This window comes from Chenopodium album, chromosome 24 (assembly GCF_948465745.1).
Source record: "Chenopodium album chromosome 24, dcCheAlbu1.1, whole genome shotgun sequence".
Taxonomy (NCBI): Eukaryota; Viridiplantae; Streptophyta; class Magnoliopsida; order Caryophyllales; family Amaranthaceae; genus Chenopodium; species Chenopodium album.
In genome coordinates this window covers 2,158,357-2,211,665 of record NC_137857.1, presented here as the reverse complement: position 1 = coordinate 2,211,665, position 53,309 = coordinate 2,158,357, and the positions used below count along the sequence as shown (strand labels likewise).

The 53,309-nt window shown below is 36.6% G+C and overlaps 6 protein-coding genes across 7 annotated transcripts in view; 3 read left to right on the top strand and 3 right to left on the bottom strand.

Annotated features, from left to right (window-relative positions):
• The first annotated feature begins 6,944 nt into the window (after positions 1-6,944).
• On the top strand, positions 6,945-13,774 carry LOC145611916 (nuclear cap-binding protein subunit 1-like). The gene is made up of 2 exons (XM_081667297.1): positions 6,945-7,761; positions 11,607-13,774. The coding sequence occupies exons 1-2, from the start codon at positions 7,117-7,119 to the stop codon at positions 13,548-13,550; spliced, it is 2,589 nt and encodes an 862-aa protein (XP_081523423.1). The 5' UTR covers positions 6,945-7,116; the 3' UTR covers positions 13,551-13,774.
• A 2,006-nt stretch (positions 13,775-15,780) lies between these two features.
• On the top strand, positions 15,781-24,592 carry LOC145611799 (protein tesmin/TSO1-like CXC 5). Its single transcript, XM_081667165.1, has 8 exons — positions 15,781-16,439; positions 17,250-17,360; positions 20,395-20,572; positions 20,990-21,346; positions 21,544-21,644; positions 21,763-21,857; positions 22,953-23,363; positions 24,039-24,592. The coding sequence occupies exons 1-8, from the start codon at positions 16,180-16,182 to the stop codon at positions 24,299-24,301; spliced, it is 1,776 nt and encodes a 591-aa protein (XP_081523291.1). The 5' UTR covers positions 15,781-16,179; the 3' UTR covers positions 24,302-24,592.
• Positions 24,593-26,063: 1,471 nt separating this feature from the next.
• On the top strand, positions 26,064-28,064 carry LOC145612728 (uncharacterized). The gene has a single exon (XM_081668027.1). It carries the CDS (start codon positions 26,064-26,066, stop codon positions 27,924-27,926), a length of 1,863 nt encoding a protein of 620 aa, XP_081524153.1. The 3' UTR covers positions 27,927-28,064.
• Positions 28,065-28,326: 262 nt separating this feature from the next.
• Positions 28,327-34,900, bottom strand: LOC145612370 (peroxisomal fatty acid beta-oxidation multifunctional protein AIM1-like). Its single transcript, XM_081667745.1, has 18 exons — positions 34,686-34,900; positions 34,476-34,547; positions 34,222-34,284; positions 34,071-34,127; positions 33,875-33,942; positions 33,556-33,637; positions 33,413-33,468; positions 32,139-32,441; positions 31,977-32,063; positions 31,600-31,774; positions 31,216-31,337; positions 30,894-31,057; positions 29,948-30,202; positions 29,697-29,818; positions 29,471-29,592; positions 29,243-29,391; positions 28,984-29,122; positions 28,327-28,672 (listed from the first exon to the last, which is right to left on the bottom strand). The coding sequence occupies exons 1-18, from the start codon at positions 34,777-34,779 to the stop codon at positions 28,631-28,633; spliced, it is 2,172 nt and encodes a 723-aa protein (XP_081523871.1). The 5' UTR covers positions 34,780-34,900; the 3' UTR covers positions 28,327-28,630.
• Positions 34,901-43,654: 8,754 nt separating this feature from the next.
• On the bottom strand, positions 43,655-46,507 carry LOC145610305 (rac-like GTP-binding protein ARAC7). Its single transcript, XM_081665632.1, has 8 exons — positions 46,205-46,507; positions 45,770-45,857; positions 45,531-45,640; positions 44,973-45,036; positions 44,794-44,855; positions 44,622-44,687; positions 44,421-44,527; positions 43,655-43,822 (listed from the first exon to the last, which is right to left on the bottom strand). The coding sequence occupies exons 1-8, from the start codon at positions 46,301-46,303 to the stop codon at positions 43,792-43,794; spliced, it is 627 nt and encodes a 208-aa protein (XP_081521758.1). The 5' UTR covers positions 46,304-46,507; the 3' UTR covers positions 43,655-43,791.
• Positions 46,508-51,514: 5,007 nt separating this feature from the next.
• The window catches only part of LOC145611999 (uncharacterized), a 5,056-nt gene continuing 3,261 nt past the window's right edge, over positions 51,515-53,309 (bottom strand). The window contains exons 7-9 of one of the 2 annotated variants that reach the window (XM_081667382.1): positions 52,893-52,937; positions 52,462-52,506; positions 51,515-51,942 (exon numbers count right to left, since the gene is read on the bottom strand). In XM_081667382.1, coding sequence (XP_081523508.1) covers positions 51,811-51,942; positions 52,462-52,506; positions 52,893-52,937 — 222 coding nt within the window. In that variant the 3' untranslated portion in view covers positions 51,515-51,810. The remainder of the gene's footprint in view (positions 51,943-52,461; positions 52,507-52,892; positions 52,938-53,309) is intronic. The other variant, XM_081667383.1, reaches the window with a different exon arrangement.

The following is a 53,309-nucleotide window of genomic DNA, read 5'->3' as shown; positions in this document are numbered from 1 at the left end:
CCTTGTAATTAAAGCCGTACGGCCACAACAATGTACTTTTGACAAAAATTAATGAAGTCAGGCATTGTTGAGTTATTTGTTGTTTTTATGATTAATGGCCGAATGAAATGTTTCACTGAGTTGCTTCCAATATAGTAACGCGGTCTACCATTCTTTTTGAATGGCCGAGTTAATAAGGAAGCAAGGTTGCTTCCAATATAGTAACACGGCTTATCATTCTTTTTGAATGGCCGAGTTTAAAAGGAAGCAAGGTTGCTCCCAATATAGCAACTCGGCCACACAAAAAAAAAAAAAAAAAAAAAAAAAAAAAAAAAAAAAAACTGATTTAATTCAGAAGATCAATGCGTCCGCCCAATTCTAGGCGGACGATTGAGGCAAGGTATCCCGAACTTGTGCAGAGAACAAGTGTCCTTTACAAATAGGGCAAGGGCATACCTAGGCATTTAGCCCGGCCAATCAAGGAATCTCTGAGTTGAGATAATACTTAGGATTTCTAGGGTACGTCCGAGCGATAGATTCAACGGACTACTCGTACAATGATAGCCGAACGGCCAATTAAATTAATTCGGTGCTTCACCTAGCCCAAGGGCAATCATTACTATGATTTGATTAACCTGCTAGCCGTCATGCCCTTTTAAGGCATAAAAACTACCAAGTTAATCAAACCACTTAGAAAATGGACTAGGCGAACACCGAATAAAGGGGCATACCCCTAGGATCGTACGAAAAGGCATAATACTAAGACGTACGGAAAATGATCCTAAAAACAGAAAATTTGCAAAAAACTGCTAAGTGTGAATCAGAAGTAAGAGCCGCCAACAAGGCGGACAAAATTTTCACTAATAAGACCGCACAAAGGCGGCCGAAATGTTTACAAAACCGCTCGAACAGGCGGCCTCAAAAGAAGAACAAAAAAAAGAGAAGTACACAGTAAGCTGAAAAGAAAAGGAAAGCTGAGCAGACGGCTGCTGGAGGACCTGAGCTCTACTTAGCCGTGTTATCTGTGGCAGGCTCCTCCGCTATCTTGCCGTCCTTGGCCGGGGCAGCCTTTTTGTCCGCCTCCTCCTCCTCCTCATCCCCGTCCTCTCCGGACTCGGGGGAAGTAACTACTAGTTCTGGAGGAGGCATGCCGGCCTTCCTTGCTTCTTCTTTAAGGCAGACGTACTGAAGCCGCTTCTTGAAGCGTTCCTCGTAATAGGCGGCTTCACCTTCGTCCACCATCAAGTTGAAGGCATCAAAGAAGTATGCCTTAAGCCTGTCTTCAGCATTTTGCTCGATGCGGATGACTTCTTCAACGCTGATCGGCCGAGGAGTTTTAAGTTGCTCCTCATAGTCCGCAAGGGACTTCTTTAGGGTTTCCACCTCGGCCTTCAGCGCGTCCGCCTCATCTAGCGCAGACTTAAGGTTGGCTTGTGCCATCTTCAGTTCGCTCTTCAGGGCCTCGGACGCCTCGAAGCCCAACCGCCATTTTTCCTTTTCCAGGACGGCCTCGTCCCTTTCAACCCTCATGGCCTCCCTGGCCAAGGACTCCTGTTCGAGTGCCTGGCCCAGTTTGACCAGGTCCTCTGTTTGCCGCGCCGCTTTGTCAAACAGCGCGGTTAGTTGGGTCTCAAAGTGTACCCTTTGGACGGCGGCCGTCCCAGTTACAGCGTCCTCAGCTTTCCTGATTTCAATCCAAGCGTTCTTCAACCGTTCGTTCTCCTTGTCCTTCCAATCTAGGAAGGCGTTCAAACGGAGGAAGAGCTGCGGACAGAAGGAAGAAACTTAGTCAAAAATATAGAAAAGTTGGCTAAGTGTTGGAAAGCAAAAACATAAGGAGATAGAAGTATACCTCGGCGCTACAGTTTAGCATGGGGCCGAGGAAGCCTTCGTTGATCCCCCGCAGCTTATCACGCTGCGCTTGTGGGACCGCGCGAACCATGGCCTCGCGCATGGCCTTCCTGTCCGCGCCAGTCAGTGACTGGCCGGGTACCTTCAACTGCATCTCCTCTGATATATCTGCGGACGACCGTGTAAGAAAAGTTAGCTGAATTTTTCAACAGACTTATAAAAAGTGAGAAAAAGATGGCTAACCAGTGGAGAAGGTTGGAGGAGAAAGATTGGCGGGAGGAGGCGGTAAAGGAGCTTCCTCCTCCTCCGGACGGCTCCCTTCAGCGTCGCTGGACGGCGGGTTGACCAGCACCGTCCCGATCCAGCGACCGGTCATTTGTTCTGGGGTTAACCTATCCCCACCGTCCGAAGGGACGGACTCCTCACGGACCTGACCAGCACCAGGTTCCATGGGCTTGGAGGCCCCGCTTTGTGTCAGCCGGGGTTGTTCTCCTTTAAACTGCGTAGTAGCAGTCTGCGACTTTGCCATTGCCGCTGCTTGAGAAGACGTCTTGGAAGCAACCGTCTTTCTCCTCTTGGATGCGTTCGCATCAGGAGTGGACGTGGCCGGCTGCTTCCGCCTGGCCTTCGGGGTGGAAGAGGAGGTCTGCAAAAACACCAAGTTAGAAAAATTTGATGGCGTCCGTGCGATTTGGGAAAGGAGCTCCCTCCCCGCATGCGTGAACGGACATAAAGCGTCCGTGCGAACTCAGGAAGTAGGTTCCTTCCAATATAGCAGAACGGACGCATTAAGAAATGAGAAATTCAAAAAATAAGCTAAGTGTTTACCTCTTTGAGTTGCTCGTACATCTTGAAGCGAGCCTTGTATCTGGCCAAGTCCACCTCGGACATCTCAACCTCTGCTTTTTGGGCCGAGTCAAGCATAGCGTACGCCTCCGCTGCAAAAACAGAAAGCAAAAGTGTTAGAATATTTTTCTGAAGAATTCTATGTGCGTACAGAAAAGTTTATATATCTAGGTGTCCACCTTGGGGCATGTTCTGGTACAGGCCATACGCAGACATGAAGATAGGGTCCCTAAGCCAATTGGCAAGTGGAACCCAATGGCTAGGGACCCGTTCAGTTTTGTTGCCCCGCCTGACTCGATTAACTTTGAAGTACTCGAGCTGGTGTTCGTGGCTTGGGTGGATGGGCGGCTTGTCAGGCTTGAGGTCTCCGCGTCCGAGTTGAATAGGCTCTGGACGGCACCTGTTCATGCGGAGGTTGAACTCCGCGTCCTGAGTTTTGATACGGTAGAAGCGGTGCTTCCAGTCCCTCCACTTACTGACACGGTCGACCACGACCATGTAATCCCTGGTTGCACTCAAGATAAGCCAACCATCCACCTCCTTTTCCAGCCGAGTGAGTGAGTGCATCTCACAAAAGACCGCAAAGTCTGGTGTAAATTTCTTAGCGATGCACGTCACTAAGTACCCAAAGATGTTCAACCAACTGTTTGGCGTCAGTTGGAAGAGGCCGATGTCATACTCGTCCAGGACAGTCCGGACGAATGGGTGAAGAGGGAAGCGGAGCCCCACATCAAAGGCGGCCCTGTAAACGCAAAACGCTCGTTTGCGCGGCTTCTCCTCATCCCAGGTAGCCACAGCAATGGCCTTTCTGGGGACTTGAATTTCGAATCCCTCCCCCAAATGGAGGGACTCCTTATACTTCTCAAAATCCTTCTTTAAAAACTTTAGGGCTGTCTCCCCAACCGTACAGGCGTACGGGTCCCTAAAGTTATCAATGTTGGCGACGGTTTCTTCGGCCGCCTCCTCGCCCTCGGCCGTCTCACCCACGGCCTCTTTTTCAACTTCCTCCTCTTTCACTTGGTGAGAAGGGGCACTCCCAAACTCCGAAGACAGCACTCTGTCCAAATCTGCTGCCTCGGCCGAGCTTCGGCCCCTTGAGCTTGGAACGCCCATTGAAGAAGGAACGTCCTCCTCGACCATTGGACGCTTGCCTTTATCCTTGGCAGCGTCCGCCCCATTTCCCGAAGGAGGGGCGTTGCGAATAGGCAGGGCGGACGGTTCACGGATTGAGATTCCTGTTAAGGGTCTGTCCGCCCCACCCAGTTGAGGCCGAGGTTGAGAAGAAGAAGGGACGGACGAACCAGAAGCGTCCGCCCCAGGGTTGGAAGGGTTGTCCATACAGGCTACTAGTTCAGCCCCATCCATGACTGAATTGGTAAATTGAGGGAACCTAAGTTCCGGAGCGGGTGCGGACGAGGCGCCTTCAGCTCGCAGGCGTTCCTCGAAGGAAGAAGTGACCTCCACGGCCAAGTGATGAGAGCCAGTGGAGGCGGTCGTTGTTTGGGTGGTGGAGTCAGTCTCCACCATTGTACTTGGATTATTAGGGTCATAAGGGACCCTAGGATGAACCAGACTTCCGTCTGGGTTCCTGGACGCGTGAAGCTCACGCGTACGCATGGTTCTCGCCATTGCCTGTTGGGACAGAGAAGAATAAGTGGGGGTGAGTATGTACGCATCAGACATAGACTCACTCCAGGGAGGAGACAACTCTTCTCCGTCCACTCTAGATTCCTCAGTCCCAGGCGAACGGCCGGCCTCATGAGAAGAGTCGGACGAAGCCGAGTATGGATCCAGAATTGAAGTAAAGCAAAAAGAAAACGAGTAAAAGAGAAAATGTAGACGGCCTACCTCTGTACGTTCTGAAAGTTCTGAAGGTGGTGGTGAAGTTCTTGAAGATTGCCCGGAAAACTCAAAAATGCCCGGAAAACTCAAACTCACGGCGGCGCTCTTGAAGATTAAGGGAAAAATAACTTTCTCTCACTAGAACGCTCTGACTTCTCTCTAGAATTCACAATTGGGTAAAGTGTGAAAATGAGAATTCACCTCCCATATTTATAGAGTGAATTCATGAGGGCAAAATGGTAAAACCGTCTTTCCCGCCTAAACATTCAAACGGTAATTTCTTGAGAAATTACTCGAAGAAAGGGCCAGGACGACGTTAGGGTTCTGTTAACTTGTGAAAAAGACCAGACGAACAATTAACGGCACGTTAAAGTGAATCGAAATAAGTGGAAAATTCAAGAATTTTACACCTTCAGCACTTAGTCTCCAAATATTGAGAAAATCTAAGAGGAAAAGCGTCCGCCCAGTCCTCAGACGTACAAAGCATGATTAGAAAGCCAGGAAGTACGTCTGAAATCATGGAAGCCCAGATTACCCCAAAGAAGATATGTGGCCGTTCTGGTCAGTTAGGAGATCAACTCCTCCCAGAGTACCAGAACGTCCAGCCCCATTGATGTGGCCGTTCTGGTCAGTTAGGAGATCAACTCCTCCCAGAGTACCAGAACGTCCAGCCCCATTGATGTGGCCGTTCTGGTCAGTTAGGAGATAGGCCCCTCCCAGAGTACCAGAACGTCCAGCCCCATTGAAGTGGCCGTTCTGGGCAGTTAGGAGATAGGCTCCTCCCAGAGTACCAGAACGTCCAGCCCCATTGAAGTGGCCGTTCTGGTCAGTTAGGAGATCAACTCCTCCCAGAGTACCAGAACGTCCATTCCCACTAAAGTGGCCGTTCTGGTCAGTTAGGAGATCAACTCCTTCCAGAGTACGAGAGCGTCCAGTACAAATTTTGGACGTCCAGATAAGCAAAAAGCCAAGCTCATTCCAGGCTACGAGAACGTCCAGGGCAAAATATATGGACGTCCACGTAGCAAAAAGAGCCTTGAATCACAAGTATATGGACGTCTAGGGCAGATGGGAAGCGAACCCAACCCAGAGTACCAGGACGTCCAGAGTGCAAGATCAGAGGAGGCGGCCAGTAAGTGTACGAGCCACCCCCTCTGAGGGGTAAATGTTTAGGGTAAAAATACCCCAGGAGCGTGGCCCAATTTTATAGTGACACGTGGCCCAATAAACAGGCGACACGTGTCCCTATGAGATTAAGACACGTGTCCATTAGTCATGATGACACATGTCAGCCATCTCTAAATGCCCCAATGCTGAAATCAGAAAGAGAAAAGGGCCCCGATGACCTCAGGCCCAAATCCCGAGAAAACCTTGAAAGCCGTAAAACGGCGCCCCCTACGACACGTGGCGACTTCTGATTGCGCAGCCAATCATGTCACGAAATTCTAGGGCATAAACCCTAGAGGGGTACATGTTCTCACCCCTATAAATACCCCAATCATTTATGATGGGAGGGGATTTACGACATAACATAAATATAGAGCATTAAAGAGCTCTAACTTCTCTCTACTTTCTCTCTCTAGCCTTTTCCGTTTCCGTTCACTAACTTGAGCGTCGGAGGCGAATATTCCGTACACCGGAATATTCGTTATTTTGCAGGTGTCCGAGTCTCATTGCCAGCAGAGCGTGACCAGTATCCGAGGGAATCACAAAAAACCCCGAAACAATAACTCCTTCAACAACCCCCACCCCAATGCACCCACCTCCACCGGCGAACTAACCAATGCAAGGCCCCCACAAGTACAAGTATATATAGTTTCTTCTTCTTCTCCTTTTCACTCCATTGAAATGCACTTTGAGTTCTTCGTTGAAGCTACTACACGTACTACGCTATTCTCTCACTCCATTGAAAAGTTTCTGAGGTAGGTTGAATGCCGCAAGTGGTTAATTGTGACTGGTATTGCGAATTGTAGGACACACAAAAATCTAGGGTTTTAAGGAGAGAGAAAGGTGAAACATTAGGGACGAAATTGGACAGGGCTTAGTGGCCGGGCGAGCAGGTATGGGGCTTGGTGGGATTCACCGGAAGGGGTAGTGGTTGGAGGTGGTCTGACAGGTGGCTGCTATGGGTGGAGTGGTAGGAGAAGGGGGATCGGGTGGCTACCAGGGTTAGGTTTTTTTTTTTTTTTTTCTGTTTTTTTTTTTAAAAAAAAAATTGATTTTATTTTGTTAATTTAAGCTAATAGGGGATGACACGTGGATTCTTTAGTTGGAATATAAAAAGGATGGTGATCCCTAATGGTTTTGGGTTTTGCAGGTGTTTTTTTTTAAATTTCATAAAGATAGAGTGTTTTTTTTTTTTTTTTTTTAACCAAAAGTGGTGTATTAGTTTCTAACAAATACTATTCAAAAAAAAAAAAAAAAAGTTTCTAACAAATAAGTAAGGCTTTAAAAGCAAAACCCAAAGTCCCAAACCCTTTGGCTCTTCTTTCATCTGCTTTCTCTTCCAACCAAAACCGCCGCAGCAACCACCATCACTCTCTACTTCCCAACACCACCATCTTCTTCTTCCTCTCTCTACTTTCTCTCTCCTCAACAATGAGCAGCTGGAAAACCTTAATCCTTCGAATCGGCGAAAAATGCCCAGAATACGGCGGAACCCTAGATTTCAAAGAACACATCGATTCTTGTTACGGCATTCTCTGGCGTGAATTAGACCAACAAGAAGACCAACAAATTCTCTATTACCTTCTTCAATGCGCCGAAGAATTACCCCACAAATCCCCCTTTTACGCCACCTTAATCGGGTTGTTAAACCTTGAGAAGGAAGAACTCGGCAAATTGGTTGTTGATACTACACATTCCAACTTACAAGAAGCTATTCAATCTGAGAATTGTGATAGGATTCGTGTTTTGTTGCGATTTATTACTGTTTTGATGTGTAGTAAGGTTCTTCAGCCGGGTGCTTTGGTGGTTGTGTTTGAGACGCTGCTTTCGTCGGCCGCTACGATTGTTGATGAGGAGAAAGGAAACCCGGCTTGGCAAGCGCGTGCCGATTTCTATATTAGTTGTATATTGTCTTGTCTTCCGTGGGGAGGGGCGGAGTTGATGGAGCAAGTTCCGGAAGAGATTGATCGGGTTTTTGTTGGGATTCAAGCTTATTTGAGTATTAGGAGACATGTTATGGATGCCGGGTTTTCGATTTTCGTGGATAATAGCAAAGATCAGAGAGCAAATGATAAGGTATAATATAATTGTGTGTTGTTTTATTGGTTTAATTTGTCATGTTTTATTACATTCTTTCAATTTAATTGCACATTATTGTTATACTCTTTATTATGAAGAATTGTGGTGTTTTAGAGGATATGTTATTGATTAGCTTTAGGCCATTTCCATGATATATTTGTTGGGAAGGTATGGATGAAGGGTATTGCAGAAGGGGAGGGTAGGAAGTCAGGGAGAGCAATGGACGATGAAATTCGAGCATGTGGGAACTTATTATAAGCTGTGAGCTAACCTTTAGAGGCGATGTGAATTTCGAATCTTCGGAGTAAGCCTTAAAAAGTGCATAATCAGTTAATCACCATCACTTATGGTACTGTGGAATAGCATGAGTAGTTTGGGGGCAAAGTCCCTATGCCGGTCCTCTGACATGAGTTTAGGATGATTTGTTTCGGTAATTAAACATTCTGCTTTCAACATGTTTGGATGTATCTCCTGATGGATTTGGATGCCAATTATCATATACGAAGTACTTTGTTAATAGCTGACTTTGATTGCCATTGACCCCTTTTTACCCAAGTCTTTGCATTGAGAGGGCTTTATATGCCACATTGCCAGATTTGCTACTAATAACTATCTATTCGGTACAATAACCCTTATATTAATTTTACTGGAAATTAAGACCACAAGATGTGGATGATTCAATCATGTAAGTTACTCCAGCTGAGGAAACCTAATACCATTGCAGTTCTAACATAGAAGCCTCATGGGGCCTGTGTAGACCAGCCAGAGTTTAAATAATTACCATAACAGATGGTTTTATTTTTTGTTTTGTTCTTTTTAGTTGTAATTATGAACCTCTGAATCTCTGATCCAACTGCATATCACTTTTATACTGCTATCACTTCCCCTGCTATGCTCTCAAACCTGATTAGCCATGTATTTCCCGGAAGGTTTTCAACACTTAGATGACTATTGTATTTACTCTTTTATATCAGCCTTTTTATCTTTGGAGCCCTCAGTGTGTTTCAAATTCTTAATCGCTGTTCTTTGTCAGTGGTTCTGCCTCACTGCTTTTAATGAGTTTTAAATGATAAACCACAACTGTTATAAAAGTTCAGAATTTGGGATTTGGGAGTTGCTAGTACTAGATATTCACTGTCCAATATCAACCTCTCTATTTCTCATTTATTGCATTTGCCTCGAATGTCTGATAATATCAGTTCTAAGTCAGGCCCTAAGAGATCCATCCTTTCCCTACTCATCCTCCTCTACTTGAAAAACCTCCCCTAGACCCCACTCTGTTTCTTGCTTAAGTCTAAACATAGTTGCATGATTCCAAAAAAAGTCGATTGAAACGTGAATTTGTAAATTTTTCTGCCTAACTTAGCAATAAACTTCTGTTGATCATCTTTTAGAACAAGATAGTGTTAGCTTAAGCACCTTTAGCAAAAAATCAAGAAAATTCTTCTCTTCTCTCCAATGGAAGAATTGGATGTTGATATAGCTCTTTGTATCGTCTATACTAGGGTTGTGGTGCTACATACAATTAAGGACAAAGTTACTAATCTACCCCCTCTGTTTTTTTTTTAAGCGACACACTAGCTTTCGTGCGGAGTTTTAGGAGAAATGTATAGTGTGTATAGGTAGGGTGATTTGTTGAAGAATTAAATTTTAGGTTGTAAGATGAGAGAAATAATAAAGAAGGTAGAAATGAAGACCATGAGGAGAGAGAAATAATTTAAAATGTAGTAGTGGAAAGGAGAGAAATATTATTTTAAATGGCAGAATTTTTCCAAAAAGGGGAAGTATGCCAGAGGTTTAAGGGAAGTGTGTCACTTAAAATTTGTCTTCCAATTGTCTTCCATGAAGGCTAGCACAACCCTTCTCAAGGGAATTCAGGCTTGAATCTTTAAGATTATAATATCAATCTCTTGTTAGGGCACATCTAAATCTTTTTATAGGAATTGGAAAATGTAATTATGTTTGAAATAAAAAGGATTCCTTTGTTTAGTTAGTTATCATGGAAGAAAATGAAGGGAATTTAATGTTTTAAATTTCCATTCTATCCTAATTCCTCCTTCCACCAAATTTGGTGGGTAAAAAGTGAGGTTTTTATGTTGTCTTTTCTTTTTGTTTCTACAATTGTTGAAAACCAAACACTATAAAGCCTTTTTTTTTTTTTTTTTTTTTTTTTTTAATATCTTTTTTCCTTTTATTACTCTCTCTCTCTCTTTTTTTTTTTTTTTTTTTTTTTTTTTTTTTAAAATGCCAAATCAAATTTAAAGAATAAGTTGCTTGTCTGCCTATTACTGCTCTATTATAGAATATGAATATGACATGGACTTTGACTTGGCCACTGGGCATAATGAATGTGGTGTTGTACACAATCTTATTTATGAGGAATAAGAGATTGCAACGGACTAGCGTTGTGTTGATAAATAAAATGGACGGAAGGTTAATTTGGATAAATAAAGCTCGAAGCTTTCGTACAATCGTCAATGGCTTTAGGCCATCACTCTCCAAGACTCTCTAAACTTAATACTTTCTGCCTAACCTCCTCTAACTTAGGCTATTCTATTTATACTACTTGATTGCTACAAGCTTTGGTTTACTGCCTTGATTGTTAAGCATTTACTACTATTTGTCATCTAGCTAAATTACCACAGTGAAAGATAAAAGGTTGCCTGCAATTTCAGAACTGTTGCTGCTCATGGTAGTGGGTGTGTGTTGCCTTGTGTTGCTTGCTGTTTCTGTCTTCTTCTTCTGCTGTAGGTCAGAATGTGTGGAGGGGGTGGTTGGTGCATTGCAGAGATCATGTACTTTGTTCTAATCTCTTCTTATCTTTTATCCCCTAGAATCAGCTACGAGTGACAGTTGAACATGACAGTCCTTTTAAGTAAATTTTTGAGTCTATTATGCTGAAAAGTCATACCTAGGAAGTTTGAGAGGGAATTTAACGCAGTTAAAATTCATTCCCCTTTTGTATATCAGGATTTGCCCCTCTCTTTGAAATAAGTATATGAGGCAATAGAATTTTATGGTACGTTTCATAGACTATGTATATCTTTTTAGCTAATCTATCATTGTCAGGATGCTATTGAGATGAACTTGGCTTGGAGCCTTGGATTATGGCATTCCAAACTAGATCAACTGTTGTGAATGAATTTTGAGTTAAAGGGCTTAATTTCTGTAATTTTCTCTTTATGCTAGTTGCTCAATGCCTCTTTGAGGTGGAGTATTTTAATCTGTGTTCCCTCCTTGTGTAAAAGGCAAAGACTTTTTATGGCTTTTCTGGATATGTTTCCTTAGTAATTCAAAAGTAAGAATTATAAATAATAGTAGAATGTCTTGCTGGGCTTTCATCTTTCTTTGTCCCTCTTGTGTATATCCTTATCCTTGTCAATTTAATTTCCAATAAAATAATATCATGCTAGTTAGTTTCCTTTTGAATTGAGGGCATATCAGAAACAGGCTCTTTGCAGCTATTTACACTTGATATTGCCTTGGGATGGGAGCATGGGGCCTTATTAGAGCCTTAGTGGTATTGGGATGATTGGTAAAGTTTTGGTGGCCTAGACCACATATCGACTGACTGGGTAAAATGTAAAAGGGCCAGATTGCAAATAAATATTGAAAATTTTGCATAATATAGTGAACAAGCTATCCACTGACATAAACATATTTACTAATTCTAACAAATAGATGGCATGATGTTTCTCTTGATATATAAAAGACAGACTCGTCCAGCTTTATCATATACTTTGCTATTAAAATGAGAATTTTGTGAATCACACTTGCGGAAAACTTTAAAATGTTAATTTTGCTGTTCCTCAAATTTATGTGCTTGAATATTTTTTTCCCAGGATTTTTTGGAAGATTTATGGAGTCGAATCCAGGATGCATCCAACAATGGGTGGAAACTTGAAAGTATTCCACGGCCCTACCTCTCATTCGAAGCTCAGCTTGTAGCTGGAAAGTCTCATGATTTTGGTCCCATTAATTGCCCCGAGCAGCCAAGATTGCCGGCTACTGCTTCCAGTGTCAGCTATGGTAGACAGAAGCATGATGCCGATCTAAAATACCCGCAAAGAATTCGCAAACTGAATATATTCCCTCAAAATAAACTGGAGGATTTGGCACCTATAGATCAGTTTATTATGGAAGAGTATCTTTTAGATATTTTGCTGTTCCTGAATGGTTGTCGGAAGGAATGTGCTGCTTACATGGCTGGCCTTCCTGTACCCTTTCGTTACGAGTACCTCATGGCAGAGACAGTCTTCTCACAGCTCCTTTTACTTCCTCAACCACGATTTAAACCAATATATTATGCTCTGGTTATCATGGATCTTTGTAAGGCTCTGCCTGGAGCATTCCCTGCAGTTGTAGCTGGTGCAGTACGTGCTCTTTTTGACAAGATTGCTGAACTGGATATGGAATGCCGAACACGACTCATTCTTTGGTTTTCACATCATCTATCTAACTTTCAATTCATTTGGCCCTGGGAGGAATGGGCCTATGTCTTGGACCTTCCAAAGTGGGCTCCCCAACGTGTATTTGTTCAGGAGGTTCTGGAAAGAGAAGTTCGATTGTCTTACTTGGAGAAAATAAAGCAAAGTATTGAAAATGCCCCAGGCCTAGAAGAGTTGCTTCCTCCAAAGGGTGGTCCAAACTTCAGATACAATGCAGAAAATGGCAGAAACAAACCTGAGTGGCTTGCATTGTCTGAAGACCTCAATGGCATGGTTAGAGGTAGGCAAACTGCAAGGGAGATCATATCATGGATAGATGAAAATGTGGTTCCTGTGCATGGATTGGAAGTCTCTCTTCAAGTAGTAATACAAACTTTATTAAATATTGGATCAAAGAGTTTTACTCACTTAATGACTGTCTTGGAGCGATATGGCCAAGTCATTGCTAAGGTATGCCCAGATGAGGACAGGCAAGTAATGCTAATTAGTGAAGTGAGTACTTTCTGGAAGAATAGCACTCAAATGAATGCCATAGCCATTGATCGTATGATGGGTTATCGCCTGATTTCCAATTTGGCTATTGTGAGATGGGTCTTCTCTCCTGAGAATGTGGATCAGTTCCATACATCAGATCGGCATTGGGAGATTCTCAGAAATGCTGTAAGTAAAACTTACAATCGTATTTGTGACCTAAGAAAAGAGATCTTCTCACTGAAGAAGCGTCTTCAATCAGCAGAAGAAGCTACTGCAAATGCTAAAGCAGAAGTAGAGGCAGCTGAGTTAAAACTCACACTTATGAATGGGGAACCTGTTATTGGTGACAATCCTATCAAGTTGAAACGCCTAATATCTTCTTCTGAGAAGGCAAAAGAAGAAGAAGTGTCTCTACGTGAATCCTTGGAAGCAAAAGAAGCTCTGCTCTTTCGTGCCCTTGGTGAAAATGAGGCCTTGTTCCTCTCCTTGTATAAGAACTTCTCTGTCGTCTTGCTTGATCGCCTTCCTGAGGACTCTCCAATCGGAACATCACGCCTGCTCTCTAGTCAGACTGACTTGATGACTCTGGATTCTGATGAGCCAGCAGGAATGGATGTAGACCAAGAGAAAGGATTAAACAGTGTGTCTAACGGGGATAAAGGAAGTGCTGCTTACAATTTAAGTGAAACAGACCAATGGGGTTTATCGACACTGGGATATGTCAAAGCAATCACCAGACAATATGCTTCTGAGATCTGGCCACACGTGGAGAAGATAGACGAAGAGATTCTGAGAGGAAATGTGCACCCTCTTTTCAGGAAAGCAGTTTATTGTGCTCTAGGCCGAATAACTGATGAACAATGATTGCGGTATTCATGTATCAGGAAAACTGCTTATTAGGTCTAGCTAGGTTAACTGATGAGCGTTGTTCACAATCCGCAAGTTATGTATGGAAAGCATTTTAGTTGTATATTAGGAAATTTTAAAGTTTTTACCTCATAATTGTTGTCTTGATTTTGTTCCAGAATTATGTGATTGTATCTTGTTTGATCTTACTGTAGTTTTTAAATTTATTCTTGCTTTTGTTACATGAATCTTACATGCTTTTTCTTTTTTCTTTTTAAATTTTAGTAAATTAATTTAGGTCATAACCTTATTGTGGGGCACAAAAAGACAACAAAGTGAATTTTCTGCTTTAGTGAATTTCAAACGTGAAATTCACCGAAGTTTTAGCATCAATCTAAATCTGTCATATCACCGGGACAAATGTTATTGCTCGATATAAAGAACAAACTACTAGTACCACGTATGTCACTATGTGGTTGTTGCTTCTTAGTATTTAGTTGACCCAAATAATGATGCTAAGATGATTTGATTTCTTTTGCTAAAGATTCTTCTAAGGCTATATATATTGTATACAAGTCAATTATGCTTGGTAAGAAAATACTACTCCGTACCATTCTTAATTGGTAGCATAAAAAATTAATCCAAAAAATTTCCATATTTTATACATGCATTTAGATGTATCTAAACGTATAACTAGATGCACCACAATGGTCTTTTTACATTTTTTGGGCATTACTTAAAAAAAATATCCCTATGTGTAGCTACAACAATTTTAACAACAATTGTACTTTTTTTTTTTTTTTTTTTTAAACCTATAGCTTGTATAGTGTACAACATTTTGTTTGGAACGATGTAGCAAAAGCATTAGACGTTTTTGAATCATGGGAATCATTTGGATCCATTAGATTTTACACATGTGTTAGTGATCAGAAAACGTGAATTATAGCCTTCGGTTTTGGAGATAGTTCAACCTTTTGGATTCAAAAAGGAAAGAAGACGAGATGCACAAAACACGGTCAAAGGGAGGTGTGTGAATAGTGTTAAAATCAAAACTTGTCAACTAAATAAAAACGGAGGTAGTATTAAACTAACTAGTATTTAAACTAACTAGTATAGTGATTGTATATGGTTCAAAATAACATAATATGACCTAATAAAAAAGAAAAATGACATTAGGAGCATCTCCCACTATCACTTGAGTTTTTGACTGGTCTGGTTTCGTGTATTATAACTCTCAACTAGTCTTTGGAGAAAATTTTCATGCTCAACAACGTTTGGCATTCTAGTGTTCTAGGGAGGCCTATTTGGTGCTTGAAACCATCTATTTCATGTCTTAGCTCACCCCTTGTAATCTTGTCTTAAGATGCCTTGGCCATGTCATGCCTAGCTTTGGCTTCTTGCTCATTATTTTCTTTATCAACAATGTCACTAAGGCTAGCCAAGACGTTACCCTCTATAGTATTTTTTTTTTTTTTTTTTTTTTTTATATATATATAGATGAAGTGTAATAATGGATAATATTGTACAAGACATAGGTAATCCTTTGAAGAATATATACTTTAGACTCTTGTATTTTAAATCCTATAATATTCACAATTAAAAGACTAAATATCCTCACACAAATGGAAACCCTTATTGTAACTTTACCCATGAACTCTATTACGTGGCGCTCAAGTTATCACGAGATTAGATTGTCGAATGTTTCTCCATACCATATCTAAAAGACTAAAACATCAATTATTTCCCGTTATAAACCCAATTAAGCTACACTTACTACATTGACTAATTCCACTAAATAGTACTCCGTATTGCATTGTTAAAAAACCTTCAAAATTTGTTTACAAACAACTTAAGACGAGAAACTATATTCAGACCACAAATTGTAGGTCTTGTAGAGAGAGTAGATAGCATTTTAATAAGAAAAACATGTTTTCCTAATTAAGATGATGATTAAATCTTAACAAACAAATTTGAATATTTTATGACCTAATAATAAGTAATGAGATAGAATACTAGAATAGCATATGAGTTCTTACCTTACATACCAATAATATTTCCCTTTAAAATTAAAAAAAAAAAAAAAAAAAAAAAAAAAAAAAATAAGAGAGTATCTAATTCTACAAGCCGCAGGATGAATCAAACAAAATCCAACCATCTGATTAAGTTGGAAAGTTAAATCTGAACCGTCCAAAAATTACAAAAAATTCAATTTCAAAACCTCTGAAACTGAGAGGGAGAAAGCAAGCCCCTCTCTCATTCTCCTCCTCCTTCTTCAAATCCCCTTTTCTTCTCACTTCTTTCACTTTCTCTCTCCTCAAATTCCCTCCTTTTTTCTTCTCTCTTCAGCTTAAAGATCGCACCTTTATTCAATTTCATCACTCGAACATTCTTGGGTAAATTTTCGATTTTTGTCCAGTTTTGAAAGGATTGTAAATTTGTGTGATTTTGTTCGGGTTTGTTTGGTGATTTTCTGGGGTTTTTCTCAGAATTTCGATCAAAAAGATTCTGAATTTGGTGTTTTTTCAAGGGTTGGTTACTGAAATCAAGCTCGGATTTTGATTTCGTTGTGTAATTTTAAGGTTTAGTGTTTTTTGAAATTTTTTTGTTTTCCCTAAAATTGGAGAACAAAATTGATTGATTGGGGTCAATGGAGGAGAAGGATAAAGGCGGGAATTCGCCTCCGAAATCGAGTATGGCGACTGATATACCGGCGAAGAAGCTCGCTAGGCAGCTTGATTTCACCTCCATTAGTGGCGCGTCTCAGCCACCTACCACCTCAGTAGTTCAGCCTCCTTCTACGCCATCAGCGCAGCCTCCATTGCCTCAGCCGCCTTCGCAGCAGCCGATGATTGCGCCTTCGCAGCAGCCTCCTGCTCAAACGCCACCTCTTCCTTCAATGCGAGTGGTGTAAGAGTTCCAAATTTCCAAATTTTTTCCCTCCTTTTTTAAAGTTTTAATTCAAGTGTTTTTTTTTGGGATTTATTTGTCTTTCAGCTTTGAATTAGGGATCACAATCTTTCATATTTTGGTATTTAATCATATTATCTTGTGTGTTTTGCAATTGCATTGTTTGATTAGGCTTTGGTTGTTGATGTTTTGAATTTGATCATATGAGTTTTGAAATTGGGAACTTTTATCAGTCTATATTACTTCTGAATGCCACATTGCAATATATGTAGAGGGTTAATTGAAGGAGAAATATTATAAAGTCATGGTTTATTGTTTATTCGTCTAATCAATGGACTCTATAGATGCTTTAGTAGTATATTAAATACAAGATTGCTCATTTATATAGAATCAATTCAATTCCTTCTTTTTTTTTTTTTTTTAATCCTTGTTGAAATTTAAATTTTTTTCATTTCCGGCTTGTTTTTGGACTCATTTATTACTAGGTTTTCCTTTTCATGATCGCGGTGTTACCTAATATCATCACTGGGATTGGATACCTAAAACTGATCTGTAGTCGTGTGATTTCAGAAATGGACATTGTTTTGTTCTGTATATTGGGTCATTGCTTTGCATAGACATGGCCTACCCTACCTGTTGTCACTAATTTACTATAACATGATTTTGAGTAAAGTGTTAATTTGAAATGAATTTATGTTTGCGTATATATATTGCATGCATTTTTTAAATGCTTGTGTTTTTAATAGTTAATGACACACCACTTAAATAATTGTTTCATATTGCTGATTGATGTAATTTTTTTCTCTCCAGAAAGCCAGAATCCCCTAAGGCACGATCACGGCCTACTACTGTTGAAACCAAAGATGGTACTCCAAAGAGGCAGAAGCAGTGTAACTGTAAACATTCACGATGCTTAAAGTTGTAAGTTCATCATTTCCTGTTTTGGACATTTCAATGTGTGCACTTGCCCAATTACTAAGGTGTCTTGTACCCGATAAACATCGTCTAGGTGAAAATGTGAATTTAAATCATATCTTTAATTTCAGTGTAGCTTAAGAATCACTTATCTAAGATTGATTCATACTTTATGAACCTTTGTGGTTTACATAATATTAATTGAAATTTGGGGAATTGTGTTATTTTGAATATTAGACAAGTCTTTTATATATACAACATTTCTCTGTGAAATCTGTAAGTCTTTCATATGATCATCTATTCCTTGCACATTGCATGTGCTGTCTTGTATAACAGTGAAGAAGATAGTATCCTTTGCAACTTCCCTTTTTATTTTTTTTTACTTTTATTCTAAAATACATTATATAACTTTTTGCTCACTTACTGTTTTTTGCTTGATCATATTTGTCTTAGTTTTTTTGTAGAAAATAAAAAAATCAAGGTCATTTCTTATTCATAGCAAACCCTACTTTATGTTTTAAGCATAAGCTTTGCACGTGTTTAACTTCATTGTGGTAGTAATCTTATCTTTCGAAAAGGCTTTTAGGTTAAGCAAGGTAAGGGAGGTTTATCACTTACTACCATCCACGTTTCCGATTGGTCTTTACCTCAATATGTCATTGCCAACTACTTCATTGCATAAGAGCTTTATATTCTCTACAGCCTGAACCTAGAAATGGAAAGTGAAAATAATCTTATTTGTGATAGAATTTGGGTGCATGCACAAACATTTCATAAATTTCATCATAAATTGTTCAAATGTTTGTGAGAGCTCATGTCTTTCACTCTCTTGATAGATCCCTTAGTTTCTATCAACCATTGGTGGAGCTCTTTTGATTAGCTCACCTCTTAAGCCTTGCACATACAACATATTTATAGTGGTTGTTCCCTGCTCTCTAGATTTTTATACACATGTCTAATATTACATGCATCTAGATCTTTCTACATCAAATTTCTTTGATATTTTTACAAGATATATCTGGATGCACAACTCTCTTAATTTTCCTACTTTATTCTTGAAATTTCTAAACTACATACTAGATTTTTCATTGCACATCTAGATTTTTCTAGATTATCTTCTAACAATTTGCAAATAGTGGTAAATACCCCTCCGTCCCTATTTATATGCCTCATTTTCCTTGTTGGAATGTTCTTTAATGTATGTCCACTCCATTTATTGTGTCATACGGTCCCAACACCTCACTCTCTGATTGACTGAATATGATTCTACCACCCCAATGGGCATACAGTTCGCATTTACCAAACTATTCCAATTTTTTAATCTTTTGAAAGATTTGATAGTTGTTTTCAGTTTAGATTTTGAGCCCGTTCTTGTTAAACTTCAGAGACAATTGATGTATATGTATATTGGATCAAAAGATGACTGAGAATAACCTATTTGATGATTTGATCCCTAAAGTTACATTACACCTCCACTTGCTCCGTGACTCCACTAAATCTTATATTCCCTAGTGTAAATCGTGCGAGCTTCTTGTAAAGGCATTAGGGTAACACTATAATTCTTATAACTCATGTCAAAAAAATGACTTAAGACTTTTAACCACTCCATCTAGAATTACTTGTCACACTGTCCCGACTCCTTTAAGGATAAGACACAATTTTGTAAAAAAAAGACAAAAATCCTTTTACGTGTTAATGGTATATCTGTCCATCTCACAGTTTTACTTCAGTGTTGGGATATTGAAGAATTCAACTATTAAAACCATTAAATATGAAAGGTGATTCTTTTTTCTCTAAAGAACTCCAATACTATGTGTGACTATCAATTCCAGATGGAAGGAGTATTTAATTAGATACGTGGACTGCTTATATTCAGGGAGGATTTTAAATTTTTAATCAAGTCTTTGACAGTTTACTTAACACAAGTTATACTCCACTCTTTTCTTTTCATTTCCCCTTTTTTTGGGATGAGAGAGGATGGAAAGGTTACAAGGATGATTTGGGTGATATAAATGATGGAATATCTATGGAGGTTCTATGTTGTCCCTTTCATTGGTTACAGAAGTGTTATCACCTGTCTTAGCTGCATCATCAATGTTTAGTATCTGTTAGTAGAATGTGTGAGCAGCTGAATGGGCATGAATGCTTGTGCTAGATTGTGATCTGCACTGAAGACGTTATTTATTTATTATACTCTAATCTTTATCATTATATGCGTCAATCTTCGGGAAAGATAAAAATAAGAAAAGATACCATTTATTGGTTTAATCTTTTGCTAATTTCCTAACATAAGTGTTTCCTTTTATCATAATAAAGAAACTTTAACACTTTTCATCTCTTAAAAGGTTAGGCAACTTTACGCCGTGGAGAAAGTAGATCTAGAATAATAAATAAGCGACCAATTATTGTTTTAATCTTTCGCTAATTTCCTAACATAAAATTTTCCTTTATCCTTCGATACTTGAAAACATCGATAAAAAGAAGTTGGGCAGCTTTACGCTGCGGAGGAAGTAAATCTAGAGCAATAAATGAGTGCATTTCTACACACGAGTAGTTGCTACATACTCCCTCCCATTTTTGTTTTTCTATTTTTTAAATTTATCCACTTTTAGACCATGGGTCCACCACTTTTTATCTCACATTAGTTACATATACACTTGAAATTTTCAAATATAACCATTTCTATGCAAACCTTAATTTTGGTGAAAATGCTAACGGGTAATTAGAAGAAGAAAAATAGAGGGAGGGAGTATATATTAGCCTGTTAGGTTGTGTATAAACAGAATATACTGCTCCTCCATTTGTACTGCACAAACCGTTTTCTGTATAAGCATATCTTGAGTTTTCCCTTTATATTACCAATGTTCATTATTACTACAGTGCAAAAGTTAGGTTTAAGTATTCTGTCAATATTTTACTGAATATAAAACTTATAGTCAAGTTTTTGTAAGCCATCTATTGTGACATTATTGTGCTAGATTTGTTGCTTTATTGCTCGTGTCTGAAAATTTCAATTCTGGGACTTACATGTGTTGTGCAGGTATTGTGAGTGCTTTGCTTCTGGAGTTTACTGTGATGGGTGTAACTGTAACAATTGCTGTAACAATGTTGAGAATGAGGCTGCTCGAAGAGATGCTGTTGAAGCTACTTTAGAACGTAACCCAAATGCATTTCGACCAAAAATTGCAAGCAGTCCACATGGTATTAGAGACCGCAGGGTATGTTTCTTTTTTGTATTGATATTCTCTCCTAGATAATTAGATATTGGAAGTAATGGAATCTTTCCGTCATTCCATCTCAGTATCAGTGTATACTTTGTCTGAAGATCTGAATCCTAAGAAATAAGAATACTGATGTCTTTACAGGATTTATAAAAATTTCAGCTATATGCCTTGGTATTGGTAAATGATTCTATGATGCATATTAAGAAGACTTTAACTCTTGTGGCATCCATAAAATCTTGATGGTTTCAATTCATTTTCTGCAAAGCTAATTACTTTATATACTATGGAAGTTTGAAATTGCAGCTATTGTAAGTGATTATTCATAGAAAAAAACTTTATACTGTCATTGCTTTCGGTACTAGGTTGTTTTAGTAAGCATATGCTTACTTCATATGGCTGTCTTTCATACAGGAAGATGCTGGAGATGTTGTGGTGGCAAAGCACAACAAGGGATGCCATTGCAAAAAGTCAGGGTGTTTGAAGAAATACTGTGAATGCTTTCAAGCTAACATTCTATGCTCTGAAAACTGCAAATGTATCGATTGCAAAAATTTTGAAGGCAGTGAAGAGCGGCAGGCTCTTTTCCATGGAGAACATGCAAATAACTTAACTTACATGCAGCAGGCAGCCAATGCTGCTATTACCGGAGCTATTGGATCATCTGGTTTCACTTCTACGCCCAATTCCAGGAAACGAAAGGGCCAGGAGCTCTTATATGGGTCAGCATCTAAGGATCCGTCTCTTTCAAGAGCTGGACAATTTCAGCAGGTAATTCAGTCATCAGTCACAATGTCCTAATCCAAAAATTTCAAATTGCTAATTCATATAATTGCATCAGTCACTTGCATAATTGCGTGATCTTCTAATTATGGATATTTTCGTTCAACATGATCTGAACTTTTTAGTGCAGTTCCCAAGGTTATATATATACATATATTCACAATTGATCATGACTTCTTAATCAGGCAAACCATGTCAAAACATCAGGACCGTCTGCAATATCTTTAAGCCCTGCTTCTCGAGCTGCTAATTCTGTTTCACTAGGTACTTCAAAGTTTACATACAGGTAACTCCTTATTACTGTTGAAACTCAGAAATAATGTATCAAGAATATCTTCTTTGAGGCATGAGTGTATATATTTACTGAAATAGGTTTCAAACTAATTTTTGAATCTCGGTAATAGGTCTCTCTTAGCTGACATCATCCAACCACATGATGTTAAGGAGCTTTGCTCAGTTTTGGTAGTTATATCTGATGCGACTGCCAAGACAATTGCAGGTAAATATTTGATTCACTTACAAGGAACTTTTATCTAGAATGTACTTATTACTTGGCATCTGTGGCTGGATAGATGGTTCAACATCTATGGGGACCTTTCAAGAAAATTCTCTATGACCACCCTTCGGTATTGAAAGACTTTAATTTTGAAAATTCTTAATCACCTTATGGTGTCAGAAGTTATGGGCAGTGTGTCAACTCATCTTGTTGGGGGGTTTTCTCCATAAATTTTGATATGCTTGATTGTTTAGCTGTTCGTTTGCTCATTTATGTGTTGTATCATCAACCTTGGTATGCATTTGCAATTTTCAGTGGCATGTCTCTTGAATTAGAGGTAGCTAGTTCACACATGCCACATCTTCCAGTAGTTGCCACCAATGTAGAAATGATAAGTTGCTGGTGGTTAAAACTTGGATAAGTCCTCAACCCTTTTAATAATTGGTCATAGCCCTTCAGCGTTTAATGACTACTAATGTCTGATGGTATTAAATTGTGCTTAGATTTTATTTCTTAATTCCAACAACAATTCTATTTTTTTGTACCATGGGCCATGGTAATACCATCTAAGCACAATTTAATACCAACGAACGTTATTAGTGTGATTGATAGAGAAATTCTCGGTGACTGAGGCGATAGAGCTAGAACATCTCGCTAAAGGAGGTGTGCTTCTTGCTAGCTGTCATGTTGTCTTCCCGCCATTAGCTTTTATAGAGGAGTTAGTCTTACTTATGCTGGAAACCTGGACATGCGCTTTTTAATTTATTTTACTTAAATTACTAAAATATTTCTAGTTATGTTGTGTAAAGAAGTTATATTTAAGCAAAATTGATGTTGGTTTTCTTACAACTATTGCTGCCACTGTGACTTACTCATTAGTCATTACCACCTTAATTTGCCTTTATAATGATTTTTTTTTTTTTCTTTTGTGGCTGTAAGTATAAATAAATTGTTTTAATGATTTTGGTGCAAAAATACTTTTGAACATCATTCTGAAAGCTTAGATTACAGCAGTTAAAATTTGAATTTTTGCTCTGTTGAGATATAATGTCTTTGTGCCTTCAATCTGAGATATGCATATATGATTCTCTCTTACAGAATCTAATAATGCTAACGAAAAGCGGGCAGATGATGGAGGAGAAAATCAACAGGCATCAACTCAGGACAGATTTCAGAGTCAAGATGAATCAGATGTGAAAACCGTACTTGATGGTTCGGTCAGTGTTAATCAAACTGATCGAATAGTCCCTGATGATTCAAATTTAGATGGGAATGATCAACCGAAATCCAGGCCAATGTCTCCTTTGACACTAGCTTTGAGGTGTGATGAGCAAGATACAATGTTCATGGCTGCAGGTTCTCCGAGTAGGTTAGGCAACCATGTCCATGCATCTTCTTCACAATGTCCAGAGCAGAGCACTTCAGAGGTGTATGCCGAGCAAGAGAGAATCGTCATGACAAAGTTTAGAGATTGCCTCAACAGGATTATTACATACGGAGAACTAAGAGGTGAGTGTGTCATTTCTGTCAAAATTAGCAGTTTAGAATCTTGTGATAGCAGTATCATTATTTATTTAAGGGTTTCATAAAATCGATCTCAGCGTTCAATATCCAATTGAATTTGATAAATTTAAACCTATGAATATTGCTTTTAAACAATTTTGCATGAAGATTCATATCATTTCAATCAGGTTTAGTGGTCTAAAATTTGTAGTAACCCTGTGGTAAAATCATTATACCTTTAAGCATTTTTTGTGTATTGAGCAAATTTGAGTTTAGAGTTCATTTTTAAAATTAACCTTGCTATCTTTGTGTTCACTACTCAATTTCATTTTCTGTAGACCTTAAATCCTAAGCTTTGTAAACAATGCTAGTATTCCGATTTGCATGTGATATATGACTATATGTGTATGAGACTGGTTTTATTAGTGAAGTGATCATCTTATTGGGTCAGAATTTTATGAGAGAAACGGGGAGGGGGTAGGGGTGTTATTGGAGGTGATGGTAGACAAAACTAAAAGGAAAGAGTAGCTATTCGTAGTAAATAACGCACACTTAAATTCATAGAGTAGGCTCCTTTCCTTCTCACACGACGGTCTTTATGAAAATTGCTAGTTTAAGAAGGTATCTTTTAGTACAATTATCATTTATTTGCTTTTGACAATTTTGTGTTTCTCTTTTCAGAGACAAAACTTTCTTCCTTAGCTAGATCGAATTATACAAGCTTTCAAGAACCCGGTAATGGCACTGCCAAATTTAGAACTGATAGTCAGAATCAGCAAGAGCATAACAACAATGGTACAGCTAAACCTGTCATTACAGCACCAACCAAGACTCCCGCAATGATTGCAGCTACCATTACTGCTGTTCCGCCCAACAATCATACCACCCAAAATCCTCCTCCGACTGAAAATGGTGATGTAAAGCCAAGCATCGAAAAGGACTAGAATTATATACATAAACGATTCGGAGATTGCACTGACTAGCCCAAGCTGCTGTGCTGATACAAGATGGTGATGATGCTGGTAGTCATTTCACTGTCAGAATCTCCCTAATTTAAACAACTGACAAATGTCATTGTAGTTCAAGATTAATATGTCCAAAGGATGTAAAATTGATAATTTGTATACATGCACTAGTATCTTGTATTGCTAGATGCTAGTGCTTTTTTCAGTCATTTAGTTTAGCCTAAGATGGAGCAGTTTTTTTTTTTTTTTTTTTTTACACTTTGTGCTCTTTATAAGAATTTGCTGTTATTCATAGCAAACAGCCAATCAATATACAATAGCATTGTACATGGGATATCTGCTTACCTTCCTTTCACTATAGAGGTGAAATAGTAGTTGATTTTTCCATTACAGTTTCAATAAGCTTATGCAGCGAAAGTTTTATCATGAGTGCGGTCTTTATCCACTATGTACGTAGCATTACTCGTTTTTAACTCCCCCCCCCCCCCCTTCCGATAGGTTGAGAAAACACACATCGGAGGAGCAAAGAAACCCAAGACCGAAGGCAAGCTTTCAAGCTTTATTGTACCACTCATGATTGCCTTAGTTACAAAAGTGTGCAGTCAGTTTTGAGTTATAACTGCGCTGTTTGGTAATGTTGTCAACATTAACTGTTGTTGATACTCAATATTGAGAAACTGAACATGAAGGAAAATGCTGATAAAGGGATGATCATCTAAGGCATAACAGGACTTGTTGAGTGCTACAGTAGTATTTTGCATTAATGAACTTAAAATATGAGGTTGGGTTAAGAATCATGAAGCTAAAATGGTCAACTCATAAGTAAAGTCTTTTTGTGGAGACTCTGGGATCACCCAAAGCACCCTCGAATTGGCTTAATTCAAAAAAAATATTGTTGTAATTGTGTCCCTTTCTTTATTGTTTCATAGAGCAAAATTCACTTTATTTAGAAGTGAGGTAAATTATGCACATGAAACTGCAATTGAGGTTGCTGAAGAGAAAGAGGGAGATGTCAAGTAGGGTTGCTACTTGCAAGTGGGAGATTTGCTAAAAAAAATGGCAATGATCAATTACTAAGGGATATCTTAAAAAGGAATATGAGACAAATAAAAAGGGATGAAGAGAGTAGTAGTAACTTAATCAGAATTTCATATCTAAGGACAAAATTGTCAACTCATACTTTATTATAAAGTGGGGTAAAAAAAACTCAAAGTTCCTAATCATGAATGTTGTAATCAACAAAATCTAAAGTTTTGAACAAATCAAAGAATTCTCTCAAATCGTTCCCTAATTTCTCAAATATACTTGCCTTAGGCTACCAAAAACACTTTGCCAATAAAAGAAAAAATGAAGATCAAGCTTAGCAGTTAGCAATACCTATTCTGAGTGGGTGTTGTTTAAAAAAATGGGAAAAAAAAAGAGTTAACTTTATGAGAGAGAACACATAATCAGGTCATGTAGGGTGATGATATTTTTCGATTATGTCCACTAGAAGGTTTTTTTTTTACATTTTTTTACGAACACTTAAAGTTCAGAATACGCTTCATTTTAAAAAAAAAGTTTTGATCCGCAAATGCAAGTGGTAAGGAAAAGTAAAATTAAGAAAAACACTTGGATCAATTTTGTAATCAACTTTTAAATATTGTATTACAAGTATCAGTTATCTGTTTATCCTCTGTTTCTGCTCTTCATTACATTCTATCTCCTCTTTCCCCACTTTCTTCTTCACAATCAATTCCAGATGTTAACACAAGATCTCACCTTCTCCAAATCCTTAAACCCATTTTCTCTCTCCTCCCAAAAATGGAAACACCCTCATTTCACAAAACCCTTTTACCCAATTTCCATCCCCAAATCCCCTGTTTCTTGTTTCCTTAAACCCCACCAAAACCCTAAATCAACCCCTTCAATTACCCACCAAAATCCCGCCACCAATCGCCGCCTTCTTCCGCACCCACCTTCCGCCGGTCGCAGCAAGAAATCCCCCAAAACCGGCCGCATTGAAGGCAGCGCCGAGCTTCGCCGCGAGGCGAAGCGCAATGCGCGGCGAAAGTCCCGAAAATTGGCTGAAAGCCTGTTTTATCGGCTGAAAAACCCACATAAAAGTTACCCAGATAATTTCTCTGAAGATGAATTACAGATGATTGGTTTAGGGTATGATAGAATGGTTAGGTTTATGAGTAAAGATGATTCAAGACTTAAGCACCCTTATGATTGGTATAAGTATGGTGAATTTGGACCTTATTCTTGGCGTGGGATTGTTGTTGGTGACCCAATTCGAGGAAGAATGTCTGATGAATGTGCCACAATCATTGGTGAGGTTAGAGACCAGGAAGAGTGGGAGAAGATTGAGCAGCATGAGATGGCTGAGAGTTTTGGAAATCGATTGCGATCATTCGATATGACTATGGGTTTACAGAACTATTGGGTGTTTGTTAGGCACCCGAGGTGGCGGCTTGGTGATAAGCCGTGTAAGCAGTGGACTTTGGTGTGTGAGGTTGTGCTCGAAGCCGGGGATCAAAGGTTGGATAAGTGGAATTTGATGGGGAGATTGGGGAATAAGACTCGGGCAATGATCACTCAATGTGCAGCTTGGATGAGGCCTGATATAATCTATGTTAAGAGACCGGTTTATCAATGTCGATTCGAGCCTCAGGTGAACTTCTTTAGGGCATTGCTGCCGTTTTTGAACCCGGAAACGGAGAATGATTACTTGTTTGAGTTGGAGGATGATGAGGGGAGGATTGAATTGGTTACTTACTTTGGTGGGTTGTGTAAGATTGTGAAGGCGAGTCAGAAGGCGTATGTGGATGACGTGGTGAAAGCTTATGAGAAGTTGAGTGATGATAAGAAGTCTAAATGTTTGGAGTTTTTGTTGACGAATCATCCTGTTCAGCTCTTGCATCCTTGGACTAAGGAATGGAAGGCCAAGTTGGAGGAGATGGAGATGGGGTGTGATGCCCCTGATGATGATGATGAGGGTAGTAGTTTGCATCGTCGTAATGCTAATTTAGAGTTTAGTGAATGGATTGAGGATGATAATGATGGTAACAATGATGATGACGAGGATGAGGATGAGGATGAGGATGAGGATGAGGAGGATGATTACGACGCAAATGACAATGTTGTGGTGAACACAAATGAGGATGAGAATGAGGAATTGGGTTTACAAGAAGATGATTTAGATGATGAAGAGGATGAGGATTATTGGAAAGGTGAATTTGAGAAGGCAATTAAAGATAATAATGAGATGGAGAATTTTGTGAAAAAAAGTGTTGAAAGATCAAGCAAAGTGTATGAAAGGCAGATAAAGGCAATGGAGAAGAGAGAAAGTGCAAATAACCAGGGTGGTGGCGATAATGATGGCAAGAGCAACGACGATGGCGATGAGACTTCTATGCGGGGTAGAAGAGCAAAGGTGAGTCCAGAAGAATGGAAAACTATTGGGATGGGACCTTGGAGGAAGAAGACTAAGAAGAGTAAAATTCCTCCTGAACTTTTTCTGAGAGCTGCTGTTAGACCTTTTACCTACAGGAATCTTGTCAAGGAAATTGTGTTAACAAGGCATGCGATTTTAGATGGCGAAATCGAACTGGAGAAGTGAACCATTGTTTTTCACTTTGGAAGTTTTGCCTGCACCATTTTATTTTAGAGTTCTCAGGTTCCTTGAATTTAGTGTAGTACAGTATTAGTGTTGTAACCTGTAAGTGTTTTCTTCTATATATCTAAGAAATTTAGTGTATTTCTCAGGTTTTGGAGGTTTCCTTATACTTCGTATTCGTATTAATCAACTATTGGAAGGACTATATGTCTAAGAAATTATGTTATTAACCCTTGAATTAACTTTTTTTAAAAAAAAATTTACTAGTTACGAAAATAGAAGGATTATAAATGAAACTGCAGGCTGTGCCTCAGTTGGATCTGTACCCTGCGCTAGGCCAGTCACTCCAGGCCAACATGCCATGATTTGTTCAGCTACAAAAATTGTGAATCATACACCATACTTGTGAGAAATTGAGCACAGTTTCATAAATCATAACACTGTTCTGCAATAAAATGCAGCTCGATTTCTTTTATACAATTTCACATTTTTAGAATCAATCTAATTGATTGTTACAATACTTTTATTTAGATCTCTATCCTTTTCCTTACCCCAATCTTTGCGAGGGAAGGGGAGGAGGGCAAAAGGAGAGTGAAGGGGAGGGGATTATTGAATAACTGATTTGAGCCGCTAATACTAGATCTCACTGTATGAAAGTGAGCCACTGAATGTCAAATGATTCCTATGTCAGCATGGTGACATCCAATCTACAATCGCGACTTTGAAGCTGATGATGAAGCAGGTGCACTCTGCAAGAAAGAGGACATGCTACAATGTGAGACAGACATTTTTGGTGTTACATTATGAAATTATTACAAAAAGTGGCATGTTTATTTCCGATCCACAAATAAATTGGATGACATTATAGAAGCTATTTTCTGTTAAATTATTGAAACACTTTCTGATTCAAAAACACTTCAGGAAAATGCACAGAGATGCTTCTCTTAAGAAATGATTATATATTTCCAGTTTTCCACAAATCAAGAAATATCAGAATCACAGTAGCTGATGCAATAAAACTATAAGACATAGCAGCTGGGGTTAAAGGTAATGTACTAACCAATGACAAGCCTTTGGTAACTCTTTCCTCCAAGAATCGTGATGGTTTAAAGAAATTGCCATACAGGTTTGACCACTTCTTCAGACAATTATATATGTGGCTTGGCCCAACAGTATCAGCCCAGAAAACAAGACCACCACTGCAAGAACATAGAAGAATTTCAGTAACTAGCCATTAAATAAAGCATTGCGCTGTAAAAGTAAACAAATTCAGAAAATTTTCCAAAAAGTCAACTCAGTTGAAAGACACTAAGACAGACCGATATGAAGGGAAACTCATCCCAAGAACAGAAGCTACATCAAGATCAGATGCTCGAACCACCACTCCTTCATCTAGAACACGACATGCCTCATTCACCACTGGAAAGAGTATCATCCCCAAAATATCTTGGTCTGTTACAGATATAGGCTGCATAGAAAGGGAGAGAGCTCACCAAAGATTCACTACTTAAGAGAATTTAATTTAAGACAAACTATCACTTCTTTACCTTTCCACCTGGCATAATATTAGTCACCCTCCTAGATTCTTCAATGATGGGTAGCACGGAAAAATCAGGTTTTGGCTTGCTACCCTTTTCATAAACATAGTATCCTTTCCCATTGTTTTTACCTGTAATGCCAGAAACATCAACAAAGTTATGACAACAGAATATTAAAGAAGCTAGAATAAGTTCAGCAATCAGCAGGCTTATAGCTATGATAATCATTATTTACCATTACGCCCATTTTTGACAAGAAGTTCAACTAATGGAGACTTAAAAGTACGATCAGAGAAGGAAGCGTCAAATTCCTTTGCTACTGCAAGTGCAACTCCATATCCAGCTAAATCTTGAAGCCTGGAAAATTAATAAAGTGCTCATTCACTGTCATAGCCCTCAAGTTGATGATGACAAACAAAAATTGACCAGAACAATGGAAATTACATGTAAATTAATGACACATCATGAGAAGGTCAAGAAAATTACTGGAAAGGGCCAACAGGCAAGCCAAAATCACAAATCACTCTGTCAATCCTGAAGACATCAACTCCCAAGTTCGCCAAAAGATGAGCACTCTGGGAATATGGGAAGAAAGCCCGATTGACAGCAAATCCAGTACAATTACCGACCACAACAGGCACCTTATTAATTATTTTACCAACTGAGATAAGATCAAGAATAACTTGAGCTGAAGTCTTATTTGTCCGAACAATCTCCAGGAGAGGCATGACATGTGCAGGACTGTAAATCAGAAAGCCCTAGTAGAATTAGAAGAATATAAAGCCAAAATTGCTAAATAATACACAAATACAATATCAAAATAAAAACAGATCAGTCGAGCTTCACAACAAAAATCAGCCACAGAGAGAATCTTAGTAAGGAAACCGTTGGCGATAGCTTTCATTGTTCACGGGGATCACTCTCAGCCTCAGTCTAAGATGATTTTCTAATGTTAGAATGTAGTACTACCTCTTTCTAAATGTTCTTGACAGTTTGCATAAAAAGTTTGGGCAGGAAGAGTATGAGATATTGGGTAACATGTGGTAAAAGCAAAAATTGGGCCAAACACTGAAAAGTGATCAAGGATCTATTAAGAACACATCTGAATTTCATCTAGAACAGGTTCTCATCTTTCTGGTATTTATCAGAAATGCATAAGAAGAGCTGAATGGGTACTTCCTCTCACCTCTTGCCACAGATTTATATTGTCAGATATCACTCTACACAGTAAAAGACTTCTACAGCAGAACAGGTGGTATTACATGAAAGCGGATGTAATATCATTTTCAATACAAGGCAAAAGTTTGGTCCTCGAAGGAAAAACTGTAGTCTCATATTTATTGGAGGCAGATCAAAAATGAAAATAAAAAATTCTCAAGCAAAATTTATCTCACAGCTGCTAAAAAAATTAAAGAATAAGAAAGCACCAAACCTGAAAAAATGTGCACCAACAATGCGTTCCTGAGAACTGGTCTTTTCTCCAACCACATTGAGGTCAATAGTTGATGTGTTAGTTGCTAGAATGCAATGTGGAGGGCAGGTTTTCTCAAGGTCACTAAAAATTCTTTGTTTCAAAGGAACATTTTCGACAACAGCCTGGAAGACAGGATCAGACAATCTTAGCAAGTGATTCTAAAATTATGAGCCTCCCTGAATCAGGCACTATACACAATTACATTTACAAGATAAATTCTTATCTTTTGTCATCATTTGCACCTAACCTAAATGCATGTGAAGAGTTTAAGACAACTAACCTCAATGACCATATCAGCATCTTTAAATTCTGAGTAGTCCAATACACCTTGGAGCAATGCAAGCGCTTTTTCTGCCTTGTCCTTCACCAGCTTCCCTCTCGTCACTAAGCCTCTTATATTACCTGCCACATGTAATATAAGATTCCCTGGCATTAAATACTGACTAACAACTAACTTTTAGAGGAGTATTGGCGATTCAATATCAAAAAGGATTTAAATTTGTATTGTGGACAGAAAAGGTAACCCGGTCATTGACATGCACAAGAGAAGTCAAGGTCAATCACTCAATTTCTATATTTGAACTCACTTCATCTACCTCAAACTTTTAGAGGACACAGAGCCAAAGAACACAATATTTGCAGGAAGAATAGAACTACTCCGTACCTTGAATAGATTTTAATCCCCTGTCAAGAAATTCAGCATTTACTTCCTTCAACACAACTTGTATATTGCCCAAGAGTAGGGCAGTTGCAATGCCAGAACCCATTAAGCCCCCACCAATAACAGCAACTTTCTTTATACGTCTTGGTTTCAGTCCAACATCAGAAACACCTGGAACCTGTCACAAACGCAGATAGAAACATAAAAAAATAAAAAAATAAATAAAAATAGACATGTACATGTACATTTATAAGAAGGAATAGACCAACAGTGACAAATAATTGAAGTTTTTCCAGTAACTGAAAGTGTAAAGTCAACATTTTGAATTCCTTCTTTTTTTTGGATGAGAGAGAAGAAGGAAAAGGAGATTAATAAATCACCTTTGATGTCATGCGTTGAGCAAAAAACACATGCACCAGACCTTTGGCAGTATCTGTTAAAACTAGCTCTTTGAAAACTTTGGCCTCCTGCAACAGAAATAATCAGATTCAATTTTGTTGTAAAACCATTGATAAACTATAAAAACCTTTACATTCAAATACCTTTAAGACCCCAGCATAGCCTCCATGCACTATACCCTCCTCAATAACATCAAGACAGGCTTGGTGCTGAGGCATGTTTCGAGCAGTCTGTTTTGCCTTTTGTCTTGCTGCCATCAGGAATTCATGTGCTTCAGAGATGGAACCTAGCTTGTCTGACATGTGGAGGGAGCGTACGAAAGGTTTCCGCCCCTCTGCAATATCCAAAGCCCACAAGCGTGATACTTTCAGCAGTTCTTGAGGAGGCACCACAGCATCAATAAGGCCAAGCTTCATTCCTTCCTCGGATGTTATTGGTTTTGATGACTTTGGAAAGATATCCGAAAACACAGAAAGTTACAAAGTATAAACTTTTAGAGGGATTTTTTTTTGGGGGGGGAGGGGGGTGTGGGGTGGACTAACATCTATATGCAATCAGCAATCTTCATTTAGAAACAAGAGGTATTGCATAAAATGCCATGTCGAACAAAAAATTTGTTTGTGTTAAAAAAGAGCAGTCACAAAGTATGCTGAGGCTCTTGTTGATGACTAAGGACTTTCAAAACAACAGTTTTAAATTTTAATCTGCAGATGGGTTATTCCGGTGAATCAATTCTCAATATAAGTTACTATTTGAACTACAGATAGAATACATTAATGGTATTTTATGAAACACCATCAATATCCTTCTTCAGCTCATACTAACATGGTAAATCAAAGACAACTAAGAGGCCTCAAACTTGTTGCAAACAGTGCAAAACTACTGAGCTACATTAGCACTCATTTCTGGCTTGTTTTGAGGTAGATAACACACAATATAGATAAATATCTTGTTACTTTTCTATCCAATAATTAATTTAAAATTAAAATATAATCCTAGTTAAGTGCATAAATAGGAAATAGGGCATGCATTTCTCATGAGTCACTTTTTCCTGAACATAAATCACAGTGACGATCAATCTATGACTCAGTCATAATAACATAATTCACCAAAGCTAGGATATTTGCAACTTTAAGCAATACATTGCTAAAGTTTACTTCCAAAACTGCTATCACAAATTTGGATGCAATAGCTCTAATATCAACCACAATAAAGAAGTATAACACTTAAAAGCACAACAGTAATAAAATCAAATCTAATTCAACGTTCATCTCAGTAAGACAATTAGCATAGTCAAATTATTTGAAAAGTAAAAATTATCGTCAATTGATGACAAGCTGAAAATGGCAATCAAGTATATTCTTTTTGAACCATTCACATAGTATGATATGACTATTTGATGGAGATCAAGGCTTACCAGCATAATCTCTACAGCCTTTTTTAGACCAACAAGCCTGGGAAGACGTTGTGTCCCTGTATAAATGTCCATAATCTCTTTTCAAACTCAATTCTAGTGGAAGTGTGTAATTAGGATGAAAAGCAAATCTGCTTATTGCTTACCTCCAAAACCCGGAATAACTCCAAGTGATAGCTCAGGCAAACCAAGTTGAGCTTTCGGCGCAGAAATGCGCGCATGACATCCCTGCAAACGGTGCAAGAATTCTCATACTTAAGTTTTACAAAGGAACTAATTCCTATTATGGACCAACACGATATAGTCATGCACTTTTTTGTGCTTAAAAACGCAAATCTCTTTTCCTGACTACAAGTATTTCTTAAAGTAGACCCATATACAAATGACAAATGAGACATTCAAATTACGACATAAGAACTAATGAAAATAAAAGCCAGTATCAGGTGAAAGAATAGTGACACAAACCATAGCCAATTCTAAGCCACCCCCGAGTGCAAGTCCTTGTACAGCAGCAACAGACGGCTTTCGAGCACCTTAAGTCAATAAACCAGCATTATCATCAGTTACATTGCAACTCATGCAACATCAGTCTATTAAACATGCTTATTATATGATTTACAACAAATCAAAGAAAACTCAAATGCTAAATTAAAGCAAGGACCTTCAATTGTATGGACCAAAAGATCAACCGACACATCCGGCAAAACCGACACATCCCCTGCCAAATCAAAAACCCTCACAATCAATTTCACAACCAATCTTATTCTTATATATTTCACAAAAGCAACAACATTCAAGTAAGCAAAATTTACCAGTCTGATGAACTTTCTGAAAAACATTGATGTCAAATCCACCTGAAAACCTCCCATTCTCACCTGAAATTGAGCAGAAAATACTCTCTCGATTTCAGTAAACATCAATTACACATTTACACACAAATCAACCCAGAAAATTCAGAACTAATTCAAATTCTGGAAATTCCTGCTTATTCAGACACATAAATGCAATCAAAAAAATTAAAAATAAAAAAAAAAATTAAAAACTCATCAAAATCGTTTACACTTACCGGTGATGACGATAGCTTTGACGTCATTTCGACGCATCGCTTCATCATATTTCTCTTTCAATCCATTAATTACTACACCATAATCAACCAAAAATAAATAAAAAACAATAATCATAATTCACAATTTGAATTGAAATTAAAAAACGAAGCCAAAAAAAAAAAAAAAAAAAAAAAAAAAAAAAGAGAGAGAGAGAGAAAAGAAGAACAAACATGGAATCGCAAGTGAATTAACAGGAGGATTAGAAAGAGTGATGAGAGCAACGCCATCGTTGCCGACCTCCATTGAAATTCGAGCTCCCGCCATTTTGAGAAACTAGGGATTATTTTCGATTTGGAGAGAGAAAGAGGAAAATATAAAGGCGGAGAAAATGAAAGAAAGAAAGAATTATTTGATCAGAATTACTTGTAAGATTATTAGTCTATGTTTAATTAAAACGAAGCTGGATTTTGTGTCTATTTATAGGTCAATACAGAGTGCTAATTTTAGTGGTTATTGTTGTTGGAATAAATTAAGAAAATTACTAAAACTTTTGTTCAATGTTTAATGTGTGGGGTTCAACAGAGGGGGGAGCGTTGACTGTTGGTGCATTGGTGTGACCTTTGGGAGTAATTAGTGATTCCGATTAGAACATACACCCGATTACATGTAATTTCTATATGCGGTAAAGATAATCTTGATTGAAGTAAACTTTATAGAGTTGTTTGTGAGTTTTTTTTTTTTTAATGGAAGTACTTTATCAAGTTATTTTGTTTAGTACGCGTGTGTATTTAAAATGTATTTACATATTATGAAGTACAAAATATGGAGTAGTTCTTGCCTTAAAAAAATAAATCTTGATTTTAGCAACCTTATCAAGTAATTACTCCGTATATCCTTATTGAGGTTTGATCAAATAAAAAAGTTGATTTGAGTAATTGATATATAGCTTATTAAAGAGGTTTACGGGCTCAAAAAAACTTTATTAGAAATTGTCTAAAGAAGCTTAAAATAATAAAATATGAGTTTTTTTTTTAAAAAAAAAAAAAAAAAAAAAAAGCTTATCGAACATTTAGTTGTTACATACACTAATGCACCAGTTATATCAATCGAGTACCCATCTATTAGCATTTTAGATGATTTATATAAGGCTCGAACTCTTGATCTCAAGGTTAATTAGTACGGAGTAGGTAGTTAACTATTAAACTATGTCTTAATATGTGTCTCTAATAGCCAAAAAAATATTATTATAATATATGTCTTAATATGTATCTTTAATTCAATTCACAATAATTGTAATTTATGTAATAACTCGGCGCATTGCCCGGGTCCAAAAATTAGTTAACTATCAAAAAGGGACTAAACCTTATACCTACCATAAGGAGGGAAAGAAAGAAGATTATTTTAGGCATTACTGATTGGTCTTTATGGAATATCTATCACGAGAAACATGCACACAATGGTGTGGGATCTTTAACTTAATGGCATTACACTATTGCAGGATTTGCAGGTTGTAGCAATGGTGTGGGAATGACCACGTTAATGATACTTCTTTTGTCTGTCTTAAATGTCATGGAGCACACTTTAGTCGTTAGGAGATTGAGTAATAAAAGAAGTTTAGATATGATAGTAAATTAATCATCAATCCGCAAAGTCGAATATACACCCTACCTATTATATTATATGGGCAATCTTAGGGTCTATTTTCTTCACTTTAATTTCACTTCAATTCAGTTCCTAATTTCCTTATTTCATAAACAATTTAGTTCAGTTCAGTTCAACGCAGCTCAGTTCAGTAAATCTGAACAGACCCTTATTATTTTTCAATTCCTGTTGCAAAACGCACAAGTGTATAAAATCAAATTGGTTATAAACTTATAATAATTACAGAGTAAAAACGTATAAAGTAGGATAAATAAACATAAACATCATTATAAAAACACATAACATTGTTTTTAAACTAAAAATAATTTAAGTGTATCATTAGTATACTAAAGTTTAATTTAATGTGTTTTTATTATGTATGTACTATTATATAAAGTCAATTCAAGTCAAGGAAGAAAATGCATGAAAATGCAATGAGATTTTCAAGGGAAGAAGATTGGACCAAAGTGCTTTACTTTCATGTGAAATCTGAAGTAATGAAACAGCATTGGAAAAATCAAACTCGTTTTTTAATTTGAAGGAGAAGTTTCATTGGTACTTTAACTTTGGTCAAATGCTTAAAATACTAAATTAATAATGAAAGTTGGTGTGATTTTGCTAGGTAGTTTCACATTACTCATACACGCGGACTATAGCTAACTCAATGAAAAGACATAGTACAGTATTAATTAAAAAATGTGACACCAAAGACTAAACCTAATTTCTTTTTAACAACATGTAAATGACTTGAATTTTTATTGACTAGTAAGATTAAGCATTAAAGTAGTGCTTTCAAGGTTTTCCAAAGGAGCACGAAAGACTTATTCGGGGCGTGTTCTGATTGATTGAACTGAACTAAACTGAATATTTTATGAGAGGTGTACATTATGAACTGAATTGAACTGAATTGAAAATAATCTGAAGAAAACAGGCACTTGGTGTCTGAAAGCATCTCATTCATGCCTTAGTCCACCCTTCGTCATCATGACTAAATATACTCAAGTTCTTCCCTAATTAAATTTGGAAGAAGCATGTGAAAGTTGATTATTCTTTTTGCTGCATCATTCAATAGTTATACTCTCTTGTATTTTGTTACGGAGTACTTATTTGTTGCCTGCCATTTTACACTTAGAATCCACAAGCATGTAAGACGTTGTATTTATAAATATATGTATATATTATGCAATTAGCTTGTAAAGCAAATGTAGTTAAGTGTATGACTTACCTCCAAAGACCCGGAATTAGTCAAGTTAATTAATAACTCTAGCATTACAAGTTGTACTTAAGTAGCAGGAATTCGTGCATGATATCCCTCCATGCAGATAGTACAAACTCAATCTTATAAGCAATATGTGAAGGATTACCGTACACAAACACATACCAAATTATCAAGTTCCGTGCAGTTCAGCTCCAATTAGTTCAGTTCAGCTCAGCTCTTAATTTCCCTCTCTCATAAAATATTTATTTCAGCTCAATTCAGTTCAGTTCAGTTCAGCTCCAATCAGTTCAGTTCAGCTCCAATCAGTTCAGTTCAGCTCCAATCAGTTTAGTTCAGCTCAGTTCAGTAAGGGCCTGTTCATATTTACTGAACTGAGCTAAACTGAACTGAACTGAACTGAACTAAACTGAACTGAATTAAGCTGAAATGAATATTTTATGAGAGAGGAAAATTAAGAGTTGAACTGAACTGAACTGATTGGAGCTGAACTGAACTGAACTGATCGGAGCTGAATTGAACTGAAATTAAGTAAATATGAACAGGCCCTTAGTAACTATACGGTAATCCTGTCGTTATGTAGTTGTTAACGAGGTCTTTTTTTTTTCTAAAGATATTGTTAGCGGCCATAATTATTTATTTAATTTTTTTTTTTTTTTTTAAGTTACGTATTTAAAAATGTTATGTTAAGTTTTGGGAGCCATTTTTAGTTTTACAAGATTAATTGAGGTTAAATTTAACAAAACAAAAAATGTTAAACGATGCAATTTCCCTATCATTTCTTCTAGTACTCAGCAAGCCTCATATACCACTGGAAAGAGTATCATTGTATTTCCAAAATGTCTTCTCTCTTAATGATTTAATCACAAGGTCACGACTTTTCAGCTATTGTAATGTTAACACTTTGTACTTGGCTAGGTTATCGTCGTTTTTGTACTGAAATCTATACTAATATATTAAAAGGCGTTACTAGCTAACACCTAACCTTTTACAAGAAAGATAGTTACTTAACCATTTAAGCCAATCATAAGCTATGTTACAAACATGAAAATAAATGTATATAATTAATAATCACAAGGTCTAATTAAAGTAGCAACCGGTATAACGCTCGGGCTACTCACTAGTTAGACTATTATAGGACGCGATATGTCCCATAAAATAATACTTATTTACTTTTTTTCAAAAAAAATTTTATAAAGTTATTGAATTAACTTGATACAACAGGTTAATTACTTAATATGGCCTTGTATACTTGTTTGAGTCACCTAATTGCAACAAACAAAAGTTCAATCCCTATATTCAAACAAACATCGAAGTTTGTCCCCTCAACTATGCTTTACTCGGAATTATGTTTGTGTTTGGTAAATAGCTTATTAATGCAAACTTAGCTCATTTGACCAATATTAAGTTATTATTTATTAACTACTTCCTCCGTTTTCTTATACTTGCAACAGTTTGACTTTTACACTATTCATGTACTCCACTTTGACTAGCTTTAACGATTTATAGCTAAGAAAAAATATAGTCATGTGTGATCTTGTTAGATTCGTCTCGTTTTATACTATTTTAATGTCTAACATTTATAATTTTTACATATTGCTAATTAAAGATATAAACGATTGAAATAATGCATCGACAAACGTGAAAAGTGAAGTGTTGCAAGTAAAAAAAAAGAGGAAGTATTAAATAAGCTAATTTAAGGTGTTCGGCGAGAAGATTATTTAAAGAGCTTATTTCACTTAATAAGTAATATTAGGACTTAAGAGCTTATTATTGGTGAAATTCTTAAATGGACCTGGTTCACACTAATTTATTGTGAACCACTAACATTAGAGACAATATGACTGTTTTGTTGATAAAAAAAAAAAGGTCACTATATTAAAATAAATGTTATTATGCTGAAATAAAAGTTAGTGTGACATTAAAAGCTATAAGAGGTTATTTTTTTTAATAAAATTTTTAATATAATGGTCAATATGAATAATAAAGATCACTATGTTAAAATTAGATAACTATTCAACATAATGTCGTACTTTAAGTTCATGATAATATTAATGGTTACACAAGTTTTTAAAAAGGCTACTATGTTAGAAATAAGGTTACTATATTAAAATTAGGGGTCATTATGTTGAATATAATGTCAGTTACGTGTGTATAAACCTTAGGTCCACAATAATATTATTGTGAACCAGGTCCACGCAAGATTTTCTGTTATTATTGTACTGAATTGCTTGTAATAATGCCTCAATTACTAACATTCTAACTCTTAATAATAAGACTTTATGTTGTGGGATACATTACTTTTTGACAAATTAGGTTACGATCTTGTGAGAAGACGTTCCTAATTACCCCTGTATTTTACTTTCCAAAATTAAAATTAGGAAAAATTAGAAAATAACACCCAAAAATTGTCACGATTTTGATAATAACACCACCAAAAAAAAAAACTTTTATTATAACACCACAAAAAAAACCAAAAATTTGGTTTCACCACCACTTAACTTTGCCATCCAAAAAAACCGTTAAGTGGGCCCCACACAGTACACGTGTCACTCAACTATTGGATTAAAAAAAAAAAAAAAAAAAAAAAAGAAAACCCCTACAATCCTAACCCAGCCACCACCACCACCACCACCACCACCGACGCCAGTTTCCACCGCCGTTAACTCGACCCTACCACGGCCGGCACCCCAACCCAACCCCCTACCGCTGTCTCCTAGACCTGTAATCGTCGCCGAACTACCCAGACCGCAACCCAAACCAGCCCAGCCCCCATCATCGTCTCTCCGACCCGAATCCATCGCCAAACCACCCAAACCTAACCCTAACTAGCCCAGCCACCGTACTCCTCTAACCAACCCCACCAAAAGTCGCCGCCAAATCATAGAAACCCCGACCCACCCATACCCAAAACCACTAATCGCCCTACTCCTCTCACCCACACCTTGAACTAAATCGGGGGTGGTTTATTTCGTGGGTACGTTAGGGCTGATTTCGACAGTCCAAGGGTGGTCAGCTGGCTGGTTTTGTGGGTCGAGGGTGGTCGGTTGGGATTGGTTGACGGCGGTGGAGCTGGGTTGGAGAACGGCGGTGCCGGTGGTGGCTGAGTATTTAAAGGGTTTTCCTTTTTTATTTTTAAAATTTTCTTTTTTTTTTGTTTTTTTAATTTATTTTAATCCAATGCATAATTGCCACGTGTACAATGTGGGACCCACTAACGGTTTTTTGGATGGAAAAGTTAAGTGGTGGTGAAACCAAATTTTTGGTTTTTTATGTGGTGTTATAATAAAAGTTTTTTTTTTGGTGGTGTTATTATCAAAATCGTGACAATTTTTGGGTGTTATTTTCTAATTTTTCCTTAAAATTAAAAAATAAAATAATATTAAAATTAGCCTTTACAATATTTATTCCTTAGTTTATATAAATTAAAATAATATCAAACCCATTTATAAATTAAAATTACCTAAAATGAGGTAAAATTACTACAAAGATATACATATATAGGTCAAAATTATGCTTTCGTATAAAGTCAAAGTGGAACAACCAGTAAAAAAACGTTTAAGTTAGGGTAGAGCCTAATCCACTTAAAAAAAATTATCCTATATAATAGTATATATCTATAATGTGTAATAAACTTTCCATAAAATTAATTTTGCATAACAACCGTTAATTGTATTTTCCTTGTAGTGTAAAAATAATTATCCATTAGTAATCATCATCAATCATTCACTAATATCACCATTCACTGAGTGAGAGATTTTAGAGAGAACTCAAGTTCAATCAACCAAATTTCTTAAATCTTTATTAATTCTCTAATTCTTTAAGATGGAAGAAGACCTAGCCACAATATGGGAGGAGATCTCAAGGAAATATGATGACTTATAGGAGATTGTTTCTTTGGATGTCGATGAGCTACCGAGTGCAAGCCAATCGTCCTCGACGATTTCGAATTCATCAGTGCAACAACATCAACATTATGGTAAAGGAAAAGAGATTGAAGTTCTACGTCAAAACCTCAAACAAAATGCGGCATCATCATCACCTAAACCTATCTTGTGTGGCACGTCATATTGCGAAAAGCTCGAAAGTACGAAGAGAAAGTTGCAAGAAGGGTACAAGAAATGCCAAGATGCAAGAAAGAAAACATGTTTGATTAATTTGAGTGATCTTCCTACACAAAGAAAGCAAAAGGGAAAGATTATTAAAGATCTTAGAGGGGTCAAGAAAATGTCCCATAAAATAGTTGGTTGCTAATATAATGGTACGTCAAGATGATCGATCAAGATTCGAACATATATATGAAGAAGTGAAGAATTATACAAGGGTATATCATATCAATGCAAGAATTTGAGTTGAAGGCAAAATTATGGATGTAGGATGTGTACGTATGTACTCTTGTATCTTGTACTTGTCACAACATTATTACTATAGTGAAAGAGATTGGATGATTGTCCCCGCCCGTGGAGTAGGTCACATTGACCGAACCACGTAAAAACTTGTGTCTGGTCTTTTTTTTCTTATTTTTGTTCTTTAATTTCTTAATTATTTATTATTTTACATAAATCATTCTATAAACTAACCTAATTAAAGTCATGTAGAAAGTTAATTAATAAGTTAGTAAATGAAAATCTAACAAATTAACCTAATTTTAAATTCATTTAGAAAGATTATCAATAAACGAAAGTCTTGTTCAACAATCTAAATGATCCTTACAAAGGATGTTAGCACGTAATAAACTATCAATAAATAATAATGATAGGCACTTGGTAGTAATAATGTAATATCATAATAGTATTCTACGCATTAAAATTTTTTTTTTAGTACGTATATGATAATGTAAAAAATGTGGTAGATAATAGGCCCTTAGTTACGTGTACCTTTTCAATGTAAAAGCTAAGGGCCTATAAGAATGTAAAAAATGTGTACTAATATAGCATAATCAATGTAAACTAAGGGCCTAATATCGTACGCATTTATTAATCCGCTATTTTCTTTTACATTGAGAAGGTACACATATCTAAAGGTCCCCCATAAGAATTTCTTCAGTATAATCATAAAAGTTACTCCCTCCCATGATCCCATCTTCTTTTACACAATTATAATTTTCCTTTCTACACGAACCAATCTTTTTTAGGATTTCACATTTTAGAGCACATTTGGGCTAATAATATTTGCTGGTTCTTGTAAATGTAACTTGTAAGTAGTAGTGTTCTGCGTTAGCATGTGAGATATGTATATTATCAGTCAGCAGGTGAGCATATGGGCATTGAATGCCTTTGCCATGAAATGAAATTTCATTTTCATGAAGAAATATGCCCTACATGCACTGTAGTTTGGGAGACCACATTTGTCCCTATTGTATATGGCATTGAATAACAGTATGAGTAATAAATAAAACTAAGGTAAGGACATATCTTTTTAACAATGGTCAAAACTCACAAGTCAGATCAGAGTTATGAGCTGAGATAGGTTAAAGGCAGACATTCATATGACCGGTGACCATGATAAACCGGTAAGTACAAGGACCGCGGACAATATTCCCACCATGCAAGTTTTTACATATACCCGAATGTATCTACTACCCACACTCGATATTAATGTTAATCCTAGAAGGGTGGGGCATCGAGTGTATTTACTACGAGTAATATATGCATGAGTTACAAAAAAGCTAGGGGGGTATTTTGTATTGCAAAATAGTTGCACACTTACACCCGAATGTATGATACAGTACATGTTATGTTAGCACAACCCTGAAAGTAAAGTCATGTAAAAAAGGATTTGTGTCTTTGTGAGGTTCCTTTCCTTTTACATGAGTGGCTTTGCAAATTCAGGTCACTTTTCTCAGGAACACTCTTTCTGCTTTTGTGTTTTATGCAGACTTTTGTAGACTTATGAACAATGAAAGTGATGCACAATTGGAAAATTGATGTCAAAACAGGGGAAAGCACTCCAAAATTAGTCATCAAAATCTGCTAGACTAGATTTACCATTGGGTTTTCTTTTTACCATTAGATACATCAGTGGTTAAATCGATAATTTGCGTGTAAAGAGACATACCTGAGTTGATCTTAGACTAAAGGAGTAAAGAAATTAATCAAATGCTACATAATATGCTTATGAACTCAGGACCAAGTATTTTTTGGTAGAAATAATACACTAAAATACAAAATCCCTGAAACTTGCCATCAAAATATGCTCTTACATAACAAAACAACTAAGAAGATTCTAAAAATGAGTTAAATAGGGCAAAATAGCCAAGAGAGAATGAACAATTCCCTCAGTACTTTGCAGCTTATAACTCCGAAAAAAGATAACACATACATACATACATCAGACCGCGCTAACTCAAACCACAAATTCACATAATATAGTGAATACACCAGCTGCTGCCTTAGTTTGGGGATGAATTCAGCAACATGGCATTGCTTGTCCAAATAGAGTAGGAGGTGAGCCTCCTCTTCCTAATCCAAACGCGCCAACTAGGCAGCACAACCTCCACACATAATGCCCCTGCATTTCAAAAAAAACAACATAAATATCAAATTCCTTTAATAGCACTTTTTGACTTGCAGATGAAAGTAATGTTCTTTCACAATACTTGATTGCTGTCTTAAACTCAATTCTGCTAACTCCTTTACTGGTAAATTGTCATCCCAACTAAATCTGAATAACACCTTTAAATTCCCCCAAGATTTCATTTGCATTTTTCAATCAATCACTTCAGAAGTTCTGTTTCAAAACTAAAGTTTTCACCTAAAAAACCCTTAATTGAACTTGTAAAAGACCTCACTCGAGCTTATTTTTTCCTTCTTTGAGCATGATTAGTGCTAATTTTATTTTCTTTCAGTAAGAGAACAAAGTTTAATTCTTTCAGTAAGAGAACAAAGTTTAATTCGTGACAAATATCTATCTTTCTGAATATTCCAAGCAAGACAGATTGAACTATTGAAGAACAAACTTCCACATCAGAATCATACTCAACACAATAAATTTTTCTTCAATAAACTTTTGCGAATATATATATCCTATTTGCTAGAATAGCTGCAACTGCCAAAAGTGATTCAACTAGCATAATATAAGAACCAAAGGCATCCCTTAAAATACTTACACGAATGAACAACCAGACTTTTTATACTTCTTCTTCCTAGGAGCTTCTTTCCTCCTTGGAGGTTGAAGAACAACTTTGATAGCAGTATCAAAAACAGCTTTGACATTCTAAACAAGAAATCAGAAATTTGGTTAAAATTCATTATATTTATAATACTTTGCAAGGTACTGTGCTGTAAATCAACGAACCGGTGTAACTTACCTGCTGAGTTTTAGAGCTGCACTCAATATAAGCTGCAGCACCAATTTGCTTCCTTAACTCTTCTCCCTGTATAATTTACATGTTCATTAGCCTTCTACTTGTAGTTTCCGTGTGCATATTATAGATTGTGATATAATAAGGAGACAGTATTTTGAAAGGGAACATAACATACTTGAGCAGGAGTTATGATATTTGATCCAGTAGGATCAGCATACCCTCTTTCATCCCTAAGATCTGAGAGATAACACAAAACAAATTACAATTTCGATCTTCTATTACAGAACACATATAGTTAAGCAAATCATTATAGTTCTTGCAAATGCATTGGTTCGAATAAGGCCATATATTTACCTAGTTTTGTTCCAACAAGTACAATTGGAACATTGGGTGCAAATCTACGAAGTTCCGGCATCCACTGAAAGATTTTGAAACAATGCACATTCATAAGCATCAATGTGCACAAAATTAAGCTGTATATATGTATTATGGACAATAATCATGCAATCTCAACAATTTTTGGAGGGTGTCAATAATCAAGGGATATTTAAGACATACTGTATTATACAATCAAGATTATTAGGTCCATGAATGTACACAAAATTAAGTTATGAATTTGTATTAAAGGCCAATAATCATGCAGTCTCATCAATTTTAGGAGGGTGTCAATAATAAAGGGATATTTCAAGACATAGAAGTAATATACAATCATGCTTATTATTTCCTTAAACATTAATGAATTTCTAATTTGTAACAGACAGTAAAGTGGATGTAGGCTCAGCTTTGAGTGAGAAAGAAAAGGTTCCAACTTTTGTTAAAAATGATGTTAATTTAATGATATAATAATACATTAATTAACCATTATTAATAGACAAATTTTACCCACATTTCATCAGAAAAATTAACAATTACCTTCTTAAGGACATTTTCATAACTTGCCCTGCTAATCAAAGAAAATGCCAACACAAATATGTCTGCACCCCTGTAACTCAATGGCCTTAACCTGCTATAATCTTCTTGACCTGAAATTGTCAAGCATATAACACCACTTCTCAAACACGGCAACGGTAAAAAAAGACGTGTTTTAGAGACCGTAAAAAGTCAAATAGACCAAACAAAAAGGGACATAGGGAGTTATTAATTTGTTATACCAGCAGTATCCCAAAGTCCCAAGTTGACAATGCTTCCATCAACAGCCACATTAGCACTAAAATTATCAAATACAGTAGGAATGTAATCCTGCCAGAAAAGGAAAAGTATCATTAATTAGCATAAAGAGTAACCTTTAAGGTAACATATCCCAAATTCCCAAGTGATATCAAAATCAAAATCCCAATCAATAATATTCATTTTATTGATAAAAAATTATCAATTAAGCATTTTGTTCATTATATTTTTGAAATGGGTTTTTGAGAAATGAAAATTAAAACATGGAATCAGCTTATTTGAGCACAAAATGCAAATAAAAGATATTAAATTTAAATACCCATTGACATAAACGACAAGAAAACAGCTCAAATTCAAGCAAATACACCAAAAATGCAAGAAAGTAAGAATCTTTAGGTAAGAAAATGAGAAAAACTTACAGTAGGAAATTTGTTACTGGTATAACAAATGAGCATACATGTTTTTCCAACAGCTCCATCTCCAACAGTAACACATTTAATAAACTTTGAAGCACTCATTTTTAAATTTTTATTTGGAAGAGAAATCAATAATAATTAGTAAGAAGGTAGAGGTTAAAATTTTCAACAGTAGTTCAATTTATATGAAAAATACCCAGAAGTTTGAGTACTAAAGAAGCATCAAATATGGTTTTTATTTGAAAAAGGTTTGATTTTTATAGAACTTTCTTGCTTAAAAAGAGTGAAAATAAAGAAAAGAACTGTTTTTGGGTAATAAATGAGGCACAAAATAAATAAAGAAAAGAACTGTTTTTTTGTTTTTATCTTTATTTTTTGGGGTTTCAATTAATATTAATAAGAAAATTAGGAGAGAGAGAAAGTGTGCAATGCAAGGAGTCAAAGGAGGGTGTGTGTTCAATTCTTGGTAAACTGGAAAATTACAAACTTTTTCATCCCTCTCAATAAATTTCAAAATCCAACAGAAATTTTTTTTTTTTTTGAAAGGAAGATAAGATGAAATTTTAATTTTAAAAAAATATAAAAAATTAAAGAGTAGGTGGCTTTGTAGTAAAGGACCCACTTAGTACAACGGCACAATGTCTCTCACGGTTGAGTTAGGAGGGTTGGGATCCAACTGTCTGTCTACTTTCCAATTCAATTTTCCTTCGATTTTGGAATATCGAGAATGTTAGTAGTTGGCTAGCTTCTAATGCAAGCACTTACCTTGTCATGCCGATACTCGGATTGTCTCCTTTTGTCTGTCCCAATTTTAATTTGATTTGTTATTTTGTTTTGCCAATTCTATAAGTAATTGTGTAGAAACAGAGATTTTAATGGAATCGTTTGGATTGGATACTTGTTTGATGCAATCAAATCGGGTTGATTTGAGTGAAGAGACTTTGGGTTGAACCTTAGGTATATTGAAATTAATTTATCACATGAAATTGGTATGTACTCCGTATTAACTACATTTGATTTCGGTTAGGTTATTTTGAGTTGAATTAGGTCTATCTTAATTCAAGGCTTTAAGCCATTTTTCAACACGACAAAGTCCATTTAGGGTAATCCAGTTTTATTTTGCTTTAGGTTGAGTCGATTTTGTCAAATTTATGAGAACCATCACTTCATTCTCAAATTACCAGGATTAGCAACTTTTGGTGAAATAGCTGACTTTTATAGTTTTCCCGTCTTCAAACGAAAGTATAATTTCACCAAAAAAAAAAAAAACCTAAATAAAAGTCTCATTTTACTTTTTTTTTTCTTCCTCTTCTTCTTCTTCTTCTTTTTTTTTTTTTTTTTTTTTGAAGAATACTTCTATTTATTCTTTACTCGTATTTATTTTTAATCCATCATAACCCACTGATGTATTTGTTTTGTTTAATGGGAGTATTGTTCCTTTAATTTAAAACCAAATATCGTACTTGCGATACCAAATGTTGTTCATCAAAAAACAAAAAGTAACAAGAAAAACTTTATAATTATTTTCAAGGCTATACATAGGCCTACATAGCCTTTAGGGGTACATATAAGAAGCTAAAATTTTAAAATAAAAGATTTACATTGATTTACGTCGATTACGCGTGATTTTGTCGTGCATTGTACCAAAAAGATACGAAGTAAATTTTTTTTTTTTTGGCGTTCCACCCAATTCAACTTTTGAGGTAATCCAGATTGAGGCTCAGTTTGGATAGTATCCCTAGTTCCCTACCAAGTAAAACACTATTCGCCAGTGCACCAACAACCAATTTGCAATACTACTTATTTCTTATTCTTAGCCCTAACATCATTCTGCTTATACTGTAAGGAAATGTTAAGGAGATCAACTAGAAATGTTTAGGAGCTTCCCAGGTTGATCTCCGAGATAAACAAGGGTTGTTTATCTTTATCTCAAGGTGAATTCGTCTAATTACTTGTAAAAGTAAGGGTATTTATGTCAATATTTTTTGGACAGGTTTCCCTGTTACCTGGACGTTAAGTGGACATAACTAACCATGGTTAGTTGTTGTCAGCCTCATACCTACCCAAACCCAAGAGTACAGAGTTGGGGCCCAGAACTCGTGTTTCATTGGATGTTTGCAAAAACCAATTTAATTTAATTACAAAAATGCCACGAGATAAACAATGGTTGTTTTTTATCACCGAGATCAACTTGAATTTTCCTGGTGTTTAGTTTATTCTTTCAAACTTCATTCTGCTTTCAGAAATCAGAATTACACATTGTAGATACTTACAAGATTGAATTTTACTGAGAGTGAACTCGTTCTTTAGCCACTAAAACCAATTTTCAGGTACACTATTTTTTTTTTAAAAAATTCTGTTTCTCTTGTTTATCGGAGTATGAATTTCTATTTTCCTCTCCATTTTTAACATTTATTGTTTTCTGCTGTGGATTCTTTAATTTCTTCATGTATGGGTGTTTTCTTTGGAATTTTATGTAAATTTGATCTTAATTTAGGTAATCTTTTGGAGTATGTTACTGAATTAACCAAATAATTAAAAAAAAATGTGAATTGGGAAGTGATTGGTATCTTTTTTATTGTAAATGCATTTTAATTAGCAGCTAATAATTCGTGGTTGTATAATTGCTATCTTATATTCTTACATTTTCAATCTTTGATGCTTGACAATCTAGTTAAGGTATCGTATGAGCACGTTGACATTTCTTTTTACACCAAAAAATTGATTTTTCTTTGAAAATGATTGAGCTCAACACTTTAAAGGGGTGTTAAGCTCGTAGACTGGTATGGGTTTGGAATCAAGAATGAAAACAAGGTCGTTTGAGTAATCGTTTGAGTACCCTTGTGTTTGGTTGTTGTTCGGGAAGACAGTTTTGGACTTTTGGTACGAGTCATATCCACCTCCTCCCTTTAAGCCCATTAAATACAGTTCAAGTTGATCTCTATTTGTTTACCACATTGCATTTTCGTGAATAAATTTTTTTAACTTTTTCCTTTAAGGTAGACCCCATAGTGATGATGATTGGATAAAGTTGATGATTTACTTACCTGAATGTCACGTGATAAACAATTTTTTGTTAATCACAGAGATTACCCGTAAGTTAAAAAAAATGAAATTTTCTAAATAAACACTAGGTATGGGTTTTATCCAATTTAAACCCTTGCTTACCAACCAAACACCTTATAAAGTATAATTGAGTAGGGAGTTTCTTAATCATCAGTGCACATATCTTTGTTAGATGATTTCGCAAGAGGTTTTTGAACATAGAGAATATAAGTGGGGAGTTTGTTAATTAATGCTATGACTGCTATCATTTTGCTTCTAAGTAACTAAGTTTGTTGTGTCTCAAATGTGTTTGCAAATCATGGCTGACAGTGATCAGCAGCCCTAAATGTGCTCACTCCCATTTCCACCAATCTCTCCTCTCCAAGTCCGGTTGCCTTGTTCTTTTCTCAGGCATCGTTGATCCCTGCACAGAGGAGGGTGGGGAGGAAGACGGCGCTGAGATATGTGAGTTTAACCCCACGGTTAACCTCTACTCCTTTGACCTTGACTCACCGGAATCTCCTGCAGTCAAGCTCCCATTACCCCACAAGTTTGACTCCGCTGACACTTCTATTATCGGTTCATGTAATGGGTTACTATGTCTTCTTCTCCCAAATTCTGAGGTTATCTTGGTCAATCCAGCAACGATGACATTCTATAAGATCTGCAATGCTCCTAGGTGCGGCGATGCTTACTATGGGTTTGGGTATGATCATCTTTCAGTAGACTATAAACTTGTTAGGATTTTGAATGGTTGGCATGAGTCTCCCTGTGAAATGAGGGTTTATAGCTTGAATTCCAATTCTTGGAGGTTGAGTAAAGAATGGAACCCTTTAAGACATAATAATATTATGTCTTGTGGTGTACTTATTAACGGATTTGCTCCATTGGACTGTCCACCATTCGTCTGGGAAAGGTTGTCGACTTGCCATTGTTTGTTAAGATCTTTGCAATAAGCAGTGGGGACTGGGGAGAGGTACCCATCCCTGATGACATTGTGGAGGCGGATACTTATAACACATAATTAAGGAATCTAGATGGATGTTTATGCTTGTTGAAAGAGACTTATAATATAAATGAGAGACTGGTTGCTGCGTGGCTAATGAAGGAGTATGGGATTAAAGAGTCTTGGATGAGGTTGGACATTTCGCATTCAGTTCCCACCCGAAGGTTGTCGCATCTGCCCATAGCCTATTCCAAAGGAGAGCAAGAGATTTTGGTGCTGAAGCAGGTTAATCCTGCTCTTGTGCCGTTTTGTTGGTACAATACATTAGACAAAAGCCTCAGAAACACCGGGTTCCTAGTTTGGCCAAAGTGTTTAAGGTTTGTGATTTGTTGGAGAAGCCTCTTTTCATTCCGTCGTGGTAAGCATTTTGGTGCTGAGATGCTGCAGAAGTAAGGTAAAGTAACTTCTCTAGGTTTCGTCTAGGACTTCAATTGACTGTTCAAATTAAGGCTATGCAGGAAATACAAGACTCACAGCAGTTCAACTCCAGACTGACTGCTATGTTTATAATTGCAGGGAGCTGCTCGCGGGAGTTGCAGCAAGTCTACCTCGAATGCTAATCAAGTTGCAGACAAATGGCTAGATATTGTAGAAGCAACAACTTGATCTAAATGTATTTTGTAATTTAACATCCCTTGATTCCCTACCCCTGATTTGCACTAAGTTTCTTTTGATGGACAAAAAATTTTCTAGGACTTCAAACAATAGTGAAATGCAGCTCTTCTAGCTCATTTATGCCTATTGTATTAAACCCTAAATAAACAGGGGTTTTAGTACTGTAATATTATCTACCTTCAGTATTAAATGTTTAATTTTTTTTTTTTAATGTGTTTATTTTATTTATTTTTTTTTACATGTTCATAATTTTTTACTAAATATTCATTTTATAGGGCGTGGTGCATATGATGAGTGTTTGGGTCGGAGAATTCGGAAAGGGGAGAATTGGCCTATGGTGATATAGTGGGCTGAGTCTTATTGTTGAACTGCTACTTTGTTGGGCCGATGAGTGCTGTAGTGTTTGCACCTGGGTTGTTGACTTGATGGGCAGTTTCATGTTAGTTTGGGCAACAAGGAACCTAGAAGGAGTCTAGGCAATGATCATGTTGACAATTTTTTTTGATGTTTAGAGAGCCACACTGGGCGAGGGTGAAAATCGATCCCAGGACCTCCTGAAATTGAGAGGGAAGCTCTAACCACTTAAGCTATCCCTTACTCTCATCATGTTGATAGTTGCATGCACATGATGAAATATCCATTCAAAATAAATGTTAAGAATGTACTAAAATAAATTGAACAATCTTGATTAAAGTAGTAGCTTATTGTTAAAACTAGATTAAAAAAACACTAGCTTGAAATCTTAAATCTAAAATTAAATTTACAGCACACTTAAATGCAATACAAGAGAAATAGAACATAGCATCAGGAGCAATCAACCTTGTTTTCTTCATATAGGAAGATATTGTTGGGGGCAGATTGACTGCTAATGATGTTATATCGTTTCAATTGAAGCTTCGGTGTGCCGTTGATGCACGTACTAGATCCCTAACCCTGGTCCCGTCTACCGGAAACCGCCACCGAGTGCCGGAGCCCAATAATCAGCTCCATTGTCACTTCCCACATGTAATGTGCATGACACTGGAACTAAACATAGCCCTCTACTCCTCAAGTCTTTAGCCTCTTCAAATGAATCCTATTTATATCAAAAGAAATATAGATTAGATTAGTATATATACACATACTCATTTTAGGTATGAGGCCTGTTCTCATTGACTGGACTGAACTGAGCTAAACTGAAATGAATATTTTATAAGAGAAGGAAACTAAGAGTTGAGCTGAACTGAACTGAAAATAATCGTATGAGAACCGGTCCTATAGTATGATAATATTTGTTACAGATTTAGGATATATTTTGGCTAGCTTGTGTATGTTAATTGAAATCAATCACATGCATTGTTTGGTACATACTCGTACTTTGCACAAATTATTTGTCCAATCAACTAACTTTTGTATTATCTAACTATTGTACGTTTTTTCATATACAAATATCAATAACGTTGAATGCTTTAATGTTTGTACATTTAAATTACCAGTAGAACGATTGTTTATGTTGAGTACACCTAACTCTAAGTGTACCCCAATAGACTCGATAATATTAAAAGCAAGTTTGATTCCTCATGGGTGTTTGTTAAAATGTAAAGGAAATAGTTACCTGATCAGGACCTCCTTTTCTCTTCAAGCAATTGTCATTCACGAGCTGTAGCAAAAGATTGAAACATACATGAATAAAGGCATCAGCATCTTCTACATTAATCAGCTTTTTAAGAGGAGTCAAATACAATTATAATAAAAAAGAAACTTTGATCATTATTTTTCAATAATCACCGCTTTAATTTATTGCTTAACTTTTTTTATAATCTAAGGAAAGCTGCTAAATTTTTAATCTTTTGGAAACCCAATTCCTTTTTTATTTTCTCATTGGTAATTTTTAAAATTTTGTTTCTTAAAAGAATAACAAAACAAAACAAAATAAAGTTAATGAAAAAAGTGACAGCTTTATTTTGAAAATCAATTATTTTTCAAAACCCAAAGTTTGGTACATGCCCTTAAAAAGAGGGGGTCATGGATCCAATAAAGCTTTACCTGACCAGGGTCTTCAGGAAATATACACTTCCTCTCCCCTTGATTCTACAAATTCAAGCATTATCACACCATTATTTTTTTAATTAAAAAATTATTGTATGGTTTTCTTATTATTATTTCTGTAATAATTTGAACTTTTGGTCATTTAATCAATTACATAAATTCTCAATCAAACTCAACTCTGGATAGAGGTCGAATCTCAATATTTCATCACATATTCTAGGGACATGAGACTTATACATACGTGTAAGGTCATAAGGTATTAAGGTGTGTTTAAATCATCTACTCGTATGAGATTACTAAGGAGTAAGGTGTCACTTGGAAGTGTTACGACTATTAAGAGAATATAACCTATTGATATGTTTTGAGTCGATATAAGATGATTAAAATAAAAAGATACAAAACCATTCGAAAAGA

Excerpts from the sequence above, each read along its gene's own strand:
- LOC145611799 (XM_081667165.1), top strand. The coding sequence starts at position 16,180 with ATGGAGGAGAAGGATAAAGGCGGGAATTCGCCTCCGAAATCGAGTATG. Across the intron at positions 20,573-20,989 it reads ATGGTATTAGAGACCGCAGG|GAAGATGCTGGAGATGTTGT; the intron begins GTATGTTTCTTT and ends TCTTTCATACAG. Across the intron at positions 21,347-21,543 it reads GAGCTGGACAATTTCAGCAG|GCAAACCATGTCAAAACATC; the intron begins GTAATTCAGTCA and ends CTTCTTAATCAG.
- LOC145611916 (XM_081667297.1), top strand. The coding sequence starts at position 7,117 with ATGAGCAGCTGGAAAACCTTAATCCTTCGAATCGGCGAAAAATGCCCA. Across the intron at positions 7,762-11,606 it reads ATCAGAGAGCAAATGATAAG|GATTTTTTGGAAGATTTATG; the intron begins GTATAATATAAT and ends TTTTTTTCCCAG.
- LOC145612728 (XM_081668027.1), top strand. The coding sequence starts at position 26,064 with ATGTTAACACAAGATCTCACCTTCTCCAAATCCTTAAACCCATTTTCT.
- LOC145610305 (XM_081665632.1), bottom strand. The coding sequence starts at position 46,303 with ATGAGTGCTTCAAAGTTTATTAAATGTGTTACTGTTGGAGATGGAGCT. Across the intron at positions 45,641-45,769 it reads GGGACTTTGGGATACTGCTG|GTCAAGAAGATTATAGCAGG; the intron begins GTATAACAAATT and ends TGACAATTTCAG. Across the intron at positions 44,528-44,621 it reads GCAGCTCTAAAACTCAGCAG|AATGTCAAAGCTGTTTTTGA; the intron begins GTAAGTTACACC and ends TTTCTTGTTTAG.
- LOC145612370 (XM_081667745.1), bottom strand. The coding sequence starts at position 34,779 with ATGGCGGGAGCTCGAATTTCAATGGAGGTCGGCAACGATGGCGTTGCT. Across the intron at positions 29,819-29,947 it reads TTGCCTGTTGGCCCTTTCCA|GCTTCAAGATTTAGCTGGAT; the intron begins GTAATTTTCTTG and ends TTAATTTTCCAG. Across the intron at positions 29,123-29,242 it reads ATGAGTTTCCCTTCATATCG|TGGTGGTCTTGTTTTCTGGG; the intron begins GTCTGTCTTAGT and ends ATGTTCTTGCAG.